Below are 61,843 nucleotides of genomic sequence, written 5' to 3' on the forward strand. Positions count from 1 at the left end.
TCCCCAGCTACTTCTTCCAGCTTGTCCGGGGGGATCCCCAGGCGTTCCCAGACCAGTCGAGAGACATAGTCTCTCCAATGTGTCCTGGGTCTTCCTGGGGGCCTCCTACCGGAGGGACATGCCCTGAACACCTCACCAGGGAGGCGTCCAGGGGCCATCCTTACTAGATGCCCAAGCCACCTCATTTGGCTCCTCTCAAGGTGGAGGGAGCAGCGGCTCTACTCCGAGCTCCTCCCGGATGGCAGAGCTTCTCACCCTATCTCTAAGGTAAAGCCCAGCCAGCCTAAGGAGGAAGCTCTTTTTGGCCGTTTGTACCCGTGATCTTGTTCTTTTGGTCATTACCCAAAGCTCATGACCACAGGTGAGGGTAGGAACGAAGATCGACTGGTAAATCGAGAGCTTCACCTTTTGGCTCAGCTCTCTGTTCACCACTACGGACCGGTGCAGAATTCGCATTACTGCGGATGCCGCACCGATCTGTCTGTCGATCTCCCGCTCCATTCTTCCCTCACTTGTGAACAAGACCCCGAGGTACTTGAACTCCTCCACTTGGGGCAGGATCTCCTCCTTGACCTGGAGAAGGCACTCCACCTTTTTCCAGTTGAGAACCATGGCCTCGGATTTGGAGGTGCTGATTCTCATCCCAGCCGCTTCACACGCGGCGGCGAACCGATCCAGTGATCGTTGGAGGTCACGGGCCGATGACGCCAACAGGACCACATCATCTGCAAATAGCAGAGACCCGATCCTGAGGTCACCACACCGGACCCCCTCAACACCATGACTGCACCTAGAAATTCTGTCCATAAAAGTCACGAACAGAATTGGTGACAAAGGGCAGCCCTGGCGGAGACCAACCCTCACCGGAAACGAGTTCGACTCACTGCCAGCAATGCGGACCAAACTCTGACACCGATTGTACAGGGTGCGGACGGCCCATATCAGGGGGCCTGACACCCCAAACTCTCGGAGGACTCCCCACAGGATCCCCCGAGGGACACGGTCGAATGCCTTCTCCAAGTCCACAAAACATATGTGAACTGGTTGGGCAAACTCCCATGCACCCTCGAAGACCCTGCTGAAGGTGTAGAGCTGGTCCACCTGATTGATAAACATCTAGATCAAAACAGCCAACTGAAGCAAAAGTGCAAAATTTCACAGAATGGGGAAATTTATGGAAAATGTCTAAAATTAAACTCAATTTTTTTCATTTGACTTGAACAAATAAGAGATTAAACTGGAACACTGTAAAAACATTCTATTCCCATTTTTTTGGCTGTCTCACCTGTGAGAGTAGTCCTGCACCATGAACATGCTGCAGCAACCGGTGGTGACGTACCTCCATCTCCAGGTCTTGGTTCTGGTTTAGGTCTCTGTCAGGTTGAGAGGACACACCCTGAATGCATAGAACCAACGTTGTGAGCATCAAGATGGTGGAACTATGGATACGTTGCATACCTGCAGAAATATGAAAAACAGAATAAAATGTTTAATCACAAACTCTTGAATAAAGAATAAAACATGAAAGACAAAAAGAGAATATTCATACTGATGGCTGGTCTGGGCCTGCTGCTGATCCTGGTCTTGAGTTTGGTCTAGGCTTTTCTCTTGTCCTGCGACAGTTTTGAATCATTGTACCCCACCCCCTTTGAGTCATGTGACAGGCAGTGTCTTACTGGCTGCTAGTGATGGAGGAATGCTGCCGTTCAATAAGAGTTCATTGGAGTTTATTGCCTTTTAACAGAACTGGAGATAAAACAATAAAACGGTTCTAGCAGAACAAAGATGGCATCCAGATGTCTGTCTAAGCGCAAGCAGAACTAACGAGGCATCAGCAGATTAGCAGAGCTAATTAGCCTCACTGACTAAAGCAACAGCTGACACAAACTCAACATTTACTGAGAACAAACAAGCATACAACACAAACCAGTGACATCAGGAAATCCCAGCATGCTTAGCAACAACAGGGCAACCAGAACAATCTGTGGAAAACTGATGTAAAATTAATTTAATCTGTTAGTCAAAACAGATAGAAATACACAGACACACGTACACACACACACACCCATAAACAAGGAGAGAGAACTGGCTCCCGCTGACATGATGCATTTCCCATCTAGTGCCAAACTTAATCAAAAATAATTAAACCTGACTCAGTTCTAAATTTAACTCTAGAATAGTCTTTCAAAGATATTATTACTTTCTAAAGAATAGAACTGAATCTTTTTCTAAATGTTTGATTAAAAAACCAACAGGTCTTAAATGACATTAAACTAAAGGGTCAAGCTTTTTTAAGACCCTGAGTTGAGGCAAATATTTAAAAAACATAACCCAACTTCATTGAAAACCTCTCTTTACACCTTTAATTTTATTCGCTGGATTCTGCACAGCTCTCATTTGCAAAAACACTCCTGCAAGTAGAGAAGCATTATCAAAGTTAAAGAACACAATAACTAGCATAATGAGTTCACTGCTGAGCTTTGTCACATTTGTCACCATGTCATTAAAATGGCCTGTGTACAACGGTAGAATAATTGCAAAGAATGTTGGGAAGGAAATCTTGAAGGATGAGATAAAGGTATCTGGACACAAAGAAAAGACCAGTTCTGCTCCAGTATCCTGAGGAAAGGCCATCAAGACCTTAGCAAAGATGTGAGGATATGAAGATGACAGGCTCAAGTGGGAAGCTTCTTTATAGGTGAGAAAAGGTATTAAGAATAATTGAACTAAGACTGGGATGGCAGAAATACAGTATATCCATGTCACCACTACTGACAGATATCTGAAAATTAAATCTGAAACAACTTGAATACAGTTTCAGGAGGTTAGTAGAATTACAACACAGTTCAGGAGATGCAATCACAAACAGTTGTACCGCAAACATGGACAAACACTGGCAACTAATTTTGTCACGGAATACATTGGTTAGAACCCCAACATCAAGACTTCCTGGGAGCTTCGATGGAGATGATGTGGGTGGAGAATAATTTCAAATAAAAGTACATTTGTGTCTTCGGGATAATCTGAAACATGCAAACAGCTCAATGTGCTGGAGGGCATGGCCTGAAAGAATCCCGCTCCCCCTATCAATGACTAGATTAATGGGTGAGAGAGCCTTTTTGGGACTGTGTCATGTCGAACATAGTTTGGTGGGCATTCCTTTCATTGATGGATTTCAACTTACTTTGATCTTATTTGAATCATTTCAATCATTACATTATCCTGAATTAATTAATGCACAACCACTGGAAAATGTTATTTTTCTTATTGTCTTTTGTGCTAGTATGCTATTTTCATATTCACATTACAGTGATTTAAACTTAATGTGTCAAACAAACTGTAAATTTAATTGATAACTGATTTCTCTGAACGTGTTCAATGACAAGTTAGGTTTTATAATATCTGGATTTATTGTTAGATTTATTGAAGTTCCGCTTCAGTTTACAATGTGGTAGGACCAGTATCTGCAGACACCCTCATGTTCAGCCTTGAATTACATTTGCCTCCATCTTGGAACACCGAACACGAGACTTAAAAATTTCATTTTAATTTCATTTTAATTTCTCTTATAGACTTTGGACTGCATTACATAAGCAATCATTTGATTAACTTGGTAATGTAAGCCCATTGGTGCTATGTAGGACATCATCATTCTATGCTAATTGATTGAAACTAAACCACAATTTGAGGGGGGTATTGCAATCTAATAATTCAAAGTCTAATTTCCACACATCAGGGAGTGCCACAAAGCTCTTATTGCATTCTGTATAATTCAGTGTCATTGAGTTGATACAGTACAGCGTAATGGTCTTGGACCAGCCAAGAATTAGATGAATGCTGTCCTGGGCAAGGGGCACAGCAAAAGTCCTTTGACTTTCTAGAGCTCAGTTTCTTTCCTGCCTGAAAGTGACTCTTTCCTTAGAGTGAGGCTGGACCAAATAATGGGCTCCAGAGATTTCCAGTTACTTCTTCAAGGTCCAGCCAATCTCAGTGTGATGTCGGCCCACATTACAGTGTTACGTAAATGGTTCTGGAGTTGACTCAAGAGGAGAGGAGTTTTATTTTTATTTTTACAAAAACACTTTATTTACAATTTACACAGGGACACAAAACACCCTGTTTAGAAACACACAGAGTAACAATAATAATAATAATAATAATAATAATAATAATAATAATAATAACCACAATACAAAATAGATAAATAAATAAATATTAAGAAAACAACAATACAATTTATCCCACTAGGGGGTGTGCAAAGTGCAAATGATCCTCCATAACAGTTCATAATACATTTCTGTGACACCATACTCACTCACTTTCTACCGCTTGTTCCTCCACTGAGGGTCGCGGGGGGACTGGAGCCTATCCCAGCACAATGGGCGGAGGCAGGGTACACCCTGGACTGGACACCAGTCAATCGCAGGGCTAACACAAAGACAAACAACCATTCTCTCTCACATTCACACCTACGGGCAATTTAGACTTTCCAATTAGCCTAATCCCCAATCATGCATGTCTTTGGACTGTGGGAGGAAGCCGGAGTACCCGGAGAGAACCCACGCAGGCACAGGGAGAACATGCAAACTCCACACAGAATGTCCCCAGCCTCAGTCCCAACCGGGGATCGAACCCGGGGCCTTTCTGTGACACCATATATCGCGAAATTTGCCAAGGTCGTTTATCATTTTATAAAACCAAACTCCAATGTCAGCCCACACCGGACAGTGCAGCGCCACACAGAGGCGGCCTCACTATCTCCAGTTTTTGAAATTTTGTTTTTCCTAGAGATGTAAATTGCCATTTTGGCCTCACCACAGATAAAATTTAGGAGTTGCCACTTGTTGCAAGCCACTTTGTTGTACCCTGCACTGAAAATAAAAGTTCTAATAGAAAAAGTTTCATTAAAACCATTAAAAACACCTTTTATGACATTAAAAAGTACAGTGAGCCTCTCACACTCACTGTACGCATGGAACACAGTCTCTTGCCCGGAGCAAAACAGGTACTGGTCCAACACAGTGAACACAGCAGTGTTCATAGAACACTGAAAGAAGAGCATTCAGGGCAACGGCCTCATGTAGGATCCTCCACTGGAGGACCCTCCAGCCGGGGCGTGCTCCATCCCTTCCCAGCTGATCAGCCCACACGCTGGTGCTCCTGTTCGACAGTCCTCTCCTGTTTAGTACCCTCACGCAGTTGTCTTCTTATCGACCGCTACCAGGGAGAAGGTCTTTGCTGGTCTGAGGAGAGGACCGTCTAGATTCCCGAGATGGGCGGCCAGCCTGATCTCTGGGAAGATGTCCTCGCTGTCAGGTTTGGTCCCCTGGCCATAGTCCTCAAGGAGATGACTCTCTCTCGTGCTGAGTCTGTTCTTCCATAGCCGAAGCAGCCCCTCGGCTGCCTGGGTAGAGCAGATGCCCAACAGGGAACCCACTGCCTCACTCTGCCTACGTACCACTATTATTATATCGTCCGCGTAGGCAGATAAAACAATTTTTTTGTAAAAGGACAGTAAAACCATGCCGTCCAAATTTGTACGGATCTTAGAGAGGAGGGGTTCGAGAGAGAGAGCATAGAGCATTCCAGAGAGGACGCAGCCCTGCCGGACGCCTCTACGCACCATGAAGGGGGCACACAGACTGCCATTGAACTTCAGCATATTCGCAGTATCACAGTACAGGACGCGGATCATCGCTATGAAGCCAGGGCTGAACCCGAACCTCTCCATCACCTTCCAGAGGAACTCACGTCCTCCTCCACACATCCACCAGCCTTTTCCTGGTCTAATAAAATGAGACCGGTATCAACGTCCAATGACCTAGAGACTTCCAAAATATCCCGAATTAGGTGGATGTTATCTACTATGGACCTGCTGGGCACACAGTAAGTCTGGTCCCGGTGGATGACCTGCTCCATAGCTTCCCTGAGCCTGGAGGCCAAAGTCTTGGACAGAATCCTATAATCCATACACAGCAGAGACACAGGGTGCCAGTTCTTAATCTCCTGCAGGTTGCCCTTTTTTGGCAGGAGGGTGACCACCGCTCTCCTACAGGACAACGGCAGGGAACCAGAGGCCAGGCTCTCGTTGAATACCTCCAGCATGTCATGGGCCACAATATCCCAGAAGGCTTTGAAGAACTCTACCGTGAGCCCATTGACACCTGGAGCTTTCCTTCCTTTCATGCTGAGGAGGGCGGCGTGGAGCTCGTCGAGTTGCAACGGCCTGTCCAGCCGCAAGTTTGTCTCCTCAGAGACCCGAGGAAGGTCCCCGCAGAACTCATTGAACAGGCCGTCATCCCTGCAGTATTCACTCTCGTAGAAGGAGGAAAAGAACTCCACTGCCCGCTTCCTTATCTGGCCCGGCTCCACGAGTTCCTGCCCTGTGCTCGAAAACAGTGAATGGATTATTAGTTTCTGTCCACGTTTTTTCTCCAGCCCAAAAAAGAAGATAGAGGGAGCATCCATCTCAGTGAGGTCCTGTATCCGGGACCTGACCAGTGCGCCCTGTACCTGATTGTCCAGCAGGCTGGCTAAGGCCATTTTTTTGGATTGGAGGATTTCAATACACCCTCGATCTCCTGTGGAGCTGCCAATCGCCTCTAGCTCCACTATCCCTGTCTCTAGGTCTTTTATTGACCTGCGTGTGTCGTGCGTGGCATTGAGAGTATACCACTGGCACAGGAGCTGTATCTCTAATTTACCACGGTCCCACCACTATCCTAAGCATGTAAAATCCAATTTTTTCTTTCGAAACTCTGACCAGAAATGACATAAAACCTCTCTAAAACTATTGTCCTGTGCTAGGCTGGAGTTAAAATGCCAGTATGCACTCCTGGGCATAATGTTCTTTATAGTGACTTCACCTAAAACCAACAAGTGATCGGTAAAACCAACTGGCATGATGTTACAAGTCAAGTCCTACCGTCACCTAGGCGAGACCAAGTGTATTGCCTGCTGTTTGCGTGCATCCTCCTCCACCCATCCACCAGGCCATGAGAATAGGCCAGCTGTCTCAGACAATGTTGTGAGGCTGGATGAGGCTCTGCATGGTCACAGTCTAAAAAAGACTCTGTGCAGTTAAAATCCCCACCCAGGAATAAAAACTCTTCATCCCCACAACAATTTAAAGCAATGCTGACTTTTTCTAAAAAGCTCTTCCTCTCTGTACCAATGATGGGAGCATAAATATTAATAAAAACCAAGGAGTGGTTCTGGAGGCGCGCCTTCAGCAAACACCGACCCCTCACCACATGCTCCACCTCCAGGGATGATGCAGTGAAGCCCCTTGAAAAAAGGAGGCCCACTCCACCACTGAGGGTGGTGTTGTGGCTCAGCAGCGCCTGCCCTTCCCACTCCTTCTCCCAGTCCGCTTCGATGCCTCTGTCGCTGTGGGTCTCCTGGAGGAACACGACAGCAATGCGTTTTCTTCTTGCTGTGTCGAACACAAGTGCCCATTTTTTTGCATCCCTGGCTCCGTTGACATTCAACGTTCCAATTTTGAATGTATTCATGGCGAGGGAAAAAAATCAAAGACAGTTAAAAAATAAATACAAGGAAACATGGTAAAGTTTTTTTTCAATTCAGCTCTTTCCTCACCTTGTCCATGTGCTTCTTCAGCCTATAAATTTCTGGGTCGGTGAGATCCAACGTTGCCTTATTCCTAATTAGGAAGCTCGCTGACCGGATTAAAAAAGGAGCCTGTCAGGGAAATATATTCCCAGATCAAGGCCTTTCATGCCCTTAATCTGTGCAAGGAACTTTTTAAACAGGCTTGGAGGGTACAAGTCAAAATCCTGCCCGTCTGGCATTGTGCCGGACAGTTCGTTGCAGTTCGACATGGACTCGCAGTCGCTGGTGTCTGTGCCTGCGGCTACATCCTCCAGCCTTCCAGTTTTACCCCTCTTGTCCTTCATAGCGCTTTTCTGCTTGTTCCACCGCTTCGCGGGAACAAGCCACCACTCGGACGCACCACTAGTGCCCTCACCTGCGCTCGCTGCTCCCTCACCTGTGTCCACTGCCCCCCAACCTCGCTCCCCTGTTCCCACTGCTCCCTCACCTAGCTCCCCTGTGCTCACTGCCCCCTCACCTCACTCCCCTGTGCTCACCCAGCTCGCCAGCCACTATCCCTGGCACCCCAAGTTCACCTATCACCTGACTCACTCTACCCAGCTCACCTGTATGGATCATGTCCCCAGTCTCTCCTGCCTCACCCAGTTTGACTGTTTCGCCCATTACCTCACCATTTTTCCCCAGTTCATTTGAATCACACAACCATATCAATCACCCCACCACCCAAATCACACACCACCCCAGTTAAATCCACCTTCCCCCCGCTTCACCACTCTCGCCATTCATTTCCACGACTATCTCTACATTCTCACTCCGTCCACTTACCTCAGTCTCACTCACGCACTCGCCCCGTTTCTCCTCCGCGTGCGACTCCGCCATCGCTCCGTCCGGGACAGCGGGGCCTCCCTCCGCACCGAACCACCGCCGCCTCGCTGCCAGATCCCTCACCAGGAACTCGTCGCCAATAAACGGCGGCACATTGGACAGAGTAATCCGTGCCGCCGGTTGTGTCAGCAGAGTCACTTGGACAAACTGTCTGCTCACAGTGATCCCCGTCTCCACCAACTTGTTAACTTGTTCCACCTTTTCCAAGAACAATACGACCGCCCTGTTCATTTGGGCTGCGGATTTAACCGAGCTGTGGCCAATTTTTTGGCCCACAGCCATTGCCACCTCCTCCACACTAAGCACGGAGCCAGCTCCCACCTTGACTCCGTGCTTCCTGCTCAAGCCGGTTAAGCCGGCGTTGGCAGCCATGACGGCCGCACGTGGTCGGCCACCCCACACACTCGCACAAGCACTCGTTGAACCAAATAAAAACCCGAAAAACACCACAATAAATTAAACTATATTGTTCAGCATTCACTCACACACAAGAAAGGATAGAAAAAAGCACTTTCGCACAGTTTTAGCTCGCTCAATTGCTCGCTCGCTCCTCCGCTCACACACGTCTCACACGAGGAGAGGAGAGGAGAGGAGAGGAGAGGAGAGGAGAGGAGAGGAGAGGAGAGGAGAGGAGAGGAGAGGAAGCCATGAATGGGTGACAGAAGCCTGTCAGATGATCATGTTTCTGTTACCCGGCAGCCTTGGCCTATAGCAGCTTGGCATCTGATGATCTTGTAGGTCAGAAGAAGAATTTTATAAACAATAATTTAATGAGCAGCTCAAGAAAAGAAGCCAGCACAGGTATTGACCAACCTCATTACTGACCTATGCACTGATCTGCCGACCTCTGACACACCAATCCGCTCATCTCATATACTTATGTTACAGCATATTGGATCAGCTGGAGGCTTTTTAAAGAATTGTTTGGGTATCCTAATAATAACGAATTGAAATAGTCCAGCCTGGAAATAACAAATGCTTGTCAGCATCATCCTGGGTCAATATTTTTCTAATTCTTATAATGTTTAGCAAATGAAAAAAGAGGCTTCTAGAGAACATTTTTATACATGAGTTAAGAGATAGATCTTGGTCAAACATTACTCCAAGATTCATCTCAGGAACGTTAAAGGCTAAAGGGATATCATCTCATCCCATCATATCATAGCCTAATGTGATCTAAAGAGGTCATCCAAGGCCTTATGTCTTTAAGACAAGCCTGGAACTCCAGTAACTTCTCTGTCTCCTCTGGTTTCATGAATAAATATAGAGTGTCAGCATAGGAATGTGGCCAAAAAATGTTTCCTAATGGACACATCTACAGAGTGAAATGATTGGTCTAAGTACGGTACCTTATGAAACTTCATTATTAAACCTTCTATATGAGAAGGTAGCATCATTAACATTCAACAAACTGGTATCTATCTGATAAATATGATATAAGCCAGCCTAGTGCTGCCCCTATAATCCCAATAACATGTTCCAGTCTCTGTAACAGGATGCTATGATCAACAGTAGCAAAAGCAGCATTGAGGTACAGCAGAACCAGCATAGAAACCAGTCACTGACATGAAGCTATGAGAAGCTCGTTATTAACTTTAATATGTGTGGTTGCTGTGATGAGCTCTAAAACTCTCTAAAAACTCAGACTGTTCCTCTGCAGGTGCGGCAGTAACTGTCACCAGGAGGGTTGGATACAGGCCAATAATTTGCAGGATCCAGTGATGTTTTTTTAAGCAACAGTTTGATTATTGCAACCTTGTAGTACAATTGATCTAGCAGGAAGAGAACTGCCAATTAATTGTAAATCATTCTTCACCCTAAAAGAGGTCAAAGAAGCAGTGATGGCGGCAAGATCAAGCTCCTCCCCAGGCCCCAGCGGAGTCCCATACAGAGTATACAAGCAGTGCCCCAAACTCCTTGTATGACTCTGGAAGATCATGAAGGTGATCTGGCACAGGGGAAGGGTCACCACTCAATGGTGGTCTGCAGAAGGAGTCTGGATTCCAAAAGAGGAGGATGCAAGTAACATCGAGCAGTTCCAAATCATCTCGCTGCTATGTGTCGAAGGGAAAATCTTCTTCAAGATAGTGTCCCAACGGCTTACAGATTTCCTCTTGAAGAATGGTTACATAGACACCTCAGTACAGAAGGGGGGAGTCCCAGGTGTTCCGGGATGCCTAGAGCACACGGGTGTGGTTTCCCAACTGATGCGGGAGGCAAGGGAAAACAAAGGCGACTTGGCAATACTCTGGCTAGACCTATCAAACGCCTATGGATCCATCCCCCATAAGCTCGTCGAAACAGCATTGACAAGACACCATGTGCCAGGAACCATCACCAACCTCATTCTGGACTATTACAACAACTTCCATCTGGGGGTAACGTCAGGATCATTAACATCCGCCTGGCAACGCCTGGAGAAAGGTATTATAACAGGCTGCACTATTTCGGTGCCACTCTTCTCCTTGGACATTAACATGATCGTTAAGTCGGCTGAGGTGGAATGTAGAGGCCCCTTGTCAAGATCTGGCACTCAGCAGCCCCCCATAAGAGCGTTTATGGACGATATAATACAGCAGTGGGCCGGGCGGGACTGGGCAGCTTCTCCATACCCCGCTACGACAAAGCCAGAGGGAGGGAGAAGCGGAGTATGGTACAGGATGAGATCAGAGCAGAGGTGGAGGAAGATCAGAGGGTCAAGATGGTGGCTATGTACCAACAAGGCGCCTGGACAAGGTGGGAGCACGCCGAACAGCGAAAACTCACCTTGCCGGAGCTCTGGAGACTCGAACCCCAGCACATCAAGTTCCTCATCCAGTCAGTATACGACGTTTTCCCAAGCCCAACCAATCTGCAGTGCTGGGCCTTAGCAGCCACTGCGGCATGCCATGAAAAAAGAGAGCCACCCTTGAACACATCCTCAGTTGCTGCCCGAAGGCCTTGGGGGACGGACGGTATTGCTGGTGTCACGACCAGGTGCTTAGGACTCTGGCAGACACAGTCAGTGCAGCAATCAACAACTGTAAGTACCAGAACACTCCCAAGCAGTCCATCACCTTTGTCAGAGCTGGGTGAGAAGGCACAACAACAGCCAAGTTCCTCTGGAGGGCTTCTCACCACGGCACGGGACTGGAAACTGCAAGTCGACCTGGGAAGACAGCTCAAGTTCCCAGAGCATATTTTGGCCACTTCACTCCGCCCAGATATGGTGCTAACATCAGAGTCAACGAAGCAAGTGGCCCTGGTTGAGCTTACTGTCCCCTGTGATACCCCAGGGGACAGTAAGCTCAGAGTCAGAGGTGCTAACATCAGAGTCAACGAAGCAAGTGGCCCTGGTTGAGCTTACTGTCCCCTGGGATACCCCAGTCATCTTTTGGATTGTGAGTGGTGAGTATTGCGTCACTTCCTGTCTCTTCTATCGTTCGTTGGTTGCATTGTGCACGGGGTGCCGTATTCACTTAATATTGAACACTTGGTGTGTTGTATTCACTTAATATTGAACACTTGGTGTGTTGTATTCACTTTACTTAAAATTTTGAACACTTGAGACATTCTAGTCACCTGATATCAACAGTAAGAAACAACCCATATTAAACAAATACAGGGCTTCGCCGATCACTAGCGTTAGCATGGCCTCACCGTCTGTTTCACCCGGTGTCTTTGTCTGTTCAGAGTGTGAAATGTTTAGTTACTCCTCTGCCTCCCTTAGTGAAGGGAATAGGTGCAAGAAGTGTAGTTTATTTATGGCTATGGAGGAGAGACTTAGCGAGCTTGAGACGCGGTTCCGCAGCTTGGAGTTAGCTGGAGTTGCGTCATGTAGCCAGGGTAAGCTAGCTGCTGCGGAGCCGCCTAGCGTAGCTACAGCTAGCGGTCCCCCAGCAGCAGCCGAGCAGCCGGCTAGCCAGGGCGGCTGGGTGACGGTTCGTAGGAAGCGTAGCCCAAAACAAAGGCCCACGGTGCACCACCAACCGCTTCCCGTGGCTAACCGCTTTTCCCCACTCGGCGACACACCCGCCGAGAAACCGACCCTGGTAATTGGCGACTCTGTTTTGCGCTACGTGAAGCCGACTCCAGCGACCATAGTTAAGTGCATTCCGGGGGCCAGAGCGCGCGACATAGAAGCAAATTTATGGCTGCTGGCGAGACGTAATCGTAAATTTGGTAAAGTTATTATTCACGTCGGAGCCAACGACACCCGGCTTCGTCAGTCGGAGGTCACTAAAATTAACTTGAAGTCGGTGTGTAACTACGCAAAAACGATGTCGGACTCCGTAGCATTCTCTGGTCCACTCCCCAATCTGGCCAGCGATGAGATGTTTAGCCGCATGTCATCGCTTCGTCGCTGGCTGTCACGGTGGTGCCCCGATAACCAGGTGGCCTTTATAGACAATTGGAGCACCTTCTGGGGAAAACCTGGTCTGATTAGGAGAGACGGTGTCCATCCCACTCGAGATGGCGCTTCTCTCATTTCTAGTAATCTGGCTAATTTTATTAGACCCAAAGTGACCTGACAATCCAGGGTCCAGACCAGGACGCAGAGTTGTGGTCTTACACACCTCTCTGCTGCTTCCATAGAACCCTCATCCACCAACAATAACATATTTAACACTATAGAGGTAGTCTCTGTTCCACGGTTAAAAGTTCACCAAGCACAGAGCAGGGGAGCGGTCAATCACCAAAATCTTATTAAAATTAATACTGAAGCACAAGTTGGAGAAACTAATATCACAATTAAGTGTGGACTGTTAAATATTAGATCTCTTTTGTGTAAATCCCTGTTAGTGCACGACCTGATAGCGGATCATCACATTGATTTATTTTGTCTTACTGAGACCTGGCTTCAGGAGGAGGAGTATGTGAGCTTAAATGAATCTACTCCTCCTACCCATCTTAATTATCATATTCCACGTGTTACTGGTCGAGGAGGGGGAGTGGCAGCAATCTATCACTACAAGTTATTAATTAATCCCAGACCAAAACATAGCTTCAGTTCATTTGAAAGCCTGACTCTTGGCATCACTAATCTGAACTGGAGGACAGAAAAGCCACTTCTGTTTGTAGTTGTATATCGGCCCCCTGCTGGGCCACATTCAGAGTTCCTGTCTGAGTTCTCTGACTTCTTATCTGACTTGGTCCTTAGAACGGAAAAAGTCATTATCATTGGAGACTTTAACATCCATATGGACGTTATAAACGACAGCTTTAGAAATGGCTTCATTTCATTACTTGACTCAGTTGGTTTCCTCCAGCAGATAAACCAACCAACTCACAGCTTTAACCACACCCTAGATCTAGTCCTGACTTATGGTGTTGAGGTAGAACATGTGTCAGTGTTCCCTCGGAACCCAGTCCTGTCAGACCACTCTTTGATCACTTTTACATTTATGATTAAGGATTCTTCTATGATCAGAACAAAGTCTTACTATAGCAGATGTCTTTCAGATAATGCTGTAGCTAAGTTTAAGGAAGTGATCCCTGTGCTGATCCCAGGACCACCGTGTGTTTCCCCAGGGATCAATCATTATAATCTTAGCCCTGCTGAGGTTGACTCTATTGCTGAAGGTGCAGCAACCTCACTGAGAATCACGCTTGATTCTGTTGCCCCCCTGAAAAAGAAAATAGTAAATCAGAGGAGGTGTGCCCCCTGGTATAATTCACATATCAGGACCCTCAAGCAGAAAGTGCGAAGACTGGAAAGGAAGTGGCATTCTTGTAAGATAGACAGCTACCATGTAGCCTGGAAAGACTGTCTATTAGTTTACAAAAAGGCCCTTCGCAAGGCTAGAACAGCTTATTTTTCTTCTTTGATTGAGGAAAATAAGAACAACCCCAGGTTTCTCTTCAGCACTGTGGCCAAATTAACCAAGAGTCACAGTGTTTTAGATCCACGTATCCCTTCTTCCCTTAGTGGTGAAGACTTCATGAGCTTCTTCACTGATAAAGTTCTAGCTATCAGAGAGAAAGCTAACCAGGCCATCCCTACAACTGCACCACACCGTGCCGACTGTGGGAACATGCAGGGTCTCCAACGAGCCCTTAAGCTCCTTCAGCCCTATATATTTTTCTGAGGCGTCATCGCTAATTCAGAAATCCAAGACCACTACGTGTCTTTTAGATCCCATCCCAACACACCTGTTGAAGGATGTTCTACCACTGATAGGCAGTTCTATCCTGGACCAGATCAATGGTTCTTTAGTGTCAGGTTATGTACCCCGGTCCTACAAGGTGGCAGTGATTAAGCCGTTGCTTAAAAAACCATCACTGGATCCTGATGTCTTGGCAAATTATAGGCCAATATCCAACCTTCCTTTTATCTCTAAAGTTCTAGAGAAGGTGGTGGTGACTCAGTTACTGGAGCACCTGCAGAGGAACAGCCTGTTTGAGATGTTTCAGTCAGGCTTTAGAGCTCACCACAGCACAGAAACAGCACTTCTTAAAGTCACTAATGATCTTCTCATAGCTTCCGATCATGGACTGGTCTCTATGCTGGTTCTGCTGGACCTCAGTGCTGCTTTTGATACAGTTGATCACAGCATCCTGTTACAGAGACTGGAACATGTGATTGGGATTAAAGGGACAGCACTAGACTGGTTTAGATCATACTTATCTGATAGATACCAGTTTGCCCATGTCCACGGCGTTCCCTCCTCATACAGTAGGGTTAGCCATGGAGTTCCTCAAGGTTCCGTACTCGGACCAATCCTCTTCACATTGTACATGCTTCCCTTAGGGAACATTATTCGGCAGCATGGGATAAATTTTCATTGTTATGCTGATGACACTCAGCTCTATTTATCCATGAAACCCGAGGAGACAGAGAAGTTAGTGAAGCTCCAGACCTGTCTTAAAGACATAAAGTCCTGGATGTCTTCAAATTTCCTCCTCCTTAACCCAGGAAAAACTGAGGTCATGGTGTTTGGTCCTGAACCTCTCAGGGATAGATTAGATCACATGTTCACTCTAGATGGTATCTCATTAACATCTAGTCTCTCTGTGAGGAATCTAGGAGTAACTTTTGATCAAAATCTCTCCTTCAACTCACACATTAAATTAGTCTCTAGAAGTGCCTTTTTTCACTTGAGGAACATCTCAAAGATCAGGAAGCTACTGATGCAGCCTGATGCTGAAAAGTTAGTCCATGCATTTGTTACTTCCAGGCTGGACTACTGTAACTCCTTATTATCAGGGTGTCCAAACAACTCTTTAAGAAGCCTCCAGTTGATCCAAAATGCTGCAGCCAGAGTTCTGACAGGTATTGACAAAAGAGATCACATAAGTCCTGTAATGGCGTCGCTTCATTGGCTGCCCGTTAAATTTAGAATAACTTTTAAAACCCTTCTTCTGACCTACAAGGTCCTCAGAGGCCTAGCTCCATCCTACCTGGAGGAGCTAGTGATACCCTATCAGCCCAATAGACCGCTCCGCTCTCAGAATGCTGGTCTACTTGTGGTTCCCAGAGTTTCTAGGAGTAGAATGGGGGGCCGAGCATTTAGCTACCAGGCCCCCCTGCTTTGGAACCAGCTCCCTGTCCAGGTACGGGAGGCTGACTCCATCGCTACTTTTAAGATCAGACTCAAAACCTACCTCTTTGAAAAAGCTTACTGTTACTAATTCAGTAGTTCCAGTTACTATCATAGACAGACAAATTATCATACTTAGGGGGTCGTCTAATCATTAGGTCACATTCTAGCTATGCTGTTATAGGCCAAGGCTGCCGGGGTCCGGAAACATGATCACCTGACAGGCCTCTGTCACTCCACTGGGTCATGGTTTCCTCTCCTTTCCTCTCCTCATCAAGCAGACTAGTTATGCTGATTCTTGTGTAGTTTTTCTGCTTCCCCCCCCCCCCATCTATTTGCAGGTATCACTGCCATCGGAGCTGCATAATGACCGCCGGCCCCGTTGAAGTGATTGTGCATATTTTTTGTGTGTGTTTCTGTGCTCTGTGCCTCTCCTCTCCCTCTCCTCTCCTCTCCTCTCCTCTCCCTCTCCTCTTCTTTCCTCTCCTCTTTCCCCTCCTCCTCCTTCTCCTCTCCTCTACCTCCCCTTCACTCTACCTCTCCTCTCCTCTACCCCTCTCCTCTCCTACCTATCCTATCCTCTACCTGTCCTCCCTCCTCTCCTCTCTCTTTACCCAGCCGGCCATCAGCAGGAGGGTCCCCCTACATGAGCCTGGTCCTGCTCAAGGTTTCTTCCTGTTAAAGGGGAGTTTTTCCTTGCCACTGTTGCTTGTCTGGGGTCAGGCCCTGGGATTCTGGAAAGCGCCTTGAAACAATTTTGATTGTATAAGACGCTATATAAATAAAGATTGATTGATTGATTGATTGATTGATTGGGAAGACAGAGGAGGCCAATGAGCACAAGAGGGCCAAATATGCCAATCTGGTAATCGAGTACCAGAACAACAGCTGGAAAGCCCGCTGCGAACAAGTCGAGGTGGGGTGCCGGGGTTTTGCTGGCCAATCATTACCCCGCACTCTAAAACTCCTTGGCGTAAAAGGCCAGCTGTGCAGAAGAGCCATCAAAACCATCATAGAGGCTGCGGAGAAAGCTTCAAGGTGGCTATGGATCCGGAGGGGCGATCCGTGGAGTAGTGGGCCACTTAGACGCAAGTCGGGGGCTGATCACCCCTGGTTGGGTCACCCGAGCGAGGGTGTTTGATGATTAATGACCCGAAACACCCTATGACCTCGGGTTCATCACTGATGATGCGTCCAAGTAGCACCTAGAGGTGTATTCAATAACCATCAAGTGTGTTGGGATAGGATCTAAATGACTTAGATCTTTGAGAAAAAAGGGGTAAAGGAGTTTAAGGGCTGGGTGGAGGTATGTTCCCACAGTCAGCACATCTGGTCATGGTCTAGCTGTTACGGTTTCAGGGGCTGTTGCTGTTGTAGCTGTTGGGATGGCCTGATTAGATTTTCCTTTAATTGTTATAACTTTATCAGTGAAGAAGCTCATAAAGTCTTCTCCGCTGATTGAAGAGGAGCTACATGGAAAGGTGGATTTCTGCCCTCCAGTTCAGATGGGTGATGCCAAGAGTCAGGCTTTCAAATTAACAGGGGGCCTTGTTTGGGTCTAGGATTAATTAATAACTTGGAGTGATAGATTGCTGTCAGGGACCAGACGAGAACCCAAGAGTGACACCAGAGTTCGGTTGAACACAGCTTTATTATCAGGAACAGAAGGTAGGCAGGATTTACCAGGGAGCAGGCAGGATCGAATCGTCACCAAAAATCCTGATTATTTGTACACAAAATCCATCCTCCTTTCTTTCCTCAAGAAGATTTCAATTACTCTGTTGTGCAGATTATCCGTGCGTTTCAATTCAATTCAATTCAATTCAATTCAATCTTTATTTATATGGCACTTTTCATACACTAGGTAGCACAAAGTGCCTCACAAAGGATAAAAACAGCAAAGAGAACAAGAGAATCAAGAAAAGGACACACACACACACACACACATGCATACAACACACTTACACCCACACACACAAACAAGCTGAGACATGGCTGGGCACCGAGACCTGAGGCGAAGGAGACGCCACCTTTGGAGGCCCACCAGGCCGAGGGAGGTCACGGTCCGTGACCACAGGTGGTACCACCACAAAGACCACCCCGACCCGGACAGACCGGAGGCTCCACACCAAAGCACAGAGCCCCCTAACCACCCAGGCCAGAGTCGACAATGGGACAGCACCCCCAGCGGTAGACCGGAAACATCTCCCAGTCTGGCAGGCCCCCATGAGGAAACACCATGAGGAAACACTGGAGCTAAAAACTGAAGGACTGAAACAGTAAATGGGATAAAAGGTATAAAAGCTAAAAACTGAGGAACTAAGAATTGAAGGAGTAAAACAGTACTAAGACTAAAACAGACTAAAACAGTAAATAGGATAAAAGGTGTAAAGACTAAAAACTGAGAAACTAAGAACTGAGGGAGTAAAACAGTAAAACTATCAAGTAAAATAAGGATAAGACATAAAAAAGCATGAGGACATAAAAGAAATTAAAAATAATCAGAAAATCAGTTAAAGGCCTGATTAAAAAGGTGTGTCTTGAGCCTCTTTTTAAAAATCTCAACAGTCTCTGCGGCCCTGAGGTTCTCCGGCAGGCTGTTCCACAGTCGGGGACCATAATAACTGAAGGCCGCTTCCCCGTGCGTTTTAGAGCTTACATGTGGAATGGTTAAAAGGCCGGTGCCGGAGGACCTCAGAGTCCGCGAGGGTTGATAGAGTAAAAGCATGTCTGATAAATAAGTCGGGCCAAGACCATTAAGACATTTAAAAACTAATAAAAGAACCTTAAAATCGATCCTGAAACGCACGGGTAGCCAATGCAGCGATTCTAAAACCGGTGTGATGTGCTCCCGCCCTCTGGTCCTCGTCAGCACTCGTGCAGCTGAGTTTTGTAATAATTGTAGGTTAATAACGCTCTTTTTTGGAAGACCAGAGAGCAGGGCATTACAATAATCTAAACGACAAGAGATAAAAGCGTGCATCAGCACCTCCGTGCTGGCCTGAGAGAGAAACGGGCGGACTCTGGCTATATTCTTCAGGTGGTAAAAACCTACCTTTGTTATGTTTTTGATGTGTGGAATAAAACTAAGCTCAGAGTCAAAGATCACACCCAGATTTTTTACATATTGAGATGGCTTAAAATCCTTTAATTTTGGTACAAGTTTCTCTCTCTGACCTTCAGGACCAATGACTAAGACTTCTGTTTTGTCCTGGTTGAGCTGTAGGAAGTTTTCTGCCATCCATGATTGGATATCTAGAATACAGCTAAAAAGGGCATCAACTGGCCCTGTGTCATCAGGAGCCACGGCGATGTACAGCTGCGTATCGTCAGCATAGCTGTGGAATCTGATGCCGTGACTCCTGATGATGTCCCCAAGAGGAAACATGTAAAGATTAAAAAGGGTTGGACCTAAGATTGACCCTTGGGGAACCCCACATTTTGTCTCATGGATTCTCGAGAAGCATGTATCCATACTTACAAAGAAGCTTCGATCAGTAAGGTAGGAGGTGAACCAGTTAAGAACAGTACCAGAGAGGCCGACCAGGTTCTTCAGTCTATTCAATAAAATATGGTGGTCTACTGTATCAAAGACGGCGGTCAGATCCAGTAGAACCAGCACCGTGAGCTTTTTGTTATCTAGGTTACACCTGATGTCATTTAAAATCTTTAAAAGGGCTGTCTCTGTACTGTGGTTCATCCTAAAACCAGACTGATGCCTCTCTAAAATTTCATTTGAGTTTAAAAAAATCATTCACTTGGTTAAAAACAAGTTTTTCTAAAATTTTACTTAAAAATGGTAAGTTGGATACTGGCCGATAGTTATTTAAAACGCTGTGGTCTAGATTGCTCTTCTTCAGAAGGGGCTTCACCACCGCCGTTTTAAAGGAGGTGGGGAAGACACCCGTCTGAAGAGAGCAATTCACCATATATAAAAGATGTTCCTCCAAGAATCCATAAAATGTTTTGAAAAACGGTGTGGGAATTGGGTCTAAAAGGCAGGTTGTGGGCCTTACTTGGGAGAAAACTCGACCAAGTGTCCTCGCATCAACCAGGACAAAACTCTCCAGTGTCTCCTCAGGTGAATGCAATGATCCAGGAGTGTTGTTGATTAAAATTTGCTGTGATAAAAGACTGGATCTAATATAATCGATTTTACTCCTGAAGTGGTCTGCAAAGGCTTCGCAGAGGGTGTCAGTCGTTGTGGGACACCTATTAAAATTACCATTGGTTAAAAGCTCAATTGTGTGGAATAGAAATTTGGGGTTATTTTTATTGTCGGAGATTAGTTTTTTGAAATGAGAGGTTCTTGCTTGCTTGATTGTGTTATTGTAGGTTTTGAGGTGTTGATAAAATATTTCTTTGTGAATGGTCAACTTGGATTTCCTCCACCTCCTCTCAGCACTCCTGCAGGTTCTTTTCAGTTTTCTAATTTCTTCATTTCTCCACGGTGGTGCACGTTTTGTTCTTACAGTTTTTGTGGAGCCACAGAGTCCAGCGTTGACTTTAATTTAGTGTTAAAAGTGTCAACAATAAAATCACACGGTGCTGGTAAAATTTCTGCAGGAGTGCTCTGTAAAATCTGGATAAAATTTGCAGCCACTTCAGGAGTCAGGTAGCGTCTCCTCACCGTTCTCACAGGGGCCCTCCACTGGTTAAAACTGGTGATGTTAAAAAACACACAAAAGTGGTCAGACACGGCCAGATCCACAACAGAGGACCCACCAACGGACAGGCCATAGGTTATGACCAGGTCCAGGGTGCGCCCTCTGTTGTGGGTCAGCTGCGTGACATGTTGTTTAAAATCCAAACTGTGAAGGAGGTTTAAAAATTCTCTGGACACTGGGTCCGAGGCGTTGTTGAGGTGTAGATTAAAATCACCAGTTATTAAAATCATGTTGTATTTAGCGTAAATGATTGATAAAAATTCCGAGAATTGACTGATAAAAGAGGTGGAGTATTGGGGTGGTCTATAAACTGTTATGCTTAAAATAGGAGGGCTGCTAAAAACAAACGCATGATGCTCAAATGATGGAAACGTATTAAAAGAGACCTCGCGTGAAGACATTTCGGTCCTTGTTATTGAAGCGGTTCCAGCTCCTTTCCTGCCCCCCCTTGTAGAAAATAAAAAGTTAAAATCTGGGGGGCAAGCCTCTGTGAGAACAGCAGGTGCATCAGTGCCAAGCCATGTCTCAGTAAGGAGAATACCATCGAGGTTTCTGTGTAAAATTAAGTCGTTTATTATAAAAGATTTGTTTAAAAGAGAGCGCACGTTCAGCACGGCCATCATTATGTCCGCGCCGGACGTGCGCTCATCCTGTCTTTTTATGGGAACAATAAAAGCACTGTCACATCTGGAAGCAGTCCTGGGTTTCTGTGAAATGATGGTGTCAATGGAGTGAATGATCTGTGATGTTGATGGCAGACATGGGAGTAGTGGTGGAGGGGCATGTATGGTGCAGCGTGCGGGGGGTGAGCGTATATGTGAGTGCGAGTGGGGGGCGGAGTGTTGGTGTGCATGTGTTTTAACCAATAGTCAGGAGGTGGATGTTGTGCAGGAACGGACAGTCAAGTCAATGTTCAAAGATAGAAGCCGGGACCCCTCATGGTTTGGGTGAAGGCCGTCCCGTTTAAAAAGATGGGGTCTATTTAAAAAGGCAGCAAAATTGTCAACGAAGGGGATACTGTTGCCCAAGCAGTACCCCTTCAGCCACAGGTGCAGCTGGCGAAGGCGGCTGGTGATGACATCACCGTAGCGAGGTGGGGGAAGCGGGCCGGAGATAATTAGCCGCTTCCCTGTGTCCAGCAGACGGTCCACCAGGGAGATGAAGTCCTGCTTCAGAACCTCCGACTGCTGAAATTTGAGGTCGTTGATGCCGGCTTCCAGAACCAGCGTGGAGGCCGAGGGGTGCTGTGCACTCAGCTACAGGGCCGAGGATGTAACCTCCGCAACACGGGCACCGGGGTGACAGAAGGTCCGGCCATCGTGCACTGCCACATGCCTGACCATTGAGGTCCCGACCACCAGCACCGCGGGGGTGCACTGCACCTGAGTGGCCGCCTCTGATCGTCTGGAGGTGCGGCGGTGGCGGCGAGGAGCCTGGGGATGGTGGCGCCGGGTCGTGGCTGCTCCTGACCAGGATGGTAGCGGAGGGCCAGGTCGAGCGAGCTGACCCTGGTTCCTCGTCTGGTAAGAGCCAGCTGGACGGACAGAACCAGGAGGCGAGCTGGACCAAGCGCCCACGGGAGGGAAGTCCTGCAGGCTTAGGATATCGTACCTGTTATCCAGTGGCAGATACAGGGGCGGAGGAAGAGGAGATGGACGAGCCCCAGCGCCCCTGGCCACCACCGACCAGGCTTCCCTTGGTTTGAGCGGTGTTGAGCTCACTAGGGCTCCTGCTCCGTCCCTGGCGATGAAACCCTGCGACGCCGTGGGGTGGAGGAAGGAGGTGGAATGAGCCGCTCCTTTGGGCATGGCTCCCTGGCGGTGCCGGCGGGACTCCCCCGGTGCTGTAGCTAGAATTTCAGCGTTGATGGACCCGGTCCATGGCAGGGTGGTGTCATTCGTGGCCGTCGTGCTCCGGTCACCAGCGCCGGATGCCTTCAGGAGGGCGATATGTTTCGCCTGGGACATAGCAACAGTGGAGAGGTCCAGCAGGTCGACCCGCAGACCCTGTCCCTCGGACCTCAAACCGGCGATATGTTTCTCCTGGGTTGAGGCGACAGCAGATGACTCGAGTATGATTTTGTCCCTCTCCTTGAGTTCGGACTGGAGCCCGGAGATGCTCTCCGTCAGTTTGGAGAACGTGGGGAGGCAGGACTCACACACCGCCATCATGCCTGCAGCCTGAGCCGGGGGACAGCCACACTAGGCACCGTGCCAGCACACGGAGGTGAGTCGAGGTTAGCACCGTGGCTAAAAACAAGCCGGCGCTAGCAGCGGGCAGGTGACTCCGCGAGATCGATAAAACTTAACATTTTAAGATCCTCCGCACCGATGTCTGCTCTTCAAAGTGATCTGTGTTCCGTGTAAAATGGTAACTCACGGTCTGATGTTTTTGATGTTCCTCCTGTCGGACGCGATGTTAGCAATCCGTCCGGTTAGCAAAACCCATTCAGTTCCATCAAGAAGTCCTTTTCTATCGCCATCGAAGCTAATGCTGAAAGACGAGCTGTCATATTTCTGGCATAAGTTTTAATTCGCTTTAGGGCTGAGAATGTCCGTTCAACAGAAGCAGCAGACACGGGGATGGTCACCGCCAAACACAGTCTATCAGTCTTTTTAAGATTTCCCTATTTTTCTTCACCTTTTCGCTGTGGAGCTCCGTTTCCCTGCGCACTTGCTCGCTCAGCTGTAGATCCACTCTGGTTTCCCCAAAAGTTTTGGAAAGCACCCTCGCTTGTAAGTGTCCGGCAGTGCTTTGATGCCTCGTTGCTGCCTTGGTTAGGCAAGCCAAGTTTACAAATCCAGTGTGGCTCCAAACACCATGTCGATCAGTGGCAAATAACAAGCACTCCCAGCAAGACAATTTGCAGCGTTCCTTGGAGCCTGTGAGCCAGGAGTACCGCTCGTAGTTAGTGGACTGAAAGTGGCGGACAAATCCTTTTCCCGTTTGTGACAGGCTTGCTAGCTTCGGAGTTGCCCGACCTTGCTTAACAATGTCCAGCTTTTCTTGAAAAGTCTGTCTTGAAAATGGCTTTGACAGTAAATCTGCGACCAAATCCATTTCTTCTCTTACTTCAGCCATTGTGGGTTGACAAAACAGCTATTAAATCAACACAACAATATCTTTGCTTGTGCAGCTCCCTACAGATGCAGTTTGCTAGCTCTGGCTAGTACACTCTCTGACTATCCAACTATCAAAGCGTGTGAATACGCTGACGTTTCTTACGCCTGCTAGGTGTCGCCAACTCAAAATCTGATTGGTTGAAACAACAGTTTGATCGACATTTTTTTTATGCTATAGGGCCCGCAGAACTGATTGTGAAAGCGTCCAGGCAGATTTCTTTGACCCTGGCAACAAATAGTGGCTGAAATATCAAATCAAATCAATCTTTATTTATATAGCGTCTTATACAATCAAAATTGTTTCAAGGCGCTTTCCAGAATCCCAGGGCCTGACCCCAGACAAGCAACAGTGGCAAGGAAAAACTCCCCTTTAACAGGAAGAAACCTTGAGCAGGACCAGGCTCATGTAGGGGGACACTCCTGCTGATGGCCGGCTGATGATTTTGCCGCTTCCTCACGTGCAGCCAGTCGGAGCAGTCTCTCGTTTTGGTGTGCGCTGTACGTAACTGCTCCCAGGTTGGCTGTGACGTCATTACGCATCGGCGCAGAGACAGGCAATTAACCCTGTGATCGCCGAACATCTTTTAATGCGTAATCATGCATATTGTAAACACAACCTAAAATTAGTAGTACCCAGTGGTGGGCCGTCAGGGCCTGCAAGGCCTTCTCTGCTGGCCTAAAAATATCTGAATCACAGACTGATGTTAATTATATTTTCAAAATATAATTAACATCAGTCTGTGATTCATGGACAAAATATTATTTTGTCCATGAATATGTATTAAAAATTCCAAATGGTCTGTCCGCTTCCTTTCATTGCTAGCCCCCTGGTTGCGCTGCTTCCAGACATATTTCATATTCAAGCATTTAATCAATCACATTTCAGCCACTATTTGTTGCCAGGGTCAAAGAAATCTGCCTGGAGGCCTTCACAATCAGTTCTGCGGGCCCTGTAGCATAAAAAAAATGTCAATCAAACTGTTGCTTCAACCAATCAGAATTTGAGTTGGCGACACCAAGGCCTTCTAGCAAGCGTAAGAAACGTCAGCGTTGCTAGCCAGAGCTAGCAAACTGCAAGAAATGGATTTGGTCCCAGATTTACTGTCAAAGCCATTTTCAAGACGGACTTTTCAAGAAAAGCTGGACATTGTTAAGCAAGGTCGGGCAACTCCGAAGCTAGCAAGCCTGTCACAAACGGGAAAAGGATTTGTCAGCCACTTTCAGTCCACTAACTACGAGCAGTACTCCTGGCTCACAGGCTCCGAGGAACGCTGCAAATTGTCTTGCTGGGAGTGCCTGTTATTTGCCACTGATCGACATGGTGTTTGGAGCCACACTGGATTTGTAAACTTGGCTTGCCTAACCAAGGCAGCAACGAGGCATCAAAGCACTGCCGGACACTTACAAGCGAGGGTGCTTTCCAAAACTTTTGGGGAAACCAGAGTGGATCTACAGCTGAGCGAGCAAGTGCGCAGGGAAACGGAGCTCCACAGCGAAAAGGTGAAGAAAAATAGGGAAATCTTAAAAAGACTGATAGACTGTGTTTGGCGGTGACCATCCCCGTGTCTACTGCTTCTGTTGAACGGACATTCTCAGCCCTAAAGCGAATTAAAACTTATGCCAGAAATACGACAGGGCAGGCTCGATTTTCAGCATTAGCGTCGATGGCGATAGAAAAGGACTTCTTGATGGAACTGAAACGCATGGATAATCTGCACAACAGAGTAATTGAAATCTTCTTGAGGAAAGAAAGGAGGATGGATTTTGTGTACAAATAATCAGGATTTTTGGTGAGTAAAATCAAAAATCCTGATTATTATACTAAAATGTTGCTATATTCCTAAATAATTTAGCGTGTCGGGGAGGGTCAGTGTGGGAATTTCCCAGCATGCTTTGTGGCAGTGTGTCTGTGGGTTCAGGTTGGTGTTAACCCTGTTTTTGTTCGTTGTAAATGTTATCTTTTGCAACTTTCAATGTTAGTGTTCTATTTATTGAGTTCTGGTTGTTGATGTATTTAATTACTGTTTTAATTGCTGTTTGCACTTGCACACCATAAGCCAGGTTATGTGTGTGATTGAAGACCTCCCTTCGTTCAGTGTCTTCAGTGTTTAATTAAGTGACTCTATTGAATAGGCTGGCAGAAGTCTGTGTCTGAGTGCTTCCACAACCTAAAACCCTGACTTGCCACAATAATATTACAATTGTATCAGGTTATATTTGATGCTTTAATTTTAATGTGTGTTGCAGCTGTAGGGTTGGATTGCAGCCACTGTGATATTGATAATCCCTCCTGGGCTCCATGAGTGAATTCTTGAAATTCTGGTACTGGTCCGAATTGTAGATAGAAGCTGATCTTCACAAATACCACCTGTAGTCTCTTTACGTCAAAGGGGGTTACAAGTGTGCAGAAGTCGATGGAGTACTCGGACACCGACCTCTCTCCCTGGCGGAGCACCAGCAGCCAACGTGCTGCAGAGGACCGAATTCGGCAGCGAAGGTGGAGCAGGCCTCCAACTGGTGTTCCCACTCGGCCGTTCCCCAGAGCCACGCCCGTTCGGTGAGGTGCGTGATGGTGTACACTACCTTGGCGGCCTTCGTCGAGAACGTGTGGGGCTGCAGGGAGAACAGCAGGCAGCAGGTTACCACGAAGGCGTTGCAGGTCTCCGGATTGCCTTTGTAGCGTTCGGGTTCGGCAACCCGAGGTTCAGGACCCTGTTGCAGTAACGCAGGAACTGAGGTCGTTACGAGAGGAGCGGGAGGGTTCAGCGGGAGGGTTCAGGCACGCTGACAGCCGGCAGAGCTGTTCGGAGTGCGCCGCGAACGCCTGCTCGTTCGCCTCCGTGGCCTCCTCAGGCTGCTGTAGAATCCCCTCGATCCATTCCAGATGGTCCAGCGGGGACGGGTTGTGCGCTGGGTTCATTGCTGGCCAGATTGTACTGTCAAGGACCAGACGAGAACCCAAGAGCGAAACCAGAGTTCGGTTCAACACAGCTTTATTATCAGGAACAGAAGACAGGCAGGATTTACCGGGGAGCAGGCAGGATAGAATCGTCGGGACAGGAAGGGTCGAGACCAGGCGGACAGGCAGGCAGGAAAAATGCTGGAGAGTCATGTGAACCACAGAGGACAATCTGGCAAGGAGGTAGCGTAGCGCAGGGAACTAAAAGGAGCTCGTGATGGCGCTGATTCGCCACAGGTGCGCGGGGCGAAAGAGGACTCAAGGGCGGGGTCACCCACAGCTGTGACAGATTGCTGCCTCTCCTCTTCCTTGACTAGTACCATGAGGAATATGATAATCAGAACAGGTAGGAGGAGTAGATTCATTTAAGCTAGCATACTCCTCCTCCTGCAGCCAGGTCTCAGTAAGACAAAATAAGTCACTGTGATGATTGATCAGGTCGTGCATTTACAGGGATTTATATAAGAGATCTACTTATCAGAACACATATAATGGTGCTATTAGTTTCCACTACTCGTGCTAGTAGTTGTATTCATTTTAATAAAATTATTGCAGGCATAACTGAATCCCACCTCCCCGTGAATTTTATAACTAATTTGTGGCATATGTTAAAGGCCAGTAACTTGTGGCATAAATTTAGGCACTCTTATACAAAACATAAACAGCATATTACCCAAGCGCAAGTTTAGAAGAAGAAAAATAATTTTCAGGTTTACATATTTTTACAGCATTGAAACTGCCGCGTGACAACGTCACCACATATCCTACTTACTGTGGCTTGAGGTGCCCTATCGCCCTCTATTGGCCAGCCACCAATACTCATATTTCCGCTTGAACTAGAGGAGATGCATTGATCACTGATTACAGTGATGTGTGTCTGTAGGGTCTGTATATGTGTTTGTGTATGAATGTATGCCTATATGCAAAAGTATTGATAAGTGTGTGTGTATGTATGTATGTGTGTGTGTGTGTGTGTGTGTGTGTGTGTGTGTGTAAATATATATATATATATTCCTAATTTGTGCAGTTATTTTCTTTTCTATTTTTTCACCCATCCCTTCCCGGCTCCACATGTACACCCCCCCTTCCCCCCGCCCCCCTAGAATTTTCACATTCGGTACTTTGCATGTGTGTGGCGATACTAACTCTTTATGCTGCTGTAAGCCACCGATTTCTCATTATTAGACTATTAAAGGTTTATTTTATCGTACTTCCCACAATGCATCTTCTGAATGTTCTGGTGACATCTACAATGACCCTAAGAACAACAGTTCACATTATTATCACAGGAGATATGTTTACATAATTATAAAAAGAATGATTTATATTATAATAGAAATTAAAATGAAATATTATTTATAATATAAAGAATACATTATAATTTATACATAATTCTTTTTTTGAAGAAACGACTGATTAAAATAAGTATGGATGTCATCCGGCATGTACGAGACGCCAGAAATAAGACAGAATGATGCCCAGAAATTTATTTTACGCTTCCCTGAATATTATACAATCTTGGCAATCTTAGAAAACGAAAGTCCAAAAATTAAGATCAATTTTAAAGGTACCGAACTAACTTCTGGCAAAGCTGTCTAGTGCAGCCTTGTTCTGTGTTTGGCGTCTGCCGTAAAGCAGAAGTTGTTTGACGCATGCACAGAAGCGATACAGAGCCTATGGGGATTTCAGGGGCAGATCGGGTACTGACTGGGGTCTGCACCGGAAGCAGTGCTGGGTGACAGGTCTGCAGCCAGACTTTCTTGGAAATATTTGCTATTTAAGAAAATTACTAAGGGTTTTGTCTTCCGCAACGTTTTAGTAAGTTTATGGCCATGTTATCATCTCTACCTGCTAGGCTAATTGTGCGAAGGACACGTAGCTTGTCACCAAGCAACCGTGTCTTCCAGACCAATGTAAACGCTGCCACCTGCCAGGGCATCCGTAATACACAGGTGGACACCCATCGCAACACTGTCGTGTCGACTTCCCGAGACTCGAAAGGGGGAATTCTGGATGATAAAAAAGCAAATGGGAACTCTTTCGTGCAGTACCAGAAATTTACCCATAGATGGCTGTCAAACCTAGACAACCGACGACGTTCCTGGGCAGCTCTGGCCGTCCGAGGGCGCAACAAGAACCAGTATTGGGAAGAGAGCCATGAAACATGCAGGGCTGTATTGGCCCCCGTTGGTTTGCTGACTGCTGCAGCTGTTGCATTCTGCCTAAGGAAAGATTCGGACAACAAAGGTAGACAGTTTTTATCATGTCTGACATACTACTATAAATAATAATCAATGTAGTTAATATAATTTGAAAGCTGAAATTCACGAGCTATCATTTTAAAAATTCAGTACATGATGGCTTGTTAAAAGCTGTTAAAAAAAAGAATCGCTGTGTTCGAATTTGAGTAGGCAAGATACTTTTTGAAGATGCCAGATAGAATTGAGTTGCAGTCCTCCAACCTGGTGTCTGGAGAGATTTTAGTCAAATATTGTGCCCACATTTGTGGCAGAGTTCTAGATTATTGGACAGGGACCTGAGGGGTTATGATAAGATAAGTTACACTGTATTGAGCCACAAAAAGAATGGAGAGAGCAGACATCAATCAATCAAGCAAGCAATCAAGAAGCAATATAATTATACACATTTTTATACACAATTAAATATTAAATAATATCAAGAAGTTTAAAAAGGGAATTTAAGGAGATGAGATGAGAATAAGAACAGAAGTTAAAAAATAAAAAGGCAACATTCAAAAAACTAAAAGGCAAATCTAGACATTATTGCACATAGGAAGTTAATAAACTCAATGGAGGTATTGTATGTGATATTGCACATATTGTTTAATTTATCTGCATTTCTTATTGCATAGTAAGCGGGTGAACTGAACTACTGGGAGAAGACTTGGTTAAATACTCTGACTGGAGAAGGCCCTGATGTATCTCTCCTTAAGACACTGGAGGTGAAGAAGCTTGCTGCTGAAGGAGCTAGCAATGATGTTGCAGTCTCCTGCAGGGGGTGGGAAGTGTTCTCCAAGATGGACAAGATCTTTGCCATCATCCTCCTTCTCTCCCACCACCTCCAGAGGATTGAGGGGGCATCCCAGAACAGCTGGCTGTCTTTAGCAGCTTGGTATAGCTCTTTCTGCCTGCAGTCATTATGCTGCTGCTCCAGCAGATCACTCCATTAAAATGCTCTGATGCTAGAACAGAGTCATAGAGGGTCCTCAGAAGTGCTCCTGAACAACCCAAGTTTTCTGAGCAGGTTGAATCTGCTCTGACCTTTCTTATAGAGTGTATTTGTGTTAACAATCCAGTCCAGTTTATTATTCAGATGAACATCCAGGTACTTCTAAGAGTCCATGTTCTCAATGTCTGTTATCTCGATGTTACCACTTGGGGTGGAGTTTGCCTGCCAGTTTGAGTTTGCCTTAAAGTTAGAGTTAGCCTAAAATCCACCACCAGTTACCTGATTTTCAGGCAATTCAGCAGGCACCAGTCCACAAAGTCCTGGTTGAGTTCTCTGTACTTTTGTCCCAGTCAGTGATGATGCCAACAATGGTGGTGTTGCGCCCTCCTCCCTTTACACTGAGGGACAACAAGTTACCTAAATAGCAGCTGCACTATAAAGGGAGAGGGGAGGAGGTTTCTCTCTCTCACTCGCTCTCTCTTTTCTGCAGATGACAGTGGAGGTAAGAGCTGTGGTGACTCTCCTGTCAAAGACATCTACAGGGCAATCTGATGGTGTCCTGTCTTTTGGTGGCTTCTGTTGGTTTGCAAGGTTTCCCCAGGTCTGACGGCCCACTGCATGGTTGGCCCAGTGAACCTCCCTTCGCTTCTTTTATCTTCTTTTCAGAACTTTCTTTGTTGAAATGTTGTGAAGGCTAGTCTGGGGTTTTGTCCCCTGAAAATAAATGTTTATTTGGATCATTGTCGTTTGGCATTTTCTTAGTATTATCAAGTACTGTGGCTGGGGCCCTTGTTCTGTAGATGGCAGTTTGCTGTGTGGTGAGAGAAGTCTGCAGTATAGAGATTGAAAAGAAAGAAGGCAAGAACAGTCCCCTGCAGGGCCTCTGTACTGTAGACCCCAGTGTTGGCAGTGGCTGGTTGGTGAGGTAATCTAGCAGCCACATTGTGAGGCAATGACCCAGTCCTGTCTGATCCAGTTTGTCCATCATAAGCTTGTTGTTGTTGAAAGCACTGGAGAAATAAAAAAACCTGACTTTTGCAGAGCTTCTCGTCTTCTCCAGGCACGAGGCATCCATGTAGAATAACGTCATCCACAACGGCGTCATTAATACTGATGCCTGCCTGATAGGTGAAAGCAGGTCCATTGATGAGCTGACCAGGGGTCGCTAAATTGTTAGGTTGGAAAAACCTCTCAGTCACACAACAGTTCACATTCTTAAGGCACTTAAGAGCAAGGCTTTTTAGGTCACCAGGCCATCCGACTAACAATGGGAAGATGTGTCGTGTCTCTGAAAAAGTTCACCAATTTAAAGCATATAAATAGAAAATAAAATAGGCCCTTTAATGGAACCTTGCAGAACACCACAACTAAAATGCCTTGTTGAAAGTGAGGACCGTATTTTCCGGACTATAGTCGCTCCAGAGTATAAGTCACACCAGCCCAAAAGTGCATAATGAGGTAGAAAAAAATATACATAAGTCACACTGGAGTATAAGTCGCATATTTTGTGGGTAAATTATTTTACAAAATACTAGATCAAAAACAGACATTTCATCTTGGTAGGCAAGTTATAACATTAATAAAAGAATAGAGAACAGGCTGAATAGGTGTAAGATATGCTAACACAATGAAGGTTTTTTAGCTACATGAAAAATAAACATGAGCAGAAAAGGTGTCCAGTGTTAATGTAACATAATAGCTGTGGCCATCTAGCTTTCTGCCTGCAATTCACTTTTTTTTTTGTTTTTTTCATCACAGTAAGAGTAGCCTCTGCTTTTCTCCAAACCTAAACAAGTTTCTCATTTACTCCAAACCTTCTCTCTGCTGCTTGATTACTGTTTCAGCTGCAAATTTCACTATTTGCAGCTTGCAGTCTGTAGAATATGATTTTCTTTTGGGGGGAATTTGTGTTCAGTCGTTCTCAGTTGTCCTTGTAAGCTAATGTTTCATTTTTAAATATTAAATCATTACGGAGTAGGAGATATCACTGCTTAAATTTAGAGTGCCCCTCGTGGCTGTCTGTGAATTATTTCTTAAATTTTTTTTTTTCATGTATAAGTTTCTCCGGAGTATAAGTCGCACGGTAGTTACCTATGGTCACTAAATAAGTTCTTGACAAGTTCAATTGCTTTTATCTATAAGTATTTTTTAGATTTTTAGATTGTCTGTTACTGATAAGTAGTCAGTGAGGTAAGGGTTCTTTTTAATTTTTGAGTACTTGTACACATGGTAGATAATTAACGTAATGTGTTGTTTCTGCCTTTACATCAAAAAGGTGATGCTCTCCTGGAAGCCGCAAAGACCAGTAACTCTGAAGATGTAGAAAGGTACTTGTATGTCTCTATTTATCAGAAAAAAAGATTATTTATGTTAATTCTACGCAAATATTCAACATGTAACATGCATACACTCTATATAAGGTGTGCCTCCATATACCAGAAGATCAGTTAGGGTCTTGTTTTTTTGTCATCATTGTCCACCTAAATATGTCATAATGACCTTGTCATATATGAATTCAAAGTAGATGAAAGAATAGAGTGACTTTTTGTTTATTATACTTAAAAATGATATTTACCATTTTTTTCTTTAAAGTTATGTGTATATATGCAAGTATTTGCTGAACACATTCAAATCATCGAGTTTGGCCACCTTCTTTTGGTCTAAAATATTATTTCAGATGATGTAATACAAAAAACAATCACTAGATGGAGGAAGAGTCCTTGTGTGTACGTATGAAAACAGCTTGAGAAGAGGGGCTGTGCAGGATGATGCCCACACCACAAGTTGTTCCATTTTCAGTCAAAATTACAGATGTGGCTGCACAAGACAATGTATATGAAAGACGTTTATTGCAAGACCTTATTTCCCACTATCTGTCACACTTAGTACATTATTAATGCTCTATTTTATATCTACAGTCTGTCATTTGAGGGATTTCTTAATTGGCCCACTTGACACAGTGCACATATTTGTTCTTGTGCGTCACTATTTTTTGACTGTGTAAGCTTTGTCTGTAGCAGATGATCAAGGTGAGAGTGCAGTGAAGTGGTTCTTTACAGCCACAGAACAAACACTGATGAAGCAAACCAAATTCCTGAATGATTTTTCTAAAAAAAATTCTGCCATTTTCTGCCAAAAAATCTATTTCCAAAACCTCTCTCCTTGAAAAAGCGTCAGTTAATTTGAGACCCTCGAGCAGAAATCCTAACACACCTGACTTACATGCACACAAGCATACTTATGAACTATTAAAAATCCTGTCCTGTGGAAAACCTCCTGTTTGTTTCCAATTCCAAAAACTGCACAGCCACAGATCCACTAGGGACCCTTTTCCTGAACCTCCCACCTGATAAAGACTATAGAGATTATCATTCTCAGCCACCGTCACAGAATGGTGAGCACAGTGATTGACCCGCTGCAGTTTGCCTACAGGCATGACATCAGGGTGGATAACATGGTAATCTACCTGCTGCAGCAACTGGAGATTATCAGCAGTGCTGTGAGACACATGGTGTTAGACTTCTGTGGCATCTTCAACAGCATTCAGCTGTCTCTTCTGCAGGGATGACAACTGGCTGCATGGACGACTGATGACCTTACCAGTGGTTCAAAGTACATGAGGTTGAGTAACTGTGTGTACGAGGTGGTAATCTACAGCACGGATTAGGGTGGTGAACCTGAGTGGTGTTTTGTTATTGGACTTCTGTGTTTGGACTTCACAGTTTGTTCATAACCAACACCACAAACACCATAAGAGTGCACATGACACCAGAACACCCTGGGCCACAGGCAATCAACTTGATCAACTTTGTTGTCGTTTCAACTGACCTCCACTCGTATGTTTTGGACACTCGGGTAAAGAGAGGGGCTGAGCTGTCAACCGATCACCACCTGGTGGTGAGTTGGATTCGCTGGCAGGGGAGAAGGCTGGAAAAGCCTGGCAGATCCAAACATGTTATGAGGGTCTGCCATGGAGGTCTTCAACTCCCACAAGCCAAGCAGGCTGTCCAGGAGGCAAAAACTTGAGTCTGGGAGGAGTTCGGGAAGGCCATGGAGAAGGACTATTGGTCAGCCTCAAAAGAATTCAGGCAAACCGTCCGACGCCTTAGGAGGGGGAAGCAGTGCTCCGCCAACACTCTTCATAGTGTGGGAGGGGACCTTCTGACCTCAACTGGGGATACCGTCAGATGGCGTAAGGATTACTTTGAAGAGCTCCTCAATCCCGTTGTCACACCATCCACTGAGGAAGTAGAGCCTGGGGGCTGTGAGGAGGACTCTGCCAAAGTCACCAATGTAGTTAGCCAGCTCTTCAGTGGCAAGGCACCAGGGGTGGAGGAGCTCCACCCTGAGTTCCTTAAATTTCTGGATGTCTCTGAAGTCTCTGCACTTATGCAGTCGGTGTACCAGACCTTTATGGTAAAGAAAGTCGAAAGGTGGAGCTCTCGATTTGCCAGTCAGTCTGCGGTCCTACTCTCACCTATGGTCATGAACTTTGGGTAATGACCAAAAGGACAAGATGGCGGATACAAGTGACTGAAATGAGTTTCCTCCACAGGGTGGCTGCGTGCTTCCATAGAGAGAGTGAGAAGCTCAGTCATTTCGGAGGAGATATGGGAAGAGCCGCTGCTCCTTCATGTCAAGAGGAGTCGGCTGTGGTGGCTCAGGCATCTGTTTCGGATGCCCCCTGGACACCTCCCTAGTGAGGTATTCCAGGTATGTCCCCCCGTAGGTGGCCCCAAGGCAGACCCAGGACATTCTGGAAAGATTGTCTTTCAGCTGGCCTGGAAGTGCCTCGGAATACTCTCCGAAGTGCTGGAGGAAGTGCCTGGGGAGAGTGAAGTCCGGGCATCTCTGCTTAGGCTGCTGCCGCTGCAACCCAGTTCCAGATAAAGCAGGAGAAGATGAGACCAGATGGGTTAGGATCAGTTCATCGTGGTGGTGGTGGAGTGGTGTGAGCAACTGCCTGCGCTTAAACACTATTAAAACAAAGGAGATGGTGACTGTATTCAATTGAAGGACACTACCTCACACTACAGTGAACTTCCAGGGCTTGGACATTGAAATGGTGGATGTTTTTAAGTAACTGTTTTTTTTATTTATTAACAATCAACTGGCCTGGTCACACGCTGATGCAAAAGGGGGCAAAGCTCCACCTTCTGAGGGAGTCCTTTGGACTTTTGTAGCCCTATGATAATGATGTTCTATAATTCTGTGGTTGCCTCAGCCATCCACTTAGCTAGTGAGGAGGCAGCTCTCATCATGACAAGAAGAAGCTAAATAAGCTGGTCAGGAGGGCAGTCCCTGTGGAGGAGGTGTGAAAGAAGGGTGTTGCCCAAACTAAGCTCTATCATGGACACCACCGCTCACCTGCTGCATCAGACAGTTTAGGCTGTGAGAAGCCCCTCCAGCGGCCCACTGATAAACCCTCAGTGGAAAAGGCAACACTACCACAGATATTTCATTCCCACCCCTGTAAGACTGTACAACTTAACAGTTAAGCTGTTAGTCTGTTATTTCCTTTGCCAGTGCACTTGGTATCTAATGTGCAATAAATCCCATTTGCACTGTTGTATGTAGGTGGTATTCTTAAATTTCACTTCTTTGATTTGTTTTTGAGATAAATGTAAGTTCATTTTTTATTTAGTATACTTTCTGAATGTTCAGCTTCAACAGTCAAAAATCTTATCTTTGAGTTGATCTGTGTCAATTTAGCAGCATTTTTCTTTGTCAGCTACCTCAGCAGATAACATGGACAGAATTTCAGGACATATAACCCTTAGAAGGTTAGGGTTAGTTCAACAGAACTACATATTTAAATAAATGATAAAGGAAACTGGAGCTGTGACCTAGATTTGTGCACTTTGTTCAAATGTCTTTTTTCCCCCAACACAATTTAACCATTTAGATTGACTCATTTTAAATTTGTCAAATTATGACTTAACTCTTCTGCCATTGGTAGTTCTTAATATGCTATCACAGGTCATGCTATCGCAGGTCACGCTTGCATCATTATTTTTATGGGGTGGATCGAGCAACCACATTCTTTTTAACCACATTCTTTTTATTCATGATGTGAAGACACCAAATGAGCTCATGGATGGTGAAAGCAGTCAAAGTGTTGGATTGTTAACAGATTCTGTAACACAGGACATTAACTACAACATAAATGTCTGCAAAGGTGCAGAAGTCCTGCATATTCTCTGTATAAGGTGCAAAGGAGTTTGGAGCAACCCTGTTAAAAATCAACTCTAAGAAGAGCTAAAAAAAAAAAAAAAAGTATTTAAATCGAATCCAGGAAATACATTGGAAAAACTATAGTTTTGTTTTACTCATCAGGCTGTTAAAGGAGGGTGCCGACCCAAATCACCGCCATCGCCTCGGTTGGACTGCTCTGATGGTGGCAGCCATGAACCAGCAGCATGGGTCTGTATGCATTTGTCTCTGATGAAACACACACACACACACACATACACTGGTGAGCCTCCATAACAATAATGTGGTATTGTACTATCACGCAGCTGTCTGTGTGGCTTTGAGTCTGGCTATATGTCATCTGAATCTCTGATCTTGTTGTTACTATAGATTTTAGGAAGGACAAAATGCAACTTCAGACTGTCAGAAGGTCTTTACACTTTTCCCCTTTTCTCCTTTCTCTTACCAACAAATTCAATTAGCCTCCTGGCTCCTAAAATCCACACAACACAGAGAGGGGCCGAGGTTAAGACCAGGGCAAATCCAATTTTACAAAGCCTTTTTTCCTCCACCATCAGGACTGTGTGGTCACCTTTTATTTAAAGGGCCTGGTGCACGTTAGATGCATAAAGTAAAATAGATTCAAATGAGCTTACTTCTACAATCTTAAATTTGAAAATATATTTTCAACAAATGCAACTAAGATGGATGTTTTTTCAAATTAAAGTTTACAGTCAGTTTACAGAGTGCATAAGCAATACTTGTTTTATTTTATTCCAAATGCCTTCATTTTAAAATTCAAGTTATTTTATAGTAGAAGTACTTAAATGTACAGTTTAAATTATTTATCTCTGAATTTTTGTGTAGGTTACAAAACTGTTGTATACATTTAAATATAAATCCAGATCGCTCATTTCTAAGTGTTTAGTATTTTCTGATTTGCACAGTCTTGGCATTTAGGTTTGTCATTTTGTTTGAATTCTTTGCTCCTCACAATCTATTTTCAAAATATTAATAATAATGCTTATTTTATTTTAAAGATACAAATAACGTGTACATGCCTTTTGGTGGAACTCCAAACTGTGTGTTTGCAATGCATTTTGTGTGAATGTGAGTGCATGCCTTATGAGTGCTATAACTCAATGGGCCAGTGACACTCCTGAGTTTAATTCCATCTTAAAACCCCCAGTGAGCACTAACTGCTGCAGGGAAGACAGCATATCAATTCACACACATCAGTCACAAATGCCTTTTGTACATGTACATACACATGGATGTGCACACAGGCGACAGAAGAGGGGGAGTTTATTCCAAATATCTTCCAGGCAAGTGCCTATTACTCAGTCACACAACTTTATTTGTAGCAGTTAAGTGAAAACACAGCCAACATTATTCACAATGAAAGTTTAGACTTAAGATGTCAGCATTGCTCTAATTGTTGAATTGCTCCCTTTTTTCTTTCTCTTTTTGGTCTTTCTTTCCGTCTTTCATATCATGTGTGTACACACACAAACACACACACATGTATATGCGTTTGTGTATTTATACAGTTTGTGTATACATAACCCTAACCCGTATGAACAGACGGAGAGCAATTAAAGTATTTCAACAATTAGATCTATGCTTGTATTCTATCTTCAAGCTAAACTTCCATCAAGAATAATGTTTATATTTTCATATGTGCCCACATGTGTATTAGGCTCATATCCTGCTGCAGCCTTGGTCAATCTGCCACACAAGAAATCTACTGAAACCCTGAAAAAGATGGACTGACAGCTTCAAAAGTCCAGACCTGACACTCAAATGAAAGCTTTTGGCTCTAGAAGGCATGGAATGACATTATTGTTGATTATCATCATATATTGTGACAATGCAAGAGAGAGGGACCCCTTTAATTGATGCAAACTAATAGAATATTCAGTTGCTAAATATTGAAGTTGAGTGTGGATAAAAACAGTTGGACGTGTTTTATTTATTATTTTGTGGCAAAAAAGCATTATATTTTCCGATCTGTCAAGTGTATAAAGTCTGTGTGTGCGCAAAATGTACGTTTGTGGAGCTTTGATGGCTGCTAAATACTGGAGGCGCAGTGCCTGGCCTGCTGTTTGCATTCTTTAACCCACAATAGTCATCTCCATCTTTCTTTTTCTTCATACATCCCACCCACACTACATTCACTTGCACAATGAATGCTCAGCCAACTAAAACTCTGGTTGACAATTGGACCAGCCCGCTGAGTAACTGAAGGAATGAGAGTGAGTGGAAATATCACCACCTTACACTCTTCATAAAGGTGAATGATTTAAATTCTAGGGGAACCAATGGTTAGACCTAATAGAACTCAAAAAATCTTTAAAAAAAAAACAAAAAACATTTTGGTTTTATATTTGCAAATAACAAAATGGGACAGAGCTGACAACAAAAGTTTGTGCACCCTGCATAGTTGGTACCTAGTAGGATTCTCTGTAGCAGCTTGGAATCGTGTTTTGTAGCAGGCAAGAAGCTTTTTGTCCTTTTTTGAGGGATTTACAAAAATCCATCTTGTATGCACTGCTCTTTTTCATGCTTAGGTCAGGAGACTAACCTTCATGTACATGTATAAGTGCATCTTGGTTATAGGAGGTGCTCAGTGGGTCAAATGTGGTCAAGTGAGAGCTGTCTGGCCGGGTGGTGAGAGATATGGATCGTCAGTTTGGCTCAAATGTCTACTGTAGCCCAGAAGTCACAGAAAAGTCCGTTTCCTTCTTACCTTCAGGCCAAATCTGGGAAACTAAGCCAGGAGTAACCACAAATGGGCTGCTTGGATGAAAGGTCAAATCACTTAGTAACAACAATCACCATTATTATTGAATGCACATTCCCTTGTAATTTAGGTATGGAGGTAGAATATTCTTAATTTCACAAATTAAATTATTAGATGGGTAAACACCTTATTAAGATGCCTAATATGTGATTGTAAGTTGTTTAAAATATAATGAAAATTCAATTAACATGCTTTGATTTAAGCCCCAAATGATTTCTTCAACACTACTCCTAACGCTGCTTCGGAAAAAAATAACGTGTGATAGAATTTCCTTTTCTTTTGAGTTTTTTCAAGTTATTTTATCTACTCGTGCTCGCTTTCCTCTGCCAGTCTTTTTTCCCTCGGTTAATCCCTAAATGTTTATCTTTCTGATGCTTTTAACACAGTTTCAGTGCTGTTTCAAGTCTTTGCACAGCCCTGCCCACCCTTGTGTGACTGACTCTGATTGGAGTCCCTATGTCCCTGTGTGTGTCTCAGAAGATGCCCTGAGGTGTTTGTAGAAGTGCTTGCAAGGGTGAGATGAGAGCCCTCCGCGGGTCACAGCCCTCTCTGCCCCCAACCACATTGATACAGTAACAAAAGGGGACCCCCGGATAGGCCTTTATACCTCCCACAGCAAGGTCAAACACAAAGACTCGGCCAGGTTATTCCCAGCCTCACTCTCCAACAGGCTCCAGGGTAACACAAACTGCAATATTAAGATTCAGCTCAGATTGTGTTTTAACACAAATGAAAGGGGATGACTTCTTTTTCCTGAATTGTTCAATAAATAGGTTCAGAGGGGACAATATACTGTACCACAAATATACGTTAGTTACTTCAAAAAACAACTTTGTTGTACATGTTTTTACAGTTAATTTAACCCTGACTGAATTAAAACATGAGTGATTAAATGCCACTAACACAATTAACCTCAACCTTACTGTTAAACTCCTCATTGTAAAAAATATAGGAAAAAGCATCAGAAACACAAATCATTTTCCAATTGGTACATTCTAACTTTTAACTTTTAGTTGGAGAAAAGGCATCTCCTAACTCTATGCTGAAATTACTTAAGAACCACAAAATTGGGGGGAGGGGGGTTCTACACCCCACATTAAACATTTAGAAGTGATTATTCTTGATGTCCTGACTCGAGGCCATGGCTACCATGTGAATCCTCATTATGCTCTTCTTTTTAGGGCTCTTTTTCTTTTAAGCTATTATATTCAAAAATACCTCTCACTCTGCTGGTTGCAGGCTCATAGGGTAGCTATCACCCTGTGTCTTTTTCACAGGGAATACAGAATAGGTGACTTGGTTTTGTCTGTCTCAATGTCAAAGCCATTGCTCATGTTCTTGATGGAACATGTGAAGTGTGTTCTGTAGACAGAGAGACAGTACCTGGAATGTCCTCCAGGTCACAGTCTGTGGTGTTGCCGAGGCAGTCTTGTTTGTTCTATACGACGGTACGCTTCAGTGACAGCCTGTCCACAAACACCCTCCACCTCCAGCAGCGTTAGACACAGTTGACCTTTGACACCTGCATAAGTACGAAATGTGCACTTACATTTGAAATGTGTCCAGTGAAGAAAATCTACCAAATTAAATAAAGCTGGTCAGAGATGAAAGTAAATAAGTTTGCATGTGCCAACTATATTAATAACTTGTTTAGATTTTATTTGCACATGTATATTGTATTTTCAATGATGTAATTGTCTAATCGTTTATAGATTTGGGATGTCTCTTCATTTTAATAAACTCTTTGATATTCCACTATCTTATAGGTACAGTAGGTGCCAAAGTAACCTGGTCTTGAATTTCTATTATTCAGAATAATATTAATATTAGAAACATAATATTAATACATGTATGGAATGGCTTTATATGTAATTTTATTGTGTGTGTTCCAGTGTGGTGAAAGTTCTACTTAAAAAAGGTGCTGACCCAAACGCAGGAGATGAGTTCAACAATGTTTATGAGACATCGCGGGAGAGGGGCATTCATTCACTGGAAGGTAAATTGAAACAAGTTCACTGTCTCTGCTTCTTTGAGGTTGGTATATTTACTATTTTACACATATCTATTGGGCATTGAACCAATTTATTGTGAGACTTGATTTTCATATGCATTAAACAGTGTGTTTCACTTCAGCTCTCTTGCTCACGCTGTGTGTTGTGTGTGAGTGAGACAAGATGGCACAATCTCACACACATACTTCACCTTCATTGTCTGTGTTGGCTTTCTGCAGACATATTTATATGGGATATGTATATTGCAGACATTTATATGGCTGTCAACTTTGGACCCATGTGGGGCCAGCATTGCATGGTGAAGGGTTTTCCAGGCACACAGTGATGGATGGGCTGGGGGGCTGTGTGGCACTTTATTGAGTTAGCTATGATTAACCCACTGTCTCCCCCCTCCCCCATCACACATACATACAGTGCAAGGGGATTTGTCACAGATGTGAAGACAAAGAGTTGAATAGATGGAAGAAGGAAAAGACTTATGAAGAAAAATAAACATTCACTGGCAAAGAAAGAAAGAGGCATTGCGGACAAATGTTAAGAAGAGTGAAGTGTGGGTTTGAAAGAATAAGGGTGGGATGAAGGGGAGTAGAAAAGGAAGAGGCACGGAACAAGAGAGAGAGACAGACTGATGAAAGCTGCTGATGAAAACAGTGAGAAAGGAGGTAAAGACTCAGAATGGCAGAAAAGGGTGCGGTATAAAATGAGTTTGGTTTTTAATAATTGGGATCAGACGCGACACCTATTTATAATAATGAACACAGAATAATGAAAATATGGCTGCATCAATCCTATCATGACTGACCAAAAAAGTCTCACCTTCCTACAATCAGCTGCCTTGAATGTGAATATATCAGACATTTCTTCAATTTAAGGCTCCAATATTTGGTTTTATTGGTTTTATACCACGTTATTGTTATTGTGGCTCACCAGTGTGTGTGTGTCTGTGTGTGTCTGTGCGTGTGTGTGCGTGCACGCGTGCGCTTCTAGCAGTATACCAGCATACACTGGTAACAAGAGGGAATTGTATTTGTGTTCTACACTCATGTATTTCTGTGTTGCTTTCTGTCTCCAACTCTAGTCCTGGTGTCCAGAGAGGATGAATTCAGCAGCAGGCTCAGCAGCAGGGCTGGATTCCGTGGATGCACGGCGCTTCACTATGCCACACTCGCTGATGACCAACACACTGTCTCCATGCTGCTGGAAGCTGGTATGAGACAAGCTTAAATCTCATGATAGTAATATATTTCATTCTTGTTTTGTCTTTTTTTTTAACCATTAGATTGTTTGCTCATCTGGTAAAGAGGACATGATTTCACAAACCGTACAAGCTGTTTCAACCACATTAAGGAATACTGGGGACAATATCTTAAATATCAGTTTAATAGTATTACGTACCCTTTAATTATTTTGCCGTGTGCTTTTTAACCTGGCTTGTGTGCAGTCTCCATCAGCCTGAAAAAAATGACCATTAATAAATACCTTAATAGAAATACTCATAAAATGAATAAAATGTCAAAGCCCACCTGCAATTGATCATATTTGTTCATATACCAGATTTACCACCCCCCCAAATTTGCACCTGTCATTGTCTTTTGCTGCACACGCTCAAGCACGTATAGCCCCTGAGGGCCTGAGCCCCCCTCAACACCCCCTCTTGGCAAGCAACTATTAAATAAGCCAGAGCTAGTTGAACTGTGACCTCACTACAGAAAATGCCCTTGGGGTAACTACAAAATCACTCTTGGTGTGCATTTCTCTAATAAATATTTAAAAAAAATCATAATCACTTCCTAATGTGCCTTCTCTGTTTTTTCTGAATGTTTTTTTTTATCACAAATCACACACTTAGTAGTGGTTTCATTTTAGTCTCCAGAATCCAAAAACACTAGATTTATTAAATCAACCGCTCTATCACGATGCACATACTGAAAAACACACACTGACACATTATTGTCTTTCTATTTATGATGGATGGTGCCACCACAGCTCTGGTGCACCAGTCTCTCTGCCTCACCCGTGTGTCTGTAAGCACTTCAGTACTCTTAGATAAATCACTTGCTGTAACTGAATCAAATGTTCTGCAGGAGTTTTGCATTAAAAGGTAAGAAATTTCACAAAGCAGAATATTTTTGGGCAATCCCATTAAAACAGACAGTTTTTTTGTCTGACTGAGCATTTGGAAGGTTGGCGCCACCATCTCAGTCAATAACAATTATAGCACTGCAGACTCTACCGCCTTCAGAGTCAGATTAATTACTGTCAGAACACACCCTTGCATTTTGATGTTTGTTTTACAAAGATAGTTTTTATACTTATTCCCTTTTAATATACTGCATATTTCTATGGCATGCATGTTTGTAAACTACCATAACTACAGAAGAACATTCTTCATTCAGCCTCAACTAACCCTCAGTTCAGAACTCAATCCATCAAAATCCCACCCTTGAGCCTCACCTAGGCAGCACACAATCCCTGCTCTCAAGACTGTGCAGCAGGCATATGATGAGCTGCAGTCACTAATGAACAATTGATGGTCTTAGGAAAGAGGAGACACCCGTGCTAATAGCCCCTGTGGCAAACACACACAATCCCCTCCACACCTACACACACAGAGGCAGGTGCACTCTCCCACCAGCAACAATATAAGAGAGGGAGGATGAAATAGGAATTTCCTAATAGGTATAACTAAAGCACTTATAATGACAGGATGACATGTATGTGTGTGTGTGTGTGTGTGTGTGTGTGTGCATGTGTGTGCATTGCAGGAGCTTCTCCTGTTATAAATTACTCCGGTCCTTGATATTAAGGCCTAAATGATACTATTTATTATGACGTGTATGGCTCGTGGGCGCCTTATTGCTTTTTTTTTTTTCCCCAAGTGTTTGTGTTGGTGGCCGAGGATTATGGTATATTATTGTCACGATCAATAACTTGGTTAGCAGGACCCAAAATTTAAGGATTTATTGATAATTATAAACCTGATTATTGGTCTTTGTGGTTAATAACCACACCAATGAAACAACAAAATCTGCTGCAAAACCACCACAAAACTCAATTTTTCTTGCTCTTATACATCAATTACAATGTTGAGATTATTTATCTGTGTGAAAAAATTTTACCAGATATTTGGTAGTTTTCTCCTGGTTTGCAGACCAGTTCAGCTCAATTGATAGTTTCTATTCAATTTACTAGACTTTTTAAGGTTGCTTTAAAAAGCTGACAAAGAATTTGTTCTTGTGATGTGATTGAAATAATATGGCTTTTGAAAATAAGTCACATCAGTCAGTCTTTCTTCTTTGTCCCTTCTTTGTACCTGATGAGAGAATAAAGTGTTGACACTTGTGTCGTGTTGGGTGTGGCTATGATCAGCATATTACTCTATATGCACAAATCACAATGTGATGGTAAAATGTAGCCGGAAGCATTTATTGAGATAATGGAACTAACAGTGGACCTGAAGCAGAAAGCACTGCTAACCAGTCTGGGAGACACCCACAGTGTCATGCTTCCTACATGCTGTGATGCAATGTTTTCACTAAATGAGATGGTAACCTTTTAAACCTCCTTTGGGCTCCTCCTTCTCGAAGTATGTGGCAGCAGCCTGCTGTGTGTATACATTTTAGAACAATGCTCCGTGGTGGTGTTTGAGCATAAGTGTCAATATGTTTGTTGTAGGCACATGTCCCAGTTATGAAACCATGTCTCCTGCTTTCCTGCATGTCCATTCTTGTTCACTGCAGTTAGTCTTAGCGACCCCTGAACTCATGTGACCGCTCACCCCGAGATCGACTTTATTAGTCGACATGTTGGCCACCCCTCTCTCAGCCCCCTGCTGAGGTAGTCATTGTGCTGAAAAAAGGACGATGATGGTTTTGTTTTTATTGGGTCATGTGTGTGTGTTGCATACAGGTGCCAACCCCATGCTGACTAATGGTTTGGGACACACAGCCCGAGCCTATGCTAAGGAGGGAGATGTGAAGACAATGCTAGAAGAGTGGGAGGTTAAGGTTGGCCTGACTGCTTATATTTAGATGCTAACAAACTGCAATGAAAGTAGAAGCCATTAATAGATCTTTCATTGTCATACAAACAGCCAGTTTTGATCCTTATATTTCGTGGCGCCAGAACTGGATCACAGTCTACTAAATAACCATATAGGTTATTTACTCATCATCACTCACAAATATGCACATGCATAAGTTTGTGTCCGTCTATTGCAGTGAAGAAGTTTTACATTAACTTTGTAAATTATAGAATAATACTTCAAAGTACCTAATCCACTTACCATTAATAATCATCTTGGAATTAGAAGGTAGATTTGGATGTTAAATCAAAGTCCATAATGCTTATGACAAACAACTCTGTTCTTATTTGATATGTCATTTCACTTCATTTTATGTTTCTTTTGCTTGTTTGTGTGTGAATTATATTAAGATGTCTTTTTTTTTTTTAAATAAAATATGATCCACCTGTAGTTGTGATGTAGCTTGAGGCCAGAACTAATTAGCATGGAGGGCTAATAAACTGCCTTCTTGTCCTACCAAGTGTATCCACAAATAGGAGGATAAGAACTTAGGGGAGAGAGTTGGAAAAAAGTAAACATACCCAAATTAGCCAAAGTAACAAGGCGTGCCGAAGCAGTAGACCCCGATGGAGGAATAGGACGGTGATAAAACTAAGTGATAAATCTTGAAATGTGTTTATGAAGAAGTTGATCTTGAGAAATGTTTGAAGTTTAGTCTTGAAACCTCTTTCCCTTCATTTAAATAGTTTCAGGAGGCACAAGCGCAGCGGGAGACAGAAGAGAGGCGGAGATTCCCTCTGGAGAGGAGGCTGAAGGAGCACATCGTTGGACAGGAAGGGGCCATCAATACTGTAGCCTCAGGTAAAGACACACCACTCAGGAACACAATCTTGATTTGTGAAATACATTAGATGCTGGTTGTTTTTCTGGATTGTGGTGGAAATGTTATCGGCTTTTACTGTATTTGACATTTGGGTGAATTTCTTTATATTGCCCCCTCACTTTCCCTTTCCCATTTATAATTTATTCATGTGCACACATGTACATAAATAAATTCATGTACCTTGCATTGCTTTTACGCTGGTACTTTTGTCTTTTCTCCGTCACTCTCCTACTGTTCTTCCTAAAGTGGGCATATTCAGAAAGAGCAGCGGAGACTGGAATCAGTTAATTATGATAAAGGAGTGCTATGGTGTGCACCGGTGCTTCTATGCATTTACAGTACCCGTGCTTCTGTGCATTTACCTGTTCAGCTAGACTTCAGACTCTACCACAGATCTGCAGAAGCTGCAGCAGACCATAGCGGCTATCTGTCTCCATGTAAATATCTATGTTTTGTAGAGTATGGCATTTGGTTTTATTTCATTTTAAAATTTTCTGTGCTTCTTTATCACTTTTGATGGGGCCTCTTGCCAGGGCATCTTTTTAAATGAGAGGCTGTTCTCTACTGATTTCACCAAGCAAAATAAATATCTCATGGCCTTTTGAGGTGATATAAGGATTTAATTTTTTTACAGACCAAACAGAACAGAGTAATTAATTAATCAGAAAAATACATAAAACATTTTTTAATCTATTTGATGAGATTCAAAGCACTATAATTAACTGGTTAATTTGTAAAGTATTTTCTTCATCTGTAATATCTTTTACTTTCTCATTGAAACCCAGGAAATTAGTTGTGTCAAAGCAGAAAGGCAGCAGTAAAAACAAGTACAACAAAGTAAGAAAAAAACAGAGAGAGAGAACACTGATGAGTAGAGATGAACAAGAACAACCTGAACGCTTCAAGCGTGAAGTGAAAGACCATTAGGAGGGCTAGAGAAGAGGAGGGAGGATGAGTTAGAGCACAATAACACAGCAGACAATAAAGAGCTGAAATTACAGCAGGCATCCATGGAGGCCATGTATTGATCTGCAGGTGTATGTTTATACAGGAAAAAGAGAAGATATGTTATTTTCATGATCTTCAACAAATTTGTGAACATAATGAATTTGAAGACAGGAGTGAATATTAGAATTAGATTTATTTTGTGGTGTTTTTTTGAGAGCAAATACTCAAAGGATGGATTTTATTCGATGAAAATAGGTCTCTATGTTTATTATTTATTATTGTTAATTTAATGTTGGTAATTATTTAAATTCTATCTAGAATACTTTGCCAAGACAAGAGCAAAGACAGTTTACAGAAGGAATTTCTAAAATAGTGCATTTGACCGAAGAAGACCAAATGATTTCTGCATGAAAGGATTGATTGCTGACAGTAATAGCAGAGTGGATTGTATAGAGCTACCCTCATTTATAGAAATTCTTCCAACATTTCAAAGCACTTACTGACCAACTTGGATTGAATAAAGCTACTTTTCAGTTATTTCTACAAGCCTATCAGTTACTAAAAATAGAAAATGTGTACAACAGTGGTTGACCTGATTGCTTATGGAATATAGCACCAATCAAAACAGGAGAGGAACATCGGATTTTTTTTCCCCAGTCTAGATTTAAATATATTATTTTGCTTGGTATACTTTACCACACTTTCAAAATGGTTAAACTGAAAAGCATCTTGACTAACAGCTGGCCTCCGGCAAGACACACAGGGATAGGAGGTTAGATTGATCCAGGTTTAGCTCTGAGGGCTAAGAGTTATTGAAGAATCTTTCCTCTGTAATTGTATTAGAGTGAAATAGACCTGCCCAATACACACAGCCCAGTGTGTGTGTGTGTGTGTGTGTGTGTGTGTGTGTGTGTGTGTGTGTGTGTGTGTGTGTGTGAGTGTGTGTGAGTGTGTGAGTGTGTGAGTGTGTGAGTGAGTGAGTGAGTGAGTGAGTGAGTGAGTGAGTGAGTGAGTGAGTGAGTGAGTAGGAGAGATCAAGGTTTTTTCTTATTTTGGTCCTTGTTCATGTGTCCTTCTGTCACACTTGTTGTGGATGTTATGCTGCTCTGCTCTGATACTCCTTTGTTTCTAATTTATCTAGTTCATCTGCATATCTCTATCACCCTTCTATTTCCCCTCTTTATCTGCATTGTTTTTTTATTATTGTTCCGTCTGCTGCTTCCTTGATGACTGTATCATGGAAACTAAAGAGTGCACCATTAATAGGATTTAATGTTGCCATTTGAACTGTGACCTTGGTGCCCTGTTTGTTGTTTATGTCAACACTGACAGAAATAACAAATTTGCCAATTTCTAAAAGTTTAATGCACATTTTACAGCTTTCTATCAAAATTCTGATGTTGTGTCCTGAAATACACTGAGCATGGTGCATGAATAGCAATTGTTAAGCCTCTTATGTTGCATTTTGTTGTCTCTGATGTTACGTTATTGTAATTTCCTGACTGTGATCAGTAGTGAAGCTATTTCTCCTGAACATGTGTCTTTGATGATCCAGTGATGAATAGAAAGTGTTTTTTGTTCATGTGTGTGTGTATATATATATATATATGTGTGTGTGTGTGTGTGTATGTGTGTGTGTGTGTATATATATGTGTGTGTGTGTGTGTGTGTGTGTGTGTATATTTGTTTATTTATTTATTATTCATGCCAGTACATGGACGGGTTGTTCATTGTTCTAATATTTTATTATGGATGTGGACATGAAAATATGAGGTTACAACACCTCAACTGATTTTTTTTTTTTTTTTTTTTTTAGCAATTACTATATGTTTTTGTGTTATGTTCACCTAGTTAGCCAAGCTGACATGTTTTTTTGTAATGGAAGTCTTTGGACGCACTCATGCTAACCAACCATTCCCCAGTAGGGAGAGGTGTGACTGAGAACTGTGTGTGACTGGTCCAGTTATTCACAAATGTGCACAAGCACAATTACCTAGACCATGCAGGAAAAGCATGGCGATTAGGTACAGAAGCACAGGCTCAAATGTGACTGCACCTTCATACTTTGTACCTCAGTCTCAGATAAAACAAGACCATCTTGTCAACTTCAAAAATCACCACAGTGTAAACAGAAAAGCAACAATACCAACCAGGAAGCCACACAATAAAACTGTTGCTCATCTATGGTTGTGATTTTTGGCCTCCAATTTCCTAAAAGGCATAGATATGAATGAGTTTGTAATGTCTGGTTTTTAGGTGAGTGGCTAAATATACCGGTACTCTTATTCTATACTCCAATCTACCTCATCGTCGTGTGTGAGTCGGTACTCGCGTGTTGGTCAAGCTGAGTACACACTCCTCTTTAAGCAAGTGTGTGTGAGATGCTGAGATCCATGCTAAACTGATTTCACCATGGCTGCACCAGGGAGGGTAATACAATTACTGCTGGCTAATGGTTCCTCTGAGTAAGGGAGAAGACGCCCACTGTGGGGCGCTTTCAGGAGGTCTCTCATCTGGCTGTAGTTCTCTTGTTTCTCTTTTTTTTAATTTCCCCACCAAATCTTTCTAACCCTTTTCTTATACCCACACTTGGTTCTTTATCATAATTTCTGGTATCCCAACTGGCCTTAGGTCAACTGTCAAAGCCAAGTAATGTTAACAAATGCAAATGAGGGAAATAACAGCCTCACAATTCTTTCTTCCTCCATCTCTTTTCTGTAGCCATCAGAAGGAAGCAGAATGGCTGGTATGATGAAGAGCATCCTCTTGTATTCCTCTTCCTTGGCTCATCAGGAATTGGTAAATCATGGTCTTCTCTTTCATTTCTAATGTGATCTGGGCCCCTGGTCAGAGATGTGGCTGTATATATGTTTACTGTATATATACCTTCCCCATATTTGCGTCGGGCTCATATTAACGTTCCCTTTCTTTGCTTTAGTAACCCAGTTGTGAATGAACCTTTCAGGAACAACAAAAAGCTCATACATTTGTACACATGAAAAGACTTGCAAACATGTCTGGTATTCACCTGACAACAAACCAACTCATAATGTTTTTGAGTCATAGTTAAAAGTATCATATTCAATAACCATAAAGATGTGTTTGAGTGACAGATAGATGAATGAAAATGATTTCCTGCAGAGAGATGTATGAAAAGACTGTACTCACATTCTCCATTGCCTTCAGCGATGAGACATCTATATTCCATGCAGCAGCAACAAATCCAGAACATCTGCATATCAGACTCAAGTCATCAATATTATAAAGCAGCATTTATATGCAGAGTATTTTACTGACAGGCCCGTTCATCAGGAGAATGCAAGATGAGTGAAAGCTTTAGTGCATGGCACCAAGAAATTAGATTTGCTTTACCTGTGAAATTAGTTGGGTGTTTGACCAGATTTACTGATGTTGATTTGAAATGTTTCAGAATGATTTAGGGATTCATGCTACTAACTTTGTCTGAATTGTTGATGCTCGGCATCTCAGGCAAAACGGAGTTGGCCAAACAGGTGGCTCGTTACATGCACAAGGACATTAAGAAGGTTTGGAAAAACTCACACGCACAAAGGCACACACAGATTCAACGCATTGCTTCTTGTAGATGTGAGGCTAAAAAGACTTGAATGTGGTGATATTCTTCATGGGAGAATATTTTCAGTATCACACTATTAATATGGCGTCTTTTGCAGGGTTTCATCCGGATGGACATGTCTGAGTTTCAGGAAAAACATGAGGTAAATTTACCTCCCAAATATGTTTGCTCGGCTGCTTGGTTGATTCATGGGGAGTTTAAGCATTTACAGTATGGTAGATGCAGGATTTCCATACATGGTTAGAGTACTCGAATCATGATATTACAACAGAAAAATGGAAAATCCTGATCTTTAGTCTTGACTGATGTCAATAGTTCATTCACAGCTTACGCAGGTCTTACGACTAATGACTGAGCGTTGGCCCTCGCTCTTAACTGGTGTAAAAGGTGGAATATGAAAGGCTCTCTTTAGTATTGTCACCAATAGTATTTTAGTATTGTCACCTCTTTCATGAGAGCCACATACATTTGGCTTTCTGATGGCAAAAGCATGGAAACATTCAACTGGAGATCTTTCTCTTGGGGGCAGCGGGAATCATGCAAACCATCTTTTTTCACTTCTTGCGTGATTGCATATCTGCAAATTAATTATTAGACTGAACGTCTTTTGCTGCTATACTAATTATGGTAACCAGTGCACACTCTCTGTCTCTCTCTCTCTCTCTCTCTCACACACACACACACACACACACACACGATCAATATCTATCTTAGTGAATTATGCAATCCTGTAAAAACCCTTATTCAAAATGTCCAATTTATACTATTTATTGACTCGGCACAAATTGATCGTAGAGATCGTCGCTGATTATAATAAATAGCAAAATAAATAAAATAATAAAGATCACCTTTATTCCAATATCTGGTTTATGTTTGGACCTTCATTGGGGTCCATAGTTTAACTGCATATACCAGAACCCAACAATCAAACCTTTCATGCTAACTGCCCTCATTTTGAAATTAAATCTCCCTCTTGAATTGTAGCCCTGTTTCTTTAAAGTGAATATTTAGGTAGTAGATTGCTTTTTCTTTAAATTTGAAAAAAAAATTAAATTCAAATTTTCTTATAAGACTATTGAATTTGTGATACCTGTATCCTGCACTATAAATGATCTTTTTGGCTTTTTTTGCGGAGTGAGTTGATACTCTTCTACTTATTAACTAATTATTGCCCCTATTGATCTCAATCTGTATTTGTGGGTTGTTGTTTTTTATATATAAACCTTTGATTTTTTATAATCTCTTCACTCTGTTTCTAGAAAATTAATTTGCACTAACCAGTGCTGAGCCAACTATTGTGCTCCTTAAATTATGATCTTGTTTTCATTTTTTTGGGATAATTTTTGACTCAATTGTTTCTTAGGTGGCCAAGTTTATCGGCTCCCCTCCAGGTTATGTAGGACATGAAGAGGGGGGCCACTTGACCAAGCTGTTAAAGGAGTGTCCCAATGCTGTGGTACTGTTTGATGAAGTGGACAAAGCCCATCCTGATGTTCTCACGATCATGCTGCAGTTGTTTGATGAGGTTTTTGCTCCCACACAAACTTTAATCATTGAGTGAGATTTATTGTGTGTTGCCTTTTGTAAAAAACATTTACTGACATTCATAATATGTGACAGGGTCGCCTCACAGATGGTAAGGGGAAGACCATCGAATGTAAAGATGCTGTCTTTATCATGACATCTAATGTCGCAAGTGATGAAATTGCCCAGCATGCACTGCATCTTCGACAGGAAACTGAGCAGGTCAGCCACAGAAAGCTGGCTGACAATCTTGGTGAGGATGAACATGTGTGTATATATGTATGAAATGTGAACTGGACTTTGCAAGGACATAACAACCTAAATTAGAGGGTACAGATTTAAATCAAATGATTGAAATTCAATGTTAGTTATTTTAATCTACTCTGGTAGTGAGCAAAATGAACAGGCACATCTTTCAAAGAAAAGAAAAATATGGTAAAACTTTACAATAACCATCAGTTAAAAATGGTCAATTGACATTTATAAATGGTTTATGAGTAGTTTGTTAATGTTGTTAAATAGTGGCTTTACTGTAAAATCTATAAATGTTCAAACATGTTTTATTAAATATAATGACCATTATTAAAGCCTTTGTTAGACTGTTTAAAATATTTCTAAAAAATAATCTCTTCCTCGCCCTTATGGCGGTGCCTCCTTCCTTCAGACTTGGGTCCTCCACCAGAGGCCTGGGAGTCTGAGGGTTCTGCGCAGGAACTTAGCTGTTCCTAGGACTGCGCTCTTCTGGACAGAGATCTCTGATGTTAGCAGCTAGTTCATCTGTGCTGCAAGGCGTTCATGGAGTGCAGTCAGCTTCTTAAGCCAGTAGGCGTGAATCTTATCGGGCCCTGGTGCCATCCGGCTCTTCATTTTGGACACTTTTGTTTGGTGTCTGCTAAGGTGATGACTACTGGGTCTTGTTCTGGAAGTTGTGCTCTGTCTGTAGGTCTTGCAGCCATTGGGCATTAGTGTTGTGCGTTACCTCTTTCTCCCACATACTCTTCCAGTATTGCTCAGTCTCAGCCCTGGGTGGGTCTGTTGTCATCTTGTTGCCCTGCCATTGAGAGTAGACCTTAGCTGGATTGGTGGAGAACACCGACTTCTCTCTGTGCCACCACGATTTTTGCTTCTAGCCTTTCCTTCCATGGGGAAGTCTGCTCCTTCTGGCTGTTCATGCCCTTCCTCTTGTAGCCAAGCATCTGTAGGATGACTGTTACCGCTGCCTACATCAGCTGATTGGTCTCATTGATGGTAGTGGTGGTTAACAATGCAGTGTTCAAGTCCTCCAGTAGAGATTGGTCTGGTACTTTGTTTGTTAGCCTTGGCAGAGAGGTAGTTGAGTTTCCCAAGAACAGAAAATGAGAATGTAATTAAAATAAATGAGACTAAAGATGTTTTTGTGAAATGAATGTTAACTAATTATAGTGTTAGAAGATGTTTTACACACTTAACAAATCTATATAGATTATTTGTTTTAGATTAAAATCGGTACTCAACAACAATAATAAAATACTTATAAACTATATATAAATCTCAATTAATGGTTTCATAACTGATGGTTATTGAAAAGTGCTACCAAATAGATTTTTAGGTTCTGTTTCATTAAACAACACTCATTACTATAGTAGCTCTATTAAAGAAGCTACCATAGGCTCTACATGGCCACGGTTCCTGTTTCTGATTTGTTCCAAAATATAAAAAGACAAGCAGGCTCTAGAAAGTAAACACTTGTGACATGTTATTCTGCCGAATGCCTCTTACGCTCAATTAACACTTGTCAAATATAACTTTCTGCAAGTATGCTAGGTTTCCTTTTTAAAAATTAGCTTTAGCTAATTAGCTTTAAGTTTGTTACCTGAAAAAAGGGAATGATTTGAGGCAATAATTGAGGCAATTCTTGTTGTTGCTGATATTATTATTGTTGTTATTGGTGGTATAATTGGTAAGTTTCATTTACAAAAAAGAAACTTGAGTAATGCAAAGCAAATGCATTAATCAAACAGACAGTAAATGAATAGTAAAAAACTTTAAATGTGAATTTTCTGTCATTTAAAATGTGTTTGCTACAGTTTCAGCAGGTAATAGACAAAATAAATGTTACATTATTGATAATATCATGTGTTTTCTCAGAGGAAATTCAGAAAAGTGAAGGCATCGCAATCTCAAAGCAGTTTAAAGAATCTGTAATTCAACCAATCCTGAAGGTAACAAATTTGCCTTACTATGTTTTGATGTGATTTTTAAGAACTTGATTTTGCATTAGGGACTTGATTTGTCAATACTTTTTGATTCACTCTTTTTGTATTTTCTGATAACTTGCTCTATAGAAAAAAGCAATTTTACCCTAAAGATTTACTTTAAGCAGAGGTATTTGTGGCAGTTGATGTGATGGTTTTTCTTCAGTACTTTGAAAAAATTGTCTGGTTCTTGTGTTCCTTCCCAGGCTCATTTTCGTAGGGACGAGTTTCTTGGTCGAATCACTGAAATTGTGTATTTTCTGCCATTCGGCCATTCAGAGTTGATGCAGTTGGTCAGTAAAGAGCTCAGCTTCTGGGCTAAGAAGGTATGGAACATCCATCTGACAATGCTGCTTTATGATCATTAACCAAATATGCACTCTAGTAACAGTAAGAATGCAGTTAAAGACACTGGGGATCAATTTGAAAAAAATAAATTCTGTCGAACTAAAATTGGCATGCTGATTCCAAAATTGCAGTCAATTTTGTTCTAGCACATCAAGGTTTTTCTCCACAGCTTCCTCTTCAGATAAGCAAAATTACACTGATTAGCTGTAGTAAGACTTGCCAGCTGATTACAACTGGACTCATCTCTAGCTACATGGGAACTTGTTTGTGCAGTCACAATTGAGACAGTGCGATGAGAAGTGTGTGTGCAGCTCAGTATTATCAATATCCTATTGGGGATACGTTGAACTATAGTTCAAAAACTTGATGCGATAGAGAAAAATGAGATCAGTTTTGGATTCCACACCCCAAAATTAGCTGTCAGATCGAACTCAATTGTGTTCCCCAGTGTTGTCTGTGTAGATTCTCAATCATCCAGGTCATTGTATCCAAGGTAGTTTTCTATGTCAACTGGACTGGGTTTCTTCTCTTGAAGACGTTTCGCCTTCTATCCGGAAGGCTTCTTCAGTTCTGAAATCGCTGGGGAGAGAGCTTGAAAATATATAGCCCCTGTGGACCATTTGCATGCTAATGATCTGGGTGGTCACCTGAGAGTCGTTAGCAGGGTCGTTGGTCGGGTCGTTCACCTAGTTTCTGTTGAGGTGTCTCCCCTTTGTCTGCTGGATCACATGGTGGTGAGTCACTAGGTGGTGGGTGGTCTGGGTGGTCTCCTGGAATGGTGTGAATGTTTGTTTTGCTGATGGAAGGAGTGGAGGACTGCATTGTATGTGGGTGATAGGAAGTGCCTCAGGCCACCACCTCTGTTTGAGGATGGTTTTTCCAATTTGACATGGATAGCTTCCTTGACACCCCTTTCAAACCAGCGGTCTTCTCTGGCCAGTATCCTTACTTGGCTGTCCTCGAAGGAGTGCCCACTCTCCTTTAAGTGTAAGGAGAAGAAACCCAGTCCAGTTGACATAGAAAACTACCTTGGTTCCCCAGTGTTATAAGTGCCCTTCTGGATACTCAAGGGCAATGCCCAACAAAGAATCACTCAATGAACAAGGGTTACGGTAAATCAGCAGGCATTAAAAGGCAGTGTGGTTGGACTGAGAAGGTGATCTTAAAGAAGGTCAGTGTTTGAAATCACTGCTGGTGGAGTGTTCCAGAGCTGACGGACGGGGACAGGAGGCAATGAGGCTGTGGATAAGGATGAGGTCATATTGGGTTAGGGTTTGTGGGATTTTAAATGACATTGTGCTATCGAGGACGACACCAAGACTCTTTAACTAGGAAGGGAGGAAGAAGCTGAGTAGCTGTCAAATTCATGGAGTGCAAAGTACCCCAGGACAGAGCTCTGGAATACACCTGTCATCGTTGATGGGGAGGGGTGGGACTTGTAGGACGAGCTGTCTGACCTGAGTGTGCCCTAAGAGATAAGAGTGGAACCCGTTAAGGGGAACGTGAATGATGCCAACAGAGGAAATTCCACTGAGGATGGGGGGTAAGATGATGTCAAAGGCTGCAGTCAGGTCAAGGAGGATGTGAAGGGAATGTAGACGGGAGTCAGCTGCAGTGAGGAGATCATTGGTGATTTTAATGATGGACTGTGTAGGGAGCGGAAACCAGCCCGGAAAAGTTCATAAAGGCTATTGTCAGTCAAATGTGAGGGGAGTAGACACGTAACTGTTTTATTTCAAGAATTTGGAGAGGAAGGGTAAGTAAGAGCTGGTTGTGGTTATTGTAGTCATTGGGATCCGAGCCAGGTTTTCCTTAGTATGAAGGATGATGGAACAATTCCAGAGGAGCATGAGGAGGAGATAATTGCAGAAATGAGGGGAAGCAGAGAGAGAAGACAGGATTTAACACCGTGGCACAGTGGGGAGGGACATGTGGACAGCTTGGATGTCTGGATGAGGTCAGAAATTTCATGGGTGTCAGAGTTGAACTGGAAGAGTGCTGACAGTGTGTGTGTGTGTGTGTGTGGGGGGGGGGGGGGGTGTTGAAGCACAAGTGCTGGTGAATAGTATGGATAAAGACAGCAATATGGATTGATGGGTGTCAGTTGAGTACAGATGTGGGGGTAGAAAATCAGGTGGCTGGAGAATGTCATTAAGACATGAGAACAGTCATGTTGTTTCCTTCAGTAGATGGGATTAAGACAGAGTATAGTTGGATTTGCTTTAAGTAATTGAGTCCTTGACATGTAGCATGTAAGTTTGGTGCATTCCCATCCTTCATTTTTAGAGCCACTCAAGTTGTTGTCTTTTGTTGAGGAAGAGGAAACAGACTGAGGCAAGGGAATAAAGAATTGTATTTAAGCCATGCTTATAGTGAGCCACAAACTCTTCAGAGGTGGAAGGGTAGTTTGTCACGATACCACTGTCCATGTTGGTGCAGAGAGTGTCTACAGTGATGTCCTTCAGATTCTGAAAAGAAAAAAGAGGTAAGGTGATCTGATTAAAGAGGCAGAGAGCGACTTTGAATTACATGATGATCATCAGCTGTGCAGGTAGAAAAAGAGATGTAATCCACATTGTTCTTTTGGGTGGGTCAAATGTTTCCAAATTAAGTGAAAGAGGCAAAAAAAATTGTATGCATGATTTTTTTTCAATTAATGTTTGAAGTGTCCAAATTAACAATTAGTGCCCCTGTGTGTGTAATTGTTATTGTGTGTTAGTTCGGGCTTCTGGACCTGTTCCAGTTCACCCAGTTCAGGCTGCTTTTTTTTTTTTTTTACACAAACACCATACGAAAGTTCTGTATTATTTTCCATTTTATTCCTTCTTCTCGGGCACAAGGCAAAGCAACGTCATGACATCACTCTACAGTGGGATCGACCAGTTCTGGACTTGTTGGCATGCGGGTATAATATGCATTATGGAGCACGCTCCATCAAACATGAGGTAACACACAAAAATGTACTGCCGTGCAGTCAAAAGGTTTTCAGAGCCTTTCTACTTCATTTTGATTAAACATTGTTGTATTGCAACATAATGCTAAAATCCAAAAGAACTGTAATATGATAATTAACTCGATAAAACCAAACATTTATCTCAACTGTATACTGAATATATTACAGTGTTTGTTTGCTTTTAAATTAGTTGTGTTTATTTGCTATTTACCTTTTCTTGGTAGGTGGAACGCCGTGTAGTTAACCAGCTAGCTGCAGCATACGAGCAGGATCTTCTCCCCAAAGGCTGCACCCTCCGCCTGTCAGTTCAATCAGAAGACCAGGGGCATCAGAGCCTTCGTCTAAACTTGGTAGAAGACAGCTCTTCAAGAACTCTGGAAATCAATCCATCAATCAGTCCTGAACACTAGGAAGGAAAAGCCTCACACACTTAATAATTTCTGAATAAAGACAATTTCTCAGCCTCAAAAGGAGCTAATGGTTTGTAGTGGTTGTTAAAAATATCACTTTTGATGAACACATCAATAATAGGACAGATCCCTCTTCAAAGTCGACTATAATGCGAATTTGCTTGAATAACAAACTGAACCCTTGTAGTTGCACATCTACCATATTTTAAAGGTTAGTGGTTCTTGTAGGATTTTCTTAGTTACATTTGTTAGTTACATTACAGCAAAAGCCATTATCTGAAGAGGGCTTTGCAAAGGAGATCCCTTTGCAATCTGACACATTTGCTATGACTTTGCTGTGAGGAGATGGAAAATAATTCCAATTCAAGATATGTTGATGTACTCCTGCTTTAGACCAAGTGTGGTAATAAAAGCAGAAGGTGCTTAAACACAGCTTCATCTTATGGCCACGCATATTTATGCAACCAGGTTTTTATAATATTAGTAGTTTTCCCTCTAAGAAATGTCTTTTATTTTTCATTTCATTTTCCTTAAAAGTCACATTAAATATATGATTAATGTAATAAATAATGTTCGTCAGCTTAGGGACTATAACAGTAAATTTTATTTAATTTGCCATTTACTAGTAATTTAACTGGTGCTGCAGATTTTGGTATGAGAAACGGGTACTATCAGACCACCTCAACAAAACAGACGAGCATGTAAAATTCACCCAGGAAGATGTCAACGGTAACAGTCTGGCCTTTCTGGACTGCGCAGTCAAGATCACTGAGGACAGAAACCTCACCATTGAAGTCTACAGGAAACCTACACATACCGACCAGTACCTCCAGTTTGACTCTCACCACCCACTGGAACACAAGTTGAGAGTGATCAAAACCCTCCAACACCGGGCCAAAGAAATACCCACTACATCCCAAGGCAGGAAGAAGGAACAGGACCACATTAAGACAGCTCTCAAAACATGTGGCAACCCAGACTGGGCCTTCACCAAGACCTCAAGAAAACGAGACCATATCTGAATGGCCTAACACAAACTTATGGACCAGCCGAGTAAAAGTTGGGCCTTCAATCCAATTGAGATGCTATGATGTGAATTTAAACGGCTACATCATGCTGAAAACCCCTCCTATGTAGCCATGTTAGAACAATAGTGCGTAGAAGAGTGGGCCTAAATCTCTCTCCATTGGTGTGAAAGACTCACACAATGGCAGTTAGTTTAGTTTAGTTTAAAAAAAAAATTAAGCCAGATAATTAACCTACTGTAAGATAAAACAATTATCTAACTTTACAGTAGAGTAAAGTTTTTATTATGGGCTGTACAACTGTCACATGATGTCTATTTGTGATGCATGTTCTTGTAAAACATTCTCATTTGTCATATCTGGCAAAAAGAGGAATTCAAGGTCATAAAGACATAATAATCAAAGTGTGGTTCCATAAATAATTCAACATGTTGACAAGGTGCCAAATGTAATCTTGTCATTTCATGCTTATAATTCAATCTACACTGAGTAAATAAAGTGAATAATTAAATGAGAATTGTTCTGTCTTATTGCTCTCTTTGTGTCCCAGTGACACTCCCGGATGAACAATAAAAATCTGGGCCTGGGACAATAACACTTGTCTACCTTGTGACAACATGACTGAGGAATTTTCTTGAAATTCCTTTCTGCTTGGGGATCTGTGTCAAACAATGTAGGGAATGTAGAGGACAACTCCATATGAGAATGGGTTCCCCTGGAGGGATGAAGTAACATGCAAGGAAACAAAAATACATTACACCACCACTACAAGCATATTCAGCATGTTTAAAGATGCTGAGCATCAAACACATGTTTCTGCATGAGGGTCATATGATGATTGAAAAGCACAAATATCAACTGAAATGTGTTGCAGCTTCATCAAATAAATTTTTTTGTGCCTACAGTCCTGACAATATGTTGTTTGTTACTCTAAGTGATTCAACTACCATTGACAATAGTCACCACCTTGATATTTCACCTTGAAATACTAATTTAATCAAATTCTAAATATAAGATGTAAAATAGGGGATTGCATACTTATTCATAATGCAACCAATTCTCAGTACTTGGAAGAGTGCAGTGAATTCATATCAGGTCAACATTGTGCCTCTAAATGAATGGTACATTAGGAGATAGAGATAATGTGGGGTGTGAAGGCAACAGTGGTCCCAGTAGTGATTGGGACACTAGGGGCAGTAACCCCCAAGCTTAGTAGATAGCTCCAACAGATACAAGGAACCACATCAGAGATCTCTGTCCAGAGGAGCGCAGTCCGAGGAACAGCTAAGATCCTGTGCAGAACCCTCAGACTCCCAGGCCTCTGGTAGAGGACCCGAGTCTGAAGGAAGGAGGCACCGCCCAAGAGGGTGAGGAAGTGATTTTTATTTTATTTATTTAATATAAAAATATCTTCCTTGCTCTCCTGGACCACTATTATCACCCCACATTCTCTCTATCTCAGAACTTCAGAACTGAAGAAGCCTTCTGGATAGAAGGCGAAACGTCTTCAAGAGAAGAAACCCAGTCCAGTTGACATAGAAAACTACCTTGGATTCTCTCTATCTCCTCTTTCAGCCCTTGGTATTTCTTCAGCTTCTCGTATTCTTTCTTCCTGATGTTGCTATCACTAGGATAGCTACATCTATCACCACCACTGTCTTCTGGTGTTTATCTACCATCTTGTCAGTCTCCATCTGGAAGTCCCACAGAATATTGGTCTGCTTGTTCTCCAGCCACCTGGCTATGGCGTTCCATGTATGCCTTGCCTGCTAGCATCTTGCAATCTGCTGTGATGTGCTGGACTGTCTCAGGGGCATCTCCATACAGTCTGTACCTGGGGTCTTGTCTGTATGATAGACACGGGCCTCTATTGCTCTGGTGTTCAGGGCCTGTTCTTGTGCAGCCATGAGTAGTGCCTTTGTGCTGTCTTTCAGTCCGGCCTTTTCCAGCCACTGGTATGTTTTCTTGATATGAGCCACTTCCTCAATTTGTTGGTGGTACATACCATGCAGGGGCTTGTCCTTCCATGATAGCCCCTTGGGCTCCTCCTCCTTGCTGGGCTTTTGTTGCCTGAGGCATTCACTCAGCAGTCAATCAGTAGGGGCCTTCTTCTTGATGTATTCTCGGAGGCTTGTTGTTTCCTCCAGGACAGTAGTTCAGACACTTACTAGTCCTCGGACCCATTCCTTTTGCTTTATGTACAGCCTCAGGATGCTGAACTTAGGGTGAAACCCTCCATGCATGGTGAGGAGCTTCCTTGTCTGATGTCAGTGGCTTGTATCTCTTCCAGTGGCCAGGGTATTATGCCAGTGGGGTATCTGATTACTGGCAGGGTATGGATGTTAATGGTCTGAATCTTATTCTTACCATTTAGATGACTTTTCAGGACCTGCCTTAACCTCTGTAGGTATTTAGCTGTAGCTGACCTCCTAGCTGCCTCCTCATGGTTACCATTTGCCTGCAGGCTTCCCAGGTATTTGTAACTGTCCTGCACACCTGTAATGTTCCCTTCAGATAGTTCAACCCCACCAGTTGCAATAACCTTTCCTCTTCTAGATATCATCCACCCACATTTATCTAGTCCGAATGACATCCCAATGTCTTTGCTGTAGATCCTAGTGAGGTGAATCAGGGAGTCAATGCCACGCTCATTCTTGGCATACAGCTTGATGTCATCCATGTATAGGAGGTGGCTGATGGTTGTTCCACTTCAGAACTGGTACTCATAGCTACTCGTTGTGATTATCTGACTGAAGGGGTTTAGACCTATGCAGAACAGCAGGGGGGACAGGGCATCTCCTTGATATATGCCGCATCTGATGCTCACCCGCGCAATTGGATTGAATTGGCCTCCAGAGTCATGTTCCACAGCTTCATGGAGTTCTGGATGAACTGGATGAACTAGTGTTCTGTTGATGTTATACAGCTTTAGGCACTCCAGTATCCATGGTGTGGCATTGAGTCATAGGCTTTCTTGT

General features: G+C 43.2%; 1 protein-coding gene and 1 pseudogene across 5 annotated transcripts; both read left to right on the top strand.

The window, feature by feature from the left end:
* Window positions 1–8,827: 8,827 nt before the first annotated feature.
* LOC115251536 (uncharacterized) lies at window positions 8,828–11,742 on the top strand (annotated as a pseudogene).
* A 16,628-nt stretch (window positions 11,743–28,370) lies between these two features.
* Window positions 28,371–57,900, top strand: clpb (ClpB family mitochondrial disaggregase). 5 transcript variants are annotated; one of them, XM_029843726.1, is made up of 18 exons: window positions 28,841–28,972; window positions 29,598–29,687; window positions 32,190–32,241; window positions 34,470–34,627; window positions 36,251–36,337; window positions 40,802–40,905; window positions 42,000–42,128; window positions 44,831–44,928; window positions 45,692–45,806; window positions 49,498–49,575; window positions 50,266–50,321; window positions 50,469–50,513; window positions 51,735–51,896; window positions 51,992–52,148; window positions 54,023–54,096; window positions 54,336–54,455; window positions 57,318–57,437; window positions 57,655–57,900. In XM_029843726.1, exons 4-18 carry the CDS (start codon window positions 34,548–34,550, stop codon window positions 57,838–57,840), a joined length of 1,611 nt encoding a protein of 536 aa, XP_029699586.1. In that variant the 5' UTR covers window positions 28,841–28,972; window positions 29,598–29,687; window positions 32,190–32,241; window positions 34,470–34,547; the 3' UTR covers window positions 57,841–57,900. The 5 variants fall into 5 exon arrangements, with proteins under 5 accessions (XP_011606613.2, XP_003968383.2, XP_029699586.1 ...); XM_011608313.2 differs by lacking the exon at window positions 34,470–34,627; XM_029843727.1 differs by lacking the exon at window positions 29,598–29,687 and having other exon boundaries at window positions 28,883–28,972.
* Window positions 57,901–61,843: the final 3,943 nt, after the last annotated feature.

The sequence above is a fragment of the Takifugu rubripes genome, chromosome 11, assembly GCF_901000725.2.
Source record: "Takifugu rubripes chromosome 11, fTakRub1.2, whole genome shotgun sequence".
Lineage (NCBI taxonomy): Eukaryota > Metazoa > Chordata > Actinopteri > Tetraodontiformes > Tetraodontidae > Takifugu > Takifugu rubripes.

Coding starts and splice junctions, on each gene's coding strand:
- clpb (XM_011608311.2), top strand. CDS start 28,552: ATGGCCATGTTATCATCTCTACCTGCTAGGCTAATTGTGCGAAGGACA. Junction 50,322..50,468: donor TGCACAAGGACATTAAGAAG/GTTTGGAAAAAC, acceptor CGTCTTTTGCAG/GGTTTCATCCGGATGGACAT. Junction 50,514..51,734: donor AGTTTCAGGAAAAACATGAG/GTAAATTTACCT, acceptor ATTGTTTCTTAG/GTGGCCAAGTTTATCGGCTC.